Source organism: Typopeltis vanoorti, chromosome 24 (assembly GCF_054136105.1).
Source record: "Typopeltis vanoorti isolate ZY-2024b chromosome 24, IOZ_Tvanoo_1.0, whole genome shotgun sequence".
NCBI classification, from domain to species: domain Eukaryota; kingdom Metazoa; phylum Arthropoda; class Arachnida; order Uropygi; family Thelyphonidae; genus Typopeltis; species Typopeltis vanoorti.
The window spans coordinates 84,871,488-84,943,576 of NC_143572.1; the positions used below are offsets into that span (position 1 = coordinate 84,871,488).

At 34.7% G+C, this 72,089-nt stretch overlaps 2 protein-coding genes across 2 annotated transcripts in view; both read left to right on the top strand.

Moving 5' to 3' along the window:
• The first annotated feature begins 8,263 nt into the window (after positions 1-8,263).
• On the top strand, positions 8,264-51,902 carry LOC150093511 (uncharacterized). The gene is made up of 2 exons (XM_090414020.1): positions 8,264-8,398; positions 48,141-51,902. Exon 2 carries the CDS (start codon positions 49,087-49,089, stop codon positions 49,996-49,998), a length of 912 nt encoding a protein of 303 aa, XP_090270146.1. The 5' UTR covers positions 8,264-8,398; positions 48,141-49,086; the 3' UTR covers positions 49,999-51,902.
• A 10,317-nt stretch (positions 51,903-62,219) lies between these two features.
• Positions 62,220-72,089, top strand: part of LOC150093512 (uncharacterized) — an 11,765-nt gene continuing 1,895 nt past the window's right edge. Inside the window, exons 1-2 of the mRNA XM_090414019.1 lie at positions 62,220-62,380; positions 69,533-72,089. The exon at positions 69,533-72,089 is cut by the window's right edge and continues 1,895 nt beyond it. Coding sequence (XP_090270145.1) covers positions 70,636-72,089 — 1,454 coding nt within the window. The 5' untranslated portion in view covers positions 62,220-62,380; positions 69,533-70,635. The remainder of the gene's footprint in view (positions 62,381-69,532) is intronic.

Here is a 72,089-nt window from a genome sequence, read left to right on the forward strand (position 1 = left end):
ATAGAATGAACGTATACTCTAGGCAACTGAAAAATTGCAGTTGCTTCAAGAAAAATTTAAAAAATATAGAGGTGATATATCGAATATTTCAGAAATAAGATGGACATTGTCAGGAGAATCAAATGGTGGAAGAGTTCTCTGGTCAGGAAATGAAAGTAAGCATGAAGCATGTGTAGGTTTCCTGCCAGGAAACCAGGCCTGTCAGACAATGATAGGATACAAACTAGTTAGTGAAAGAATAATGGTTGCAAGATTCAGTGCCAAAACATTTACTATCACAACCATTCAAATATATGCGACCACTGCAGAGAGTGCAGATGAAAACATTGAGATATTTTACACTGATCTGCAACTAGAAATTGATGAGGTGCCGAAGCAGGATATACTCATCATTGGAGGAGACTGGAATGCAAACATATTCAAAAATAACACGGGGCGGGTAAAGGTTATGAGAAAATTTGGATATGTAGAAAGAAATGAACGTGGAGAGATGCTTCTGAACTTTGCCACGGATAACATCCTGATGATTTGCAATACCAAATTCCAACAAAAAGATTGTCGTAAATGGACGTGGCGCTTCTTCGATTGCAAACACCAGAAAATGACCGACCTGATATTAATAGGCCAGAAATGGAGAACCTCAGTTCAACAGTGATCATTCCAAGGGGCTGATATTGATTCGGACCACAGCTTAGTGATTACGAATATAAGACTAAAACTGAAACAGAAGTAAAAAGAAAAGTTCCAAAAAGCTAGAGACATCTCAAAACTAAATGAAGACATGCTAAGAACAGCATAGCAGGACATAATGGAAACTAAGCTTAAGCCCCGAAATGAAAAACAAAATATAAATACAAGAGAACGACTGACTACAGTGCTAAACAAAAGCATTAGAGGAAGTAATTCCTTAAAAAAAAAGATCAATAAGAAATGGATAACCCAGGAAACCCTAAAATTGGTACAAGAGAAAAGAGAACTGAAACTTAAAAGAGATAAATCAGAGGCTATACCGTCATAAATGCAATGAAGTACGGAAAGCAGCAAGATCTGATAAAGCCAAACGGTTAGAGGACCAGTGCAAAGACATTGAACAGTGCTATGGAGAACACAAAACTAGAGAGGTCTATAGTTATAAGAAATGTCAATAAGAAGTGGCAAACAACATCAGTAGCAGTCAAAGATGGAAATGATCAAGAATTGATAGACAAGACAGAAATCATACACAGATGGACAAGTTATTGCAGCGAACTATATAAAAATCAACTAAATGATACTGCAACAGAAGTAATCAAAGACCTAAAAGCAATCTCTCCACCAGCAGAGATCTTGGAAAATAACATCTTGGAAGTGAATAAGGAGGAACATCTAGGAGGTGAATAAGGCTATAAAATATCTCAAGAACAACAAGCCTCTTGCAAATGACAACATACTACACAAGATGCTAAAATATGGGGGAGAATCAGTTGTAAAAGAAATACATAAGTTATGTAATGAAATATGGAGATCAGGGTGTCCCCCGAAGAGTGGAAAAAATCGGTCTTGGTTGTTCTTCATAACTAGCGCTTTAGAATGCACCAATTACAGAACTATTGCATTAATGAGTCATCTTGGCAATGTGCTGATGAAAATAATAACAGAACGCTTGAAGAGGCATATGTAGGCACATCTTCTGGATGAGCAAACCGGATTTCGAAAAGTTCGAAGTACAGTGCTACAGATGCTCGCACTAAGACTAATAGCAGGGAAAGTTCGAAGAAAGAACAAAAAGATATATTGCTGTTTCGTGGACATCCAAAAAGCATTTGATATTATTGACCAAAATATAACGTAGGCTGTCATGAAATCCTATGGTGTGGACAACAAATTGATCCACCTCTGGACAACAAATTGAAAGATATAAACAGCTAAGCACAAGCAAAAATCAGAATAGCAGGTGAGACTGGAGATTGGTATGCCCTAGTCAAGGCACAAGACAAGGGGGAACCCAATATCACCAATCATCTTCATCACACATCCGGGAAGAACACTAGATAAGATTAAAGAAGAAGGTAAAGACATTTCGATAAATGGCATGAGAATAAACTACCTCTGCTTTGCAGATGACATCGTCCTGATTGAAAAAAGTGCAGCAAGGCTGGAACGGACATTGCAAACAATATACACAGAAGGAAAATGATATTGACTAAATGCCAACTTTGAAAAAACTAAAACAATGATATTCGGACAACAGGAGTTACTGAAAAGAGTTACGATAGATTTCAACTGGAAAATGTGGAAGACTTCATATATCTTGGATGCCAGATGGCGCATGAATTGGACCCCAAAAAGAGATAAAAATTAGAATAGCAAGCGCAACAACTATTTGAAAACCCATGGACAAAATATGGAAGAGCCGAGCTATAAAGATGCAAACCAAACTGCGCATTGTAGAAACCTGTATGTTCAGCAGCATGCTCTATGGATGCGAGGCCTCGGGATTCCTGAGAGAATCTGAAAGGAAAATATTGCATTTTGAGAGGAAGTGTTATAGAAGGATCTTGAGAATAAGCTGGATACAGAAAGTGAACAATGAGGAAATCTACAGACGAATACAACCAAAAGAAAACCTGATCCAAAAATAACCAAAAGGGAAGTAGGTCTATTTGGCCATATATGTAGAATGAATGATGAGAGAAAATTAAAAGTGTTGCTGTTTGGAATGATTGAAGGAATGAACGCAAAAGCGTAATGCCAAAAAGAGAATGGGACAATGACATCGTCAAATGGTGCCGAACGAAACAACATATACAAACTGAGTCATCTTGCACAAAATAGAATGCAATGAAAGAATCATATCAAGATGGCAGGTGACATCTACAGGCATTGGACCCATGGTTGTTGATAATGATGATGATTAAGTTCAGCATAATTCTTAGCATGAAAGTCAGCAATTGAGTTCGTGCAGAATTTTATCACGATTAAGTTTGGTGGCCTGTAAATAGCAATTAGTATTCAGTGGTGTGTTCGATTGGCTGTATTAATTATTTCAATGTAAAGGATTTCAGCATGTTAAAAGTGATAAAAAGTTTCATTTGCTATTAATTTATCTTTGAGAAATATTAAAATTCCAGTCTGGAATTTAAAAAGCCTTTGCTCATCATTAGTAACAAATACGTCTGTAATGACCGATATATTAATAACATCGTTGATGCTTCTAATATTAATATAGGGGATGGAGAGGCCTCTCGTTTAAACTGTGTTGTTTTCATGTATCGCGGTATTCAAAACTACAATTACTGAAATATTCTAGTTTATTTACATCTGCTGGATGGTACACGTTCATTTTTTGTTGTTGTTGTTTTTGTGCTGAAGTCTTTTTTTATCTAATTAGAAATTTATTGTTATACTGTGGCAGCCTGTCTTTGTCTTCTAAGATTTTGATTTGTATTGACTTTGAAATTTGTGACTTCCTCAAGAACATCTTAGCATCTCAGATCCAGAATAATTGGTAAATTTTTTTTTCTGTTTTCGATTCTCTGACTTGGTAAAACATATTTTGGTTGATCTGTGTTAACGTTCACAAATATTAAGACTGGTGTATTGTTCTGCAATTGGTTGAAGTTCTTGACAACTGTTTTTTTAGTCTGCTGGCTTTTATGAGAATGTGTCTTATGGATTTGCTTTTAAGACGTGCTATGACTTGCGTGTCGTGGCAAGTCTCATGTTTTGCCCTTACTGGGAATCCGATTTAAGGCCTTAGTTTCGTTATGCTGTAGCGGGTGGGGGGGGGGGATTCAATTGCAACACCTGATTTTAGAACTTCGTCTACAAAGTTTTGTGTAGATGCAGTTTCTGGAATACCGTGCCACCATCGTGCGTTTCTTTGTTCTCTCTGTAGAATAGGCACTTCCGTTCCTCGCTTTTTGCATTGGATTTACGTTGTGAGGTTGTTTATGAAAGATTCGAACATGTAAAGTGAAGATTCCTAACACATTTCCTACAACTTATATGATTTCCATCGGAAGATAGATATTTCAGGCACTTGTTGCACTTCATGACTCACCTTTCTTCCTAGGAGAAACTGTAGCTTTGTAAATTGTAAGAGTAAATCTTCTTTGACATTAGAATACTACTGTTAGCAACAAGATTAAACTTTTTTGTTTCTACATCTGAAGTAACGAGCGAGAGAGAAAGAGATTTGTTGGTTAAAAGTAAATCAGAGGCTGTTACGATTTCCATGTCCTCATCGGTTGGATAAGATCATGGCTGACATTGCTCCGAATTTTACAGATCCTCTTACAAAAATAGGAAAAAGTGCGCACATCAGATAAATTCGGTGCTTCAAAGCCAGCCACCTAGTAGCGAAAAAGTTCACATCCCCTTTATAAAGATTTGATGAGTCCAAATCTAGAACTTTTTGTTCAGATTTTTTTCAGTGGGTTCTTCAGGATGCAGAAGTGGTTGGGAGCATTCAATCGCAGTTCCTCTCAAGGTGCTTTCAGGTTTGTAGAAGAAATACCTAAGAGAGGAACAAGAGATCTCATTTGGAAATTCAATAACAGTGTAGTTAGTAGCGATGTAAAGTTCAAATCGTTTCCTATGAGAGTGAAGAATGGATGGAATCGTCTGCTTCAGGTCGTTGTCAATGAGAACCGCCAATTAAATTTACATCAATTAGAATATTTTATATCTGATCCAGAAACGAATGTCCAGAAGACATACAGCACTTTAGTGCCATGTGCAGGCAAGAGGAATAGAAGATAGGAGGAATCTGTTCACATGTTGCTTGAAGAGCTACGTTTTTATTCTTTGAGGAAATCATAGTGGTCAAGGTTTTTCCAAAGGACAGAAACAGATGGAATATCAGTGGAGGCAGTTAAGTTGGTTCGGTGAGTGTGAAGATGGCCTTCAATATTTTTTACCAGTTGTCGTTGTTCTAATGATTTTGAAGTAGGCTGGAGGAATATTGCTGTCAATTCAGCATTACACTGTGCAAGAAAGTGTCTGCAGAAGAGGCACAAGAGGGAAACTGAACGTCTATGAGAGAGGATTTGATGTGGGTATTCGAGAAATTACCATTAATTTGCTGAATTTCCCTTTTCTGTATAGAATCGAGCAATCTTAGGGAGGAGCTTTGTATACCACTTCAAATATAGGAGCAATATTCCATGACTGAGTCGATTTTAGATTTGCATAGTCAGGATGTGTGGAGGTTCAAAGTAGTGTCTTTTGTCAACAAACACAAATATTTTCGAGAATGCAGAAGCTATAGTTGAAATGCGGTTGTGCCAGGAAAGATCGGACGTATAGATCAATGCAGGACGAGAATCATCTTTGGATATCTCAATATTACTGAAGGCAAGAGGTCAGGAATGCAAGTTCTTTCTTGCGATTGATCAGAACGATCTGAGATTTGGTGGCATTGAAACTTACAATGTTATACTTGCCCAACTGGAAAAACTATTAGAACTGAGTTCAGATCATTGGTCATGCCATTGAGGATTCTAATACTTTATTACTACAAGTGCATTCCAATCCTTTTCCAATCCTATCCATAGGATTGGAAAAAACCAGATCATTTATATATAATAAGAAAAGAGAAAGGGGAAAGAACAGAACCCTGGGGTAATCCTACATTGTTTTGTAACAAGATGAGCATAAACCATCCACAATGATATGTAATGAGCAAAAATTGGGAAAGTTAATGATCCAGTTGCAGAGTGAGTAAGGCAGACCATAAAATTGATATTGGTTACACAGGCTCTTGAACGAAGCCCGAGAAAATGGATTTGGAATGTTGAGAGTTAAAATATCAGTTTCTGCAAATTTAACTATGGTGTGAGTCCAGAGGTGATTGAGTTCACCAATCATCTCTGGAGGTGAGAAGTTCAGCTTTAGATGGAGTGTTGAGGAATTCATATTATTGGCATAATTAGTTGATATGTTTCTAAATGGTTCAAGAGTTGGTTGTTGATAACCTCCATTTTTTCAGAGACAATACAAGTGAGACTAATTGGATTGCATATCGTTGGTTGTTTATAATAATTTTTCTTTGGGATAGGATGGATATGAACCTGTTTCCATATTGCAAGGTTGATGAGAGCTGAATACGATAGATACAAGTGGCAACACAGAATTTGTGTTAGTTCTGGGACACAATTTTTAGCACAATAGTTTGGATTGTGTCAAGACCAGATGCATTGAATGTGTTCAGGTTATTAAGGATTCTTCGGATTTCATTTTGCTGGAAGACTCTGGAAGCCATGAAGTGCGCCTATACTGTTGAAAGCAATTGACCTTTCTCCAGATCATTAATGGAAGAATTGGAAGAGAATACTGATTCCAGTAAGTTACTTTTGTGTTTATGTGATAAAACTTCTGTACTATCAGAATATGAGAGTGATAAGAATCTGGGTGGAAGATGTTTCTCCCAATGTCCTTGGTAACGGACAAAAAGGACCGACTGACATTTGGGCTTGAGGAGAATTTACAGAATTTGGCCCTTTCAAAATCTGATTTGAAATTGGTGATGAATCTTTTACGACTGTTGCAAGAATTAGAACAGGCAGAGTGGGCAACAGAAGATTTTACCTTCACCCATTCATAATATGCAAAGATACTTTTCTCTTGCAGCATTTATGCAATTTTTTGCGAACCACGGCTTTGATGGTGGGTGAGAATTTCGAGTGGAATAAGAGATGAAAGGCTTCATTCCTGTTAAGATGATTTCTGTTATTCTGTCTGGGCAAGGGTTTGGATGAGAAGAACTGAAGCAATAGATGGACAATCCATTGGAGAAATATTATCCATTGAGATCCTTCTAAATTGCACCCTTGTATTACTTAGGTACCAAGCACAGAACCAATAACCACAGCATAGAGGGATAGGGATCTTGTTACGAAGAAGTCAAGTGTGCTTGCAAACTGAATAGGGTTGCCAGGTACTATTGTAGGAAGAATAGCGATCTGAGATAGGTCATTGCTGATGACAAACACCTCAGCATCCTTTTCTGATTGATCGATGAAACAGAAGAGATGATACCAATATGAATTTTCTACTTTGAAATACCAAACAAGGATGACCTTACTACTGCAATATTTTAACTGCAGAAAGTTCAGTTTTAGACAGAGATAGCTGAAGAGGTTAAAGTGTTTGATGGAGTTTGGAGAGCAACAAAATAGCATATGAAAAGGGCAGGTTGGTTTGGTAGAGAAACCTTGAGCCAATGAATTTCAATTATGGTATTTATTTTTATGTATAGTGGTGAAGCGATTAATTTCGCTGTCTTGGAAGTGCCGATATTCGAAATGGAAGGTCTTGAAGAAGCTGGTGATGTAAATAATTGGACTTTCATTTTTAATCTTCGGGATGGTCCGAAACTTCATCATTTACCAGTGCATATCCCATGGGTAGGATGCCGAACAAGAAATCATTTTCCCCATTACTCGAACTATAGCGAAACAGACCGTCAAAATTCATGAAAAGAAGGGCAAACAATTGTGAGTTGTTTATGGAAATTCTTTACATAAATAATCTTTATATAATTTGCGATTATAGCATTTTTCGACATGGGATGAAATTCTCGACATACGTGCAAGTAAGAAATTACATCCGCTTGTTTATTACATTGTTCTGCACAACATCTATGCAATCGAACAAAACCCAAAGAAATGTGATTTTACTGCAGATCTCAAAAATTCTTCCACAAAAATATTTCAAAAACCAAAAGCAAAACATAAATGCAAACATAAAAATAACATTAAAAATCCAATCAAATAACCTAACACTAATTCTTACAAAAAAAAATTCTTTCAAATAGCAGTATAAACGGTGATGCGATGTCCACTTGCTGTCATGGAAATCAAAACAGAACTTTTCATACAAGAACCCCATAGGCAAACTACTCATGGCACAGGTCTTTTTGCCCCGAGGCGTCACTTTTGCATTTACCAGAACTAACATACTATGGCACACAATAAAGCCTTGAATATCAACAAGGTCATTTTATATTATATTACTGTTCTTCAACCGATTGAAATAAATCCGACAGGTGTAGCTATGCGTGACACCTATCGGAGAAACAATTCGATGTCATTTGTTCAGTAGTGTACTGAAGTCCTCAATTTGAACACTAGGTGGCGAAGTATCAGTAAGTATCCTCCCAATTCACTTATTCTTAAGTTGCTTAATTACGAATTAATAAGTAAATTTTGATTTGTCATATACCTTATCACTACAAGGTGATATAACTGATAATTTTGTGCCTTTTATAGTATCCAAGTAGTCAATGAAAAAGATCTACAACCGGAGAATTGCCCTAACTTTCCGACCTACGTACATGGCGGGTGCTAATCTTAGGAAATAGCGATACGCCGCAAAGTATGCGAGGAACTAGCCGATGAGAACAAGACTTTATAAGGTTAGTAAACTCTAATTGTAACAAATATCATTTTTACTGCGCAAAACTAAGTAAAATCAGTACAAAAAATTATCAGAAGACAGAAACCTGATCAATGTATTACATGAAAATTTAGCGATCAACCAAGCTCCCAAGTGTCAAGTCCTTTGTCTAAATCGGTACACATTCCTCTGCTTAACAGCGGTCGCCCGCAAATGTGTCACTCAGCTCTGACTCCAATGCAGCTACGGAATCGTATTAAATTTCAAAATTAATAGTTAAGAAAGTGCATATCATGCACTTTCTTAACTGTTAGTTATGACAGCGCAACCAAACAAAATTATGAGTGATGGGCACATTTTGAACAATTCCATTTATAAAATCGGACTCTTTCCTTCCAAACGGTCATTTCATTAAAAAGTGAGTCTACTGGAAATCGCAGCTTACGCATATATTTGCGTGAGTGGATACATCGTCTCCGATGGCAACCGGATGTGACTCACCGGTAATAAGGGGCCGAAAAGGAAGTTTCGCATTGAAGGACTAGGTAACGCACAGTTCTGCCAGTCGGAGAGGAGGATAACGGGTCGCTACTCGATTGCAGATTCAAGGAGTTAATTTTCCTTATCAGGAATTATACTACATGTTTCTTTATTATGCAACCATGTAGACGGCATAGATTTCTCATTTTTAACTCTTTCAAATTTTTTCTTGATACTTTAAAATGGTGCAAACTGTAGAAGAGCAAGAAAGAATTTCTTACAATGAGCTTTAACAGTGCAATCCGCTTGATGGTGATAATTTTGCATTTTTTTTTTTTTTTTTCTAATATGCTTGTTTCTTTTTCTAGTTTTCCACTGTTGCTTCCTTTTGACACTGTTGGAAGAGTGGAAGGGTTATAGTTAAGAAGATAAAAAAATAAAAAATCAGGTGTAATTGAAGGAAACTACGAATAACACACTCACGTCACCATGGCTCATGAGTGACTTAGGTGCGTTCATTACGTTATTTTCTTATTCTTCACGCGTTCGGAATAAAGTGTTGCGACGAAGATTTCATCTTCTTTTATGGTAACTTTTTCTACCACTTTGTTTTTCTTTTACTCTTTGGTTTCCAAATGTAGACTTGCTTTATTATTCTTTCTTCACTGTACTTGTTCAATCCATTTTATCCTTTGGGTTGAAAGTCAATTGTTTATTGCTTGTATTTAATATTGTTTTCTTATGTCTGTATTTTTTATTTTATCTAGGCTTGTTTTGTTTACTATTTTTCTTAATATATTCATTTCACCTGTGTTTGACATTTGGCTTGTTTTCGTAGTGTCTCGTCTTGTTTCCGCATTATATGTCATAATAGGCCTGATTACTGCTTCATAAATACTTTTTCAAGCATCCTGATATTATTGCAGCTTTTTCATCTTGTTCTCCGACTTCGGGATGTGGCCTTCTTTCGCAGTTCAGTTGTATACTTAAATACTTGTAATGTGTTATTTGTTCTATAATAGTACCTTCCAATTCTAATTTACATCTTTGTGGTTCTTGTGATATTGTCATACATTTTGTTTTGGTTTTTGATATCTTCATATTATATAATCTTGCTGCTTTATTAAATGCAAGTAGTAATGTTTCTAATTGGATTTAATTTTCTTATTTTCTGCAATTAATATTACATCATCTGCATAACATATAGTTCTTATTATTCTATTTTTATTTCCACTCCCGTATTTTTTAAGTTTTTATTTTAATCCATCCATTATCATGTTAAATAATATTTGGCTTAAGGAGTCTCCTTGTCTAATGCCATTATTAATTTGTATTTCTTTACTTGTTTTTCCTTGTGTTTTTATTTTATAAAACTATTGTTATCTTATATTTCTTTAATTATTTGTGTTATGTTTTCTGATACTTTTCTTCTCTACAGTATTGTTGTGTCCCATTTTACGATTTTTATTCTATCAAGTATTTTCCTCTTATCTATGTTCTTCTATTATCTATGCGCGAGATATCACCAAAACTTATACTAATATCTAAGTTATTTCTCCCCTTAGTACCCCTAATATTTGTATTTATACTGCGCCTTTTGGGATATTTAGCTTAAGATATTATATACAAAAACAAGGAGAAAGAACTCAAATACTTCGGAAAGTGTAACTATATTGCAGTCGTGACACTTTATCTCGTTTCTTAACATTAATTTCCCATGCGATTAGGTTCATAATTTTTCAAGTGGTGCATTGGACAGCAATTTCAGACAACTCTTTTATCATTGAACAAAGGTTTATTAAATTCCTTAACGTGGTACAATTCAATTTTTGTGATTACTCAGTTTAATGCTAAACTAAATACTTAAATACTAACATTAGCTTATTACAAGTAATTAGGCTATGATCCTATAATGAGTATTATGATCATGCCGCCATAACAATTCAACACATAAATTCACTTGACATGGACAAATAAGATTAATTCACACTATTTAACTATTCAAACTTAGATTAACTAAACCCTTTTCTGCACTAACACACAACTATAACATTTTAACTTTCTAATACATTACAATAGACATGCAAAATTCTCAGGACACTTAATTATTCACATAACATTAACACTGGCCAGCTTACTTTTAATATATTGTCAGATACTAAAGTCCTAGTATAAATTTTCCTTAGTCACTTCCACAGTTCCCTATTAGAATAATGATACTTATCACAGACAAATTTTTGTTAACATTAGATATATTTTACAGTACCTTTCTTTCTTGGGTTTTTCATATGGGCCTTTACCTTCTTCTGATTGAACTAGCTTGGTGTAACTTCTCCAATAATCTGCTACTCCTACGTTCCTTTTTGAGTTGAACTATGCTTAGACACACTCTGAATCATCTATATATTGGCTGTGCACTTCGCCACGTGGATATCGATATCTCTACAGCTCCGTTTTTCGTAGTTGTCACTGAAGTTGGAACACAAAGAATATACTTTCTTTTCCTCGACTATATGGCATTCTTCGCTTCTCACATAGGAAATATGGAACCGAAATTCCGCTCACTTTCGTTTCCGTGTTGTGAAGTGGAGATATAACCCCTATCTCACCACTCAGGAAAACACCATGAAATCCATACGAAAGAGCTCACGAAGGGCTATCCTGGAACAGAATCAAAACCAAAAAAGCCCCATGTGTGGGGGGGGGGTTTCCAACCCTTTTATACCTGTTCTCCTAACAGCACTTTTTCTAACTTCTTTTCTCTGCCCCTACTTGTTTTTACTTCACCGACCAATTAGGGTGGCATTTTTCTGCCAAACGTCCTTTGATCGGCAAGCCCGTAACAATGTCTTGATCCGGAAATCGGCCCTGAGCGATAGTCTGTTGTTTTCCTTTGCTAGCCTCTAATTTAATCCCCTTTCCAAAATTTTTCTAGGAATTTACTTAATAACTTAATCTCTAGCCTCTCATATACCATCTCTTATGACTAATCCTTTTCTGTCTTATTTAGTTAAATTTTCTCATTTAAATCATATCGCAATATTAATATATTCTTTCTTTTGTTAGTTAGTTTAACAAAAATCTTTATTTTTTTACATATTTTATTGGATGCAAGAATCTTTCTTTTTCTTTTAATTAATTCAACTATTATCTTTTATGCAGTGTTTTTAATTTATTTTATTTATTCTTCATGTTACACCATGATAACTGAGAATTTTACATTCTTAAGATATCAGGGTGTAACAATATATCTATTACATCTTGAATTCATATTCTATGAAATGCACTTCCAGGTTTATAAAGCATATAAATAATTTTGTATTATATTCTATCATTTTCTCGATCAGTTGTTGAATTATAAATATTGCATCTGTACAATCTATTTTCTCTAAATCCTTGTTGTTCATCTAATAGATTAATTTCCTTTGTTATTTTATTATTTAGAATTCATGATAGTAATTTTAACGAAGCATTTAATAAATTTATCCATCTATAATTTCCTGCATACCTGTTAGTCCCACAGACCAACAGATATGCAGCAGAAAAATGGCAAGCCAGCTACATTAATTGCCTAAACTCTTTAAAGATGAATTGGCCAGCAAATAGAAGCAGAAATAATGCTACAATGTAATGGAGAGCCAACACACCTAACTGAAGTCTACATAGAATAGGCAAGAAGACAGCTATGTGGAATGCAAACAGCATTTATAATATTTCAACCATCAACATGAGAACATTGCATAAACCTGATAAATTAAAACTGATTGAGAGAGAACTAGAACTGTTCAAATGGGAAATAGTTGGAGTTGCAGAGACCCACTGGACCAAGGGAAAAATCAACATAAAAAATGCAACCTTATTTTACTCAGGAAAGAAAGATAACCATCACAGAGAAGGTGTGGCACTAATCATTAAAAAAAATGGTTCCTAAACTCAATAGTTGAGGTAAGAGAAATTTCCTCTGGAATCATTTCCCTAAGATCCAAAGCAAAAGAAAGAGGAATATTCATAAAAAATAATAGGTTTATACCCTAATCCAATCACATGAAGAGGTGAAATATAGTCAATTTCTTGAAAAACTTCAAAGAGAAATAAGGCAAACAAGTACCAGAGATATCCTGATTATTATGGGAAATTTTAATTCAAAGATTGCTCAGTACGCTGAAGATAAATTACAAGTAATGGGAAAATTTGGTCATGGATAGATGAATGAAAGAGAAGAGGACTTGATTAATTTTTGCAAAATAAATCAACTGTTAATCACAAATACCGTATTCCAACACAGGCCACAACACAAATACACTTGGACATCACCATAACCATTAAATCAGAAATTGTATGGACTATATAATCAATAATAAGAAATGGAGACATTCCTTCTAAAATATCAAAACATTAAAAAAAGATTGAACCACATTAAAAAAAAAAAAACCATCAAAAACAAAAGGAGATAGACCTCAAAACTAAATGATAGTTTGACCAGATCTAACTGTCACAGATCATTGGGAAAAAAAAATTAAATAATCTCTTATATACAGTCCCAGAGTCTTGGAAAAAAGGTAAAGAAATTATTAAAGAAACAGCAACAAATATCTGTACACCACAGATTTTGGACTTATGCGAGAGAATAAGAATATCCAAAACTAACCTCTTAAAAGAAGATAATGAAAAAAATAGAATATTATACAAAAATTTGAAAAAAGAAATCAACAAAAATCATCACATACTTAGAGGAAAAAGCAGGATTGTGTGAAACATGACTCAAGACATTTGAGATAGTTAAAGAGATAAGCAGAACATACTCACCCAACCCAGTTTCAATATTTCAACAAGATGGAACCACTACAAGCAGCATTGAAGCAATAAAAGAAATATGGACTAATCATTTTAAAGAAACATTTGCAGCTGAAGAAAACTTAGATCAAGGTGCCTTCAACTGTGAAGAAACTTCTGACACAAAAGACATCCTAAATGAAGAAATACGTAAAGCAATCAAACAAATGAAAAATGATAAAGCACCAGCCATAGATAACAATCAAAAGAACTTCTAGAAAAAGGGGAGAAAGCATAATAAATTACCTAAGGAAACTATTCAACAAAATACTATAGAAAGGAAATTTACCAACAGAATGGAAAACAGGCCAAATCATAACCATCCACAAAAAAAAAAGGAATGCCAGATCCTGCATTAACTACAGACTTATCACCCTTTTAAGCCAGTGCTATAAAATATTCATCAGGATTCTTCAAAACAGAGTTAAACATTCCCATGAAGAACAGATAGAAGAAGAGTAAATGGGATTTAGAAATAGCAGAAGCACAATTGATGCAATTTTCACATTAAACAGATTTCCAGATCTTATTTGAGACAAAAATAAAAACTCTACTGTTGTTTTATCAACTTCAGACAATCTTTTGACTCAATAAACAGAAGCAAACTTATTAAAATGCTATAAACAGTGGGTTTGACAAATGCCTATTAATTTGTATCAAGAATTACTATTCCAAAACACAAACAATAGTGAAATACAAATACATAGAAACAGATAAAATAGCAATTTAAAAAAGAGTTATGCATGGCTATCCATTATCACCATATTTATTCAACCTGTACCTAAAAAGAAGTAGTAGATGAAGGCATAGTGGTAAATGGAAGAAATATTACACATTTAAAGTATGCTGATGATATCTTAAGAAAAAAAGAAATGGATAAACTCAATGCTTTTGAAATGAAATGTCTAAGAAAAAGCAATAGAACAAACTGGACAGGGAAAAATAATGAAAAGTTCAGAGAAGAACTTAACTTTAAAGAAACAATAACTACTGCACTAAAAAGAGCCAATTAAGCTGGTTTGGACATGTTACAAGAATGAACCCAGAAAAGCTATCAAACATATTATTAAATGGTAGAAGGAAGACCAAGAAAGAAATGGATTGACAACATTAAAGAAAGCACCCACTTAAACTCCATAATAGAACTTCATAAAAAGACAGCAGCCAAAGAAATGGCAAAGATTCGTCTCTGAGGAACTCAACTCACCACGAGCAGAAGAGAATATAATTTTCTGTTTGTGATTTTTTTTTTTTTTTTTTTTAATGTCCTTTCTTAAATATGAATGTTAATATAACTTTTTTTTTCATTCTACAGGAATCTCCTTTTTTATATTAATCTCTGTTGGGTTTATTTTTTCTTGGTTTGTTTGTATACCTAGTTCTACTTTTATTTCAACTATTTATTTATAAAGGTTTTAAAATAATTTTCTAATTCTTCTATTTCTACTTTTAGTATTGGGATATATTCAGCTTCTTCTTTCTTTTGTGTATTAATACATCTCCACATTTGTTTCTGTATACCATATAAATCATATTCAAATTCTTTTGTATATAATTCTCAAAATTGATTTTTACTTTCTATTTTCTTTTGATTAACTTTATTACTTAGTTTCTTTGATTATTCCAATTATCGGTTGTTTACATTTATAGATATTTTTGTTTTGTTTTTTTTTTCCTTTGTTAAACCATGGAGGCCATATTCTTTAATATTTTTCTTTTTCTTTTAACCCTAATACTTTTATTGCTATTTCAGTTAAATTTGTATTAAAAATCTTCCAATTATCTTCTACATGTCACTGCTTAGTGAGTTATCTTGGGACTTTTATTTTAATCTATTGTAGTATACTGTTTGTGCTGATTTTCTTTAAATTTTATTTTCACCCATTGCTTGTGAATTTTTAGTTTACATAGTAACTTATGTTCACTTCCAATTTCTTTTGATGTTAACACTCTTACGTGTTCTATTTCTGGTGGGTGTATTACTTTATTGCATATAATATAATCTATTATTGATTTCTATCCTCTTGTGTTTTAAAATGTTATTTTATGCTGATAAAATGTGTTCTTTATTTTTAACTTTTATTTGCACAGAATTGTATCACTGTTCCTGGATTATTGACTCTTCATTAAATCTTTGCATAATTCCATGTATTGGTATTTTTCCTATTATTATTTTTAAGTGTCCCATTATAATTAATTATTCATTTGGTTTTATTTCTTTACTGTTTATTGTAGATCCTCATAAAAAGATTGTTTTTTTTATTATTTTCTTCTTCTGGAGCAAATATTGTAATTATATTTATCCCTATCTGTTTTTATCTCGACTATTAATATTAACTCTTTATGTATTCCTAATCCAACTCCAGCTTCAGCTGTATTTTGTTTTTTTACCCTGCTGTACATAAATATATAGTCGTATATGTTCATTATTCCATTTCCTTTTTTTGTTTGTTTGTTTGTTTCTGTTATGCTGCATATTTCAATGTTTCTTTTGGATTTTTCTTGATTAAGTTCTTCCTCTTTTCCATTAATTGCTCTTACATTCATTGCTGCTAGTTTTATTATTCCGTATCATATTCTTTTCCTTTTCTGTTTCTGATCAATATCCAATTTTCTCATCCGATTCATATTTATCATGTGTCTCTAACAATATTGTTTTACATCCAATGACAGTTGCTAGCCCAATCACCAGATGCCTCCCAACTGAGCCGGGAATATTGATGAAGCCTTCATGCCTAGGGTGATCCTTTTGGAAGACAAAGTTTCCGACATACTTCACCTACATCACCCATTCGAAAGCAGCAACCCTCTTTAGTGTTGATTCAACTGTTTATGACATCCTAATCCAGCAAAATCTGGATACAATGCATGCTCTGTTGAAAGAGCAGGTATAAGAAGTGCAGTGTGGAAGTCATGTTCATTTAAACTTGCGATAAACCTACAAGCTGAAGAGAATTCGCGATTATCGCTGCATCTCATTTGCCAATAACAAGAAATGCAATTCCTCGTTCCATGCTGGGTAACTGGACTTTTACTTATATAGGATAGACAAAAAATATACAAATTATTTTTGCTCATTCCTTTTATTATACAATATTTAATGCCAGGACAAAATAAGAGATCCTTGCATACTTTATTAACTTGAATATTGGATTACCTTGAAAATATGTCATTTTTATTTTTATGTGCTAATTTTGTCTAGTTGACAATACATTGTATTTGTTCTCGAAGAACGTAATTCAAGATAATTATATAAAGTAAATTATTTTAAAAAAAAAAATTGGTTGTCAACTTTCCAGATTATGTTATTTTTTTGTATATATTGTATACAAAAAAATAACAATTGTATATTTTTTTTGGCAAAAGTGGCAACCTTCATTAGGGTTGTGTCAACTGTTTGACATTTGTTTCATTAGAAGTTGAGTTATAGGGTCAACAGTGACAGTGTGTTTTGACGAACAGTCGGTCATCAAGATATTCATGACGTATGCGACGCATTCTGGCTATCAATCACTTCAAAAATTCAAGATAAAAGTCATCATTGACCGATTGACCAGGCTGAATGAATTGTTTGTGAATAATGCCCTTTGAATCATAGAAACAAATCAGCATTGTCTTTACCTTTGATTTCTCCAAACGATTTTTTTTCAGATACCCCTTTTCTAGTGGTCTTCACTCAGCACTCTGGAGCATTGTTTTGGGCTCGTACTCAAAATACCACATTTTTTCACCAGTAACAATTGTTTCAAGGAAGTTACTCCTTACGAGCGGTTTTAATGAGATCCTTGCAGTGTTCAATTCTATACATTTTTTGGTCATCGGTGAACTTGTGGGGAATAAATCGCGATTTCAATTCACGATGGCCCAAACTCGGTCAAAATGCTGTGCACAGTTGATTTTGCAATCCCCAGTTTATTTTCAATCAATCTCACGGACAATTTCTTTGATGAAATTATGCAATTTTTGGATTTATCTTTGCTCACTCCAGTTTTTGGACGACACGGATTTTCGATGGCCTCAAGCATCTCGCGACCACTTTGCAATCGCTTAAACCACTCGTAAACTTTGAGTATGGGATAAGTATTCTTCACTGTATGCTTTTTGAAGCATTTAATGAGTTTCGGTAAACTTTTACCAAGTTTAACACAAACGTCATTTGCAGCTCTCTGTTTGAAACTCATTTTCCGACCGTTTGTCAAAGAAAAACTGTCACTCTTGGCACTATAACTCGGCTTCAAATGAAACAAATGTCATAAACAGTTGAATCAACACTAAAGAGGGTTGCTGCTTTCGACAAGAAAAATATGGAACAGGTCGCTCCACTAGTTTCTACTATTTTCGAAAAGTTCGGTTTCTTTTTGGACAGAGGTTGTAGATAATAATACGGAAATCTTTAATCATATCAAATGTGAAGTGAACATTCTGTTGTTGTTATCTTGTCCTTTGAAGAATCTTAGATGTTTCCGTGTGCTCCTTGTACTGCTTTGGCTATGTCGATGATTTTGTTTGTATAGAGCTGTTGTTCAGGAATAGGATCTATTTCTTTCAAGTCTGCTGTAATTGCTGGACAGGTAAAGATGTGAGTGGATGTCAGTTCAATATTGGGGCTGTTGTTGCAGTTTCTGTATGTTCTCGTATCATCTATATTGATCTTCATTCCTCTATAATGTCCTTTTCATAGTCTTGCTATCGTGGTGTCTATCTTTCTGTCAGCACTGATTTCGGGAATTTGATGTTGCTCTGATTTCAGTGGAATTAGTTTAGCTTTTGCTAGTGCATTGGCATCACCAAGAGTTATCATGTGAGTTTCTTGGTTTAGTTTCTCTGGCCTCTTTTGCTAATTTATCAGCTGCTTCATTGTAATCAATATTTACATGAGCAGAAATCCATTGTAAAATGCAACTTTTGTGAACATTCTGTGAAAAGTATATAATACATTTGATACGATTAAAGATTTCCATATTATTACCTACACCCTCTGTCCAAAAAGGAACCGAATATTTCGAAAATAGAAGAAACTAGTGGAGAGACCTGTTGTATCTTTCGTTGCGCCAACCTTCTTTAGTGTTGATTCAACTGTTTATGACATTTGATTCATTAGAAGTAGAGTTATAGGTATGAAATTAGAGCAAAGTAGATATTTATAATTCATTTACAATGAGCGGGATGTGGGGGGGAGTGGTTGGAATACTTCAAAACAAACAAAATTTTAATCAACTGCATATAGGATGTGTACGTCTCATAATTTCTTCGTATACCTATTTTTCTTGCTTTCACACACGCAATGTTATTTTACAATGGTAAAGAAATGCCATTTTTGTTATTGAAATGGGCACTAGAAATAACGATAATATCAATTTGTTTCATTTTACAAGTTCATTTGAAATACTACTGAATACAATTTTGTGATATATTACAATTACACTTGAAATACAAATCTAATGCAGTTTAATGTCTTGTTCATAAAAGCAGAAAGAGTTGTTTTCAATCAGCAGCAGTAGATCTCAATCTGCAAGCATAAGAACGTGACATGTATATTTTCTTCATCATAATCAAATTCCTGATATGTACCCTCAGTGGGTGTACAAGATATGATAGTACTACATGAAAAATTTACATCATTACTAACTTCCTATCTACAATTTTCCTCCATATCAGTCTGTTACTTGTCAAGACTCTAACATTATCAGATCTTATATTTCTATCGTCTAAGGCAGTACTTACCAAACTTCTGGATGTCAGGGGCCCCTTTGCAAAATTAAAATATTTCACGCCCCCCCTCGAAAAAAAAATCATAATGGAGAGATATATTATTATAATATTTATTGTATTTATATTCAATACAAAACATACACAGCGAATATTGCAAAACTCAAATCTAAAATATTACATTTTTTGCCTCTTACCGTTTGGTTCTGAAGACGATGAGGGCTGTTCTGGTAAAATATGAAATACTGTCCTTTATTTTGAGTCTGTTTCTGCTTCTTCTGGTTGTTTGCGGGATTTTTTTTATTTTTATCAGCCACTTATCCATCTCAGGGTTAAATTTTTTAATGTAGAACACATCAAATAAATTCACCACTTACCGATACTGGCACACCACAGACTGATAACATGAGATTAGTGAATATTACCTGAATAAGGGAATCCCCGGACCAGGAACATTTTTCTTTTTTGTGACTTTTCTCCCTTTACTGTAATTAAGCCTAACGCGAAACAGACAGCAAAGGCAGGTTATTAAAACATGCATATGATTGGTGCAGTATTAACAGAAGATCGCGCAACCGAAAGATAAAAGCGTAGCTGGCAATTGAGTTGAAATGCTAACTCTCTTCAACCGAATTCCATATGTGAAACTGCCATAACATTCATTATATATATATATTATTTAGTTTCAATACTTTTACGAATTTTAACACGTTCGGTTGAATTTTATTGCTGCCTTGGGAAATCGAACTCACACACATCTAATTAATAACAATAGTTTTTAGTTAGATACCGTGTTTGCCCATGCAACATATGGTTTTGTTTCAGTCTATACAGCATAGTTTCTGTATGAGGGGACATGTGATTCATTAATTAGTGTGGTTTTTATCCCAGTTGTCTCTAATTGCACAATTTGTTGAGAAATATATTACACAGACTCCTCATACCTTATTCACTGGCATAATAAAAGTACTTGTTTTTATTGCCTCTGCAGTATAGTGGCTGTTAGAGAGGGGTGTTGTTTACCACTGCAAGGGAGTTACTATCTCCCCACATGAATTTAAGTTTTTTTTCATGTGTGAAGTATATGCGAAACTTTTTATCGGTGACAGAAAACTAGTTTGGATGACAGTGATAATATAAAACGAGTTTTGATATGTATATAAAGTCAATATCAACAGTACCTGATTACGAACGTGATATGAAAGGGACAGGAAGAATTTGAGCTTCCCTGGAGAGCATTCGAAGTAAATACAATTAACCACTGATTTGAAATGAAACATATCAATAAGCAATATTTACTAATATTCATTAAGTGCCGAAATATGAAGGAAGAAAAGTTTGTGAACCAACACCAATGCGTGAATTTTTCCATTAAAATATAAAAAATAACAAAAAAGAAATAATAAATAATAAAAGTTAAATACGTTTCTTTTAAAATAAAAAAAAATCAACTTAGTCTTAAAATATTTTAAATTTGTTTTCATTATTTCACGGCCCCCTCAACAAAACCTATGGCCCCCAAGGGTGTCACGGCCCACAGTTTGTGAAGCGCTGGTCTAAAGCACTTTGTACCGTATCAATCCACCTGTAGCTTGGTCTTCCTCTTGGTTGTTTTCCTGGCAGAGAACACATGTTTTGCCAATCTTTCCTTGCCACTCTGTTTAAGTGATCATACCACCTGAGATTAGCTCTGCTGACGCATTGGATGCTGACAATGTCAAGTTCTTTGCTAATATCCTCGTTTTTAATATGTTGCCATTTTAATATATTTTAATTTTAATATATTGCCATTGATGCCATCTGTTCATGCCTCTAATCTTTCTCAGGACTCTCATATCTGCGGTCTCTAGTCTTTGGTCAAGTGTTTTACTTCTGATCCAGCTCTCAGATCCATAAGTTAAAATTGGTTTGAACACTGTCTTGTATACAGCTAATTTAGTGTTCCGACTAATTTCTCTCTTATTCCATATGAATTTATTCAATTGGCTGCCTACCATACCAGCTTTGTTGATTCTCTTGTCTATTTCCATATTTAATTTACCATCTTCAGTAAAAATCGTGCCTAAGTAGCTGAACTGTTTTACTTGTTCCACAGGTTCCCCATTCACAACACAGTTGACATTTTCAACAATTCTACCTATTTTCGTTGTCTTTGTCTCTTTAATGCTGACCTTCATACCATATCTATTACAACAGTTATTCAATTTAGTCAGGGAATCTTGCAAATTTGTAGCGGATTTATTTAGAAGTATAACATCGTCTGCATACAGCAAAGAGCTGACATTAACATCTCCAATTCTGATATCATGTTTAATACCACTTTCCTTCATAATGTGATCCATATAGATAATGAATAACAGAGGGGATAATGTACATCATTGTCTCACACCAGATTTAACATTAAACAATCTTCCTGTACTTCCTTCAATTCTAATTGCTGACTTACCACTCAAATACAGCTAAGTATTGCTTGATATAATGTCCCATTGACACCATATAACTGTAGCTTATTGAATAGCTTCTCTCTTGGCACCTTGCCATATGCCTTTTCCAGATCGACACTTAAATACAGATCTTTGTTATATTCCCATGCTTTCTCAACTATTTGTGTTAAAGTGAAGATCTGATCCTGACAGCCTCTATTTGGCTTGAATCCAGCTTGTTCTTCACTAAGCTTTTCTTCCACAATTCTTCTCAATCGTTTCTCAAGTATGCTTGCATAGATCTTGCCAGGAACATTCAGTAGGGAAATACCTCTGTAATTCTCACATTCAGTTTTATTTCCCTTTTTATATATGGGTACTATTAGAGCTCTACTGCAATCATCGGAAATTCGTCCCTCTGTACAGGTTTTCTGAGCTATGCAGTGCAGCAACTGTAAGACTTTTATACCACCATACTTCAGCATTTCTAGTCGAATATCATCTACTCCTGCTGCCTTTCCACATTTTAAGCCTTTGATGGCTTTTTCCACTTCAAGTATGGATATGTATTCCTGACTGCATGCCTGGTCAGTGCTTTTTACCACTGTGCTGTCATCACTGCTTGTTTCATTTAGCAGTTTTTCAAAGTAATTACTCCATACTTCAAGGATATCTTTTTCTTCCTTTCTCATGTAACCTTTATCATCTCTAACTCCTTTTACAGCACTCTTTCCTCCATTCCTAAGCTTCTTCAACAACCTCTAGAATATTTTGCCACCTTCTTGATATTTATTTTCTATATTCTTGCCAAAGTCCTCCCATGACTTTTGTTTAGACTTTTGTTTTTTGTTTTGACTTTTGATCAGTTTTACACAGTGTTTTGCTTTCTTACATTTCTCTCTGTATTCTCTAAGAGCAAAAGCTGACTTATTTGCCAGGGACGTTTGATATGCTTTCTTCTTTTCCTTCACTGCCTCTTTAATTTCCTGTGTCTGCCATGGAGTTCTGATTTTTCTATCCTTGCAGACTTCCTCACCACATGCCTCTCTGGCTGAATCAATCAGGATTTTCTTGAAGGCTTGCCACTGAATCTCCAAGGTTTGGTTCCTGTTCTCAAACTCTTTCATTTGAAGGGTACAGGAGAAAAACAACTTCAGTCCAATTTTTGTGAAATCAACCTATTTGCCATTTGTTTTTTAATTTTTAAGTACTATTTAAATTAATTATGATTAATATACATGAATGTACCATATCTATTATTTTTTTATTTTGTTATGCTATGTTTACTTGCATTTTGACAAGGAAAATTTAATTAAGTTTTTTTCGGAAGTCAATATCGTGGACTGAAGTTGTTTTTACCTTGCACCCTTCATTTTTTTCTTCAATAATCTTTGTGTATTTTAGTCTACAGTTCTATCTGAGAGCTGTTCAACTTTTATTCGCTTCAAAACTTCCTTACATTATTTCAATTATGGGGATATTAAATCCTGCATTGTTTTAAAACCGGATACGAAACTCAAAGATTGGAATCAGAGAATTTCATGCCGAATATATAGTAAACTATAAAAGTTTCGGCGATTACTAGCATGAGCTAATGCAAGTAGTTGTAGTACAATCTCGGGCAACTCGCAGCAAAGGTGGTAAAGTTCTGATTGCTATTCTTGGTATTTTCCATAATGTAAAAACATATTTCCTTGGAAATGTATGCTGTTATTACATTATGGTGGGGGGTCACAAATAATGTGGGATTTAATATCCCCTTAATTTAAATAATGTTTATATCGCCAAAATGAAGCTATTGGCTCTTTATATTTAAGTAACTTTCTTACATGTTATTCTTTTCAGTATGAAATTCAATTTTATCCTGCTCAATACTAAATAGTGATCGCTTCCAATTTCAAATCCTCTGTACACTCTGATGTCATGCACCAGGGAGAAAACATCACTATCAACAATAACATAGTCAATAGGACTTTTCTTATTCCTTGCCTCTTCCCTCCATGTGAATTTTTGCACATTTTTATGTTGGAACATGGTGTTAGTAATAACCAGTCCATGTCAGAAATCCAGCAGGTATTTGCCATTATTATTAGCTTTGCTCTTTTCTCCAAATTTTCCCAAAATATTTTTGTATGTCTGGCAATCATTTCATACTCTACTATTTAGATCCCCAACAAGGACCAACTTTTCCTTTTTCATTGTGTCAGTTGCTTTTTCTATAGCACAAAAAATCCTCCACTTCTACCTTAGTAGAATCTTCTGTGGGACCATAGGCACAAATACGGCTCATTGTCCAATTCCCTATTCTGATATTTGCCCACATCACTCTACTTGAGACTACCTGCCATTCAGGCAGTCTCAAGTAGAGTGATGTGGGCAAATCCTGGCTATCCCTTCTTTTCCTTGATTGTCATTTTCTGAATATAACATTTTGTATTTATTGCTCAGAAAGATCTCGCCAGTTTTTGTCTTTTTTGTTTCAGTAACCCCTATTATGTCGAACTGGTACTTATCTAATTCTTCAGCTAGCTCCATTTCTTTGCCTTTCAGGCTTCTTATGTTCATAGTACCGATCTTTAACTCTGGGGATGTTGAGTTGGGATGTGTTTTAGGATTTGTTCCAGTAGCTGACTTTTCACTGTTCGCCCTGGTTCCCTGGCAAAAATAACGGGCGCCTTGTTTAACCGAGCAACGCCCCAGCCGGCATGAAATTTTGCAATGTTGTACCATCATTTTCTATATTGGTTTAAGCCAACAAGAATACAATTTCGTCGGCTAAATTCCAAATTCATACATCGTAATAGTGCAAGATGAAATAAAAAGTAATGTTCAGAACTTATTTATTGCAATAACTTTTGCTTGATAACATTTTTTTTAATTGAAATATTTTCTTCTTCTTTCTTAAATAACTGCATCAAATAATTTATAAGATTTTGATGATAAAATTTAAATTGTGATTATTTCAAATTAAAAAATTATTTTCAAATAAATATTCCATCAGACTGTAAAAGAAATATTGGTATTTCCTATTTAGGAAAGAATTGAAAACAAAACAAGACTACTTCAGGCTCTTTAGTGTAACTTCTAAAGTGGTCTTTCTTTTGCAGCAGCTGAGGAGAATATTGTTAAGACAAGTTATTTCCAGCAGCATTAACGGGTTGTATGTTAGCTGTCAGTTTCCGTACAAAAGAATATTCAAATCAAACATGCATTCAAACGTAATGAACACAAGCAGCGCAGCATCCAACATAGAAAAATTTCTTATTTACTACAAAAGGAATGCACGCACATCACGATCAACAAAGAATAACTTCCCAAAGCAGATAGTTGCCTATGGTTCACCAATCACGTGGTCAGAAATGACCAGTAGGTAAAATAACGCCGACTTAACAGCGTTATTGTACGTCTATTCAGAAAAAATGGAGGATCACATTTTGTGATTGCAGGGATATTTCTCTGTAGTTCTCGGAGTCTACAAAGTTTGTTTAAAGTCATTTGGTAGTTGGATAGATTTAGCCTGTGTCATGAAAGCTGTGTTTTATGGTTTCAGAGGCGGTGGAATAGGGAGCACAATCTATCATCTTGTTTGTCGGTTACCAGGTGTTTTGTGCAGCGGCAATTTGTCTCTTTAGTAATTTCATTTCTTATTTGAGTTGTGTGGCGATTCCTTGTTATCTTATATTCAGTTTTTAAAGTTGTGTTATTTGGATACCGCTTTAATTGTTTCCATTGAATGTATTTTCTGTGTAGATCTAGGATTATGTTTTTTGTTCTCCAAGGTTTTGGCCTGTTCTTTGAACGAATTCTGGCTTTCTTTCAGCTTTCTTATATATTTGATACAGTGAAAATTTAATGTTGTTGTATAAGGTATATATTAAATCTGGTGATGCCATGTGTTTCCAGTTGATTTTTGTTATTTCGTGGTTGACCATTCGTCTATTATTGTTTTGTGTTGCATTTCATATGTGCCGCATTGCATGGATGTTGTCTTCATGTGAATGTTTTAGAGCAGTGAAGTAATGGGCTGCTACTTTGCACGTTATGACTGCTGCACTATTTTGCAGTACCTGAATGGTTTTTATGATCTAAGCCAGCAGTGATTGATTTCCCACTATTTCTTCTCTTGCATGATGTTATGGTTAGTATTAGTTTATACATGGATAGCATATCTTGTTATTTTTTATTGCTGTCGTTTACAATATTTATGTTTTATTATCAATTATCATTGGGTATTCAGTTCACCATAATTCTTGGCATGAAAGCCAGCAATTGAGTTTCTGCCAGAATTTTATCACATTTAAGTTTGGTGGCCCATTTAGTATTATGGGATTGTGTGGATTGGTGGCGTTAATGATTTCAATGCAAAAGGTTTCAGCATGCTCAAACTAATAAGCAGTTTCTTTTGCTATTAATTTATGTTGGATAAATATTAATATTCCACCCCTCTTTTTGTTTGGCATCATGATCTATGTTGTTGGAAGCCTGGAATTTGGAAAGCTGTTGCTTCATCATTAGTAACGAATACTTCTGTTAGGACGAATATATCAATAACAGCAGTGTAATTCTTCAGATAAGGCATTAACCAATGTCTTTTAATGCCTCGGATATGCAGAATGGAGAGACCTCTCTTTTGTTGTGTGTTGTTTTCATTCATTGAGCGAGTTAAAAATACAATAGCTGATGTATTCTGGTGTTATTACATTTATCTGATTGTTCACATTCATTTTTGCTGTGTTCAGTTCTTCTTTTTAATCAAATTAAGAGTCTCATATTCACTGTAGTAGCTTATCTATGTCTTCTGAGCTTTTGATTTGTTTCGACTTGGCACTTTTTTGACTTCAAGAATATTTTATTTCTAATTCACAGAAATTGGCAATTTTTTTTCTGTGTTTGCTTTTCTTGCTAGGTCCAACAGATTCTGGTTAAATACTGATATTAATATTGGTGTAGTGTCTTCTGATGTGTTCTTGGCAGCTAGGTTTATTTTTTTTATTTCAGTCAGCTGGCTTTTATGAGATTGCCTCTTGTTGATTTGTTTGTAAGAGGAACTATGACTGGTGCTGCGGGTCGTTGCAAGCCTTGTTCTTCCTGGAATCTGATTACGTTCTGAATATCGTTATGCTGTAGGTGGGGATGTCAGTTTCATGGCCTAATTTTATAACTATGCCTCTGAAGTTTTCTTTAGATGCAGTTTCAGGAAGACCAACTATGACAAGATCTTCTTTATGTTGTTGCTGATTTAAAAGTTCGTATTGTAGTTTTAGGGAATTCAGTTCTTGACAGTTCGGATGTCTCTCATCAGATTGCGTTGCCTCTTATTACGTTAACACTAATTTTTGTCTTTTACCATTTGCAAGACTGCTTCAACTGCTAAATATTTTTTTTATTATTTGTTTGTTCTGCTTATCAAAGAGTTCTTGGACAAGATCTAAAGCTGGCTTTTTGTCTCTCGACCATTTTCTATTAGTATATTTAAAGAATTCAAATTAAAGTATTCACCTATGTTTTTTTTGCCTGTTCACTTTATGGATTGGTTCTGCCTGTGATATAATCGCCTGAGCCATGATTGGCAGCATTGTTTTATTCTTCCTGCAGTATAGGCCCTTTCATTCATAGCGGTTTGCATTAGATTTAAGTTGCCAGGTTGTTTTAGAAAGGCAGGAACTTTGTAGAGTGAAGATTCCTAAGGCATTTCCTACAGATTGCAGTGGTGCCTCGCAATTCGACACCAATCCGTCGCCAAACTAATGTTGAATTGTGAGATAATATTTCCCATATAAATCTACTGAAAATTGATTAATTCGTTGTCGGACCCCCATCGCACTCCCCCAAACAGGGGAGTGGAACAGAAATACACCATATTATTTATTTTACTATTGTATAACACAGTAAATTACAAATAATTTTTAATGATGGTATTTAAAATAGTTCCTAATATCTTTTTTTTTATTTTTGAGGTTTCTGATATCAACCCCTTAATTTTAAATGCTCAATTTTTAAAAAAAATAAAAATAAAATAAATAAAGAAAGAAAACTGTTATGCAAAATAGATAAGGTTGATCTACAAATAATGAGTAAAGTTCGTTTTATTAAATTCATTATTCACTAATCGAGAAAAGTTATTTGTAAAAAAGAAATCATAAACTACAGTACTGCGGTTCTTTGTTCAAGCATTTGGTAGGATATCAAATGTTAATATGTTGAGTAAGCTGATGCAAATGATGTTGAATTTGTAGCTGAAATCAAAGAATAGTGTACATTAAATACTAAGCACTGGATACAGTGGTGTATTTAGTGTTCTTCTTGATTAGTCTATTGTTGTTTATTTACTACATTAATAATAGCGGAGATACTACAGTCAGTCATAGATATTCCGTTATAGTAATGCTGTCGAATAAAATAGACATAAATCATTCAGGATTACTTGAATATGCTGACATTGTGGGCAGAGGAGAGTGGTTGTTAAATGTATGAAAAGGTAGAGTTATGTTTGAATTGAAAAAGTTTCAATCTGCATATTACACTGATGAAATTTCAATTCTTAGAATTAATGAGAGCATGGATATCGTCATCAATTCGATGAGGATATGGAGATCATGTCTGATGTGGTTCCGACTTTCAGAGATAATCTTAGAAAAATCGGGAAAACCACACATCAGAACAAATGGGTGCTTGAAAGCATTTTGACTAGTACGAATAAATAATTATCCTCTTTATGAAGCTTTGATGCATGCAAATATGGAATTTTGTGTTCAGATTTGATCAGTGCTTCGGAATTAAACCCTCAGCTGTTCACACGTTGTGTGAACAGCTGAGGGTTTAATCTTTGGAGAAGTCATAGTGAGTGAGATTTTTCCAAAGGACAGAAGCAGATGTAATGAAAGAAGAGGCAGTGAAGTTGGTTTGTTGAGTGTCAAGATGGACTGTAAAAGAATATTTATCAGCAGTGGCTGTTTTTCTAATGATTTTGAAGAAGACTGAGGAATAATAGTGTCAATTCAGCGTTACACTGTGCATGAAAGTATCTGTAGTAGAGGCACAGGGCAGAAACTGAACATTTATGAGAGGGCGGTTGTAGAGTATCGTCTTGTGTAAAAAAAAAAAAAAAAACACTAAGTATTTTGGAGGCTGCAGAAGCTGTAGTTAAAATGTTGTTGTGCCAGGAAAGACTGGATGTACAATTCAGTCCAAGAAAAAAAATCTGATCATGTATGGATATCTCAATATTACTGAAGGTAAGAGAGAATGATGCAAGTTCTTTCCTGTGAGAGATCAGACAGAACCAAGTTTTGGTGACATTAAAGCTTACAATCTTGCCCACTGGAATATAGCAATGATTTAGAAGTTCAGGTCACTGCTCATGATAGACATTGAGGATTCTAATACTTGAGTACTAAAGACTTTTCAAATGAAAAGGAGGAATGGAGTGTCCTGTTGAGGTTGCCAGTTGGGGTTTTAACAGGAACAGTAATTCTCGCTAAGACGACCATACACTTGTTTCACATAGTTTATATTTCTAGAAATACAATTTTATTAATACAGACCAGTATTTTACAATAAACAATTTATTGTAAAATACTGGTCTGTATTAATAAAATTGTATTTCTATTATAAAAACGACCAAAAATGTATACTTTAAGTTTATATTGCTGTTTAGGCCATGGATGTTTGGTGAAGCAGATGTGGAAACTTTTTTTTTTTTTTTTTTTTGGTAATAATTAGTGTTTATATGTTGTTAGTTGGATTTTTTATGCTGGGGTATTTTTGTTCGTTTTTTTTATCAAGGCTTGAATTATTTTTGTGGGTGAAGTTTTTGAGATCGCATTTTTTTCAGTGATGGTCCACTGTATATAGATGTTGCGCATAACTAACTACAGATCCTGTTTACATGTTAAGCAGGCGATGCATAATATCGGGGCATCTTCTTCGAAGAGCACTGAAGTGAGTAGAAAAAGAAAATAAAAATGCATTCAATATTATCATTTATTAAATGTGGATATGCACTAAATATATTGTAATAAATACTGCGACTTTTAATAACATTTTGCGAGAACTGCAACTTGTTTTTCGCTATGCATAGTATAGAGTGGGCGAAAGCACTAGTCGAGCCAGGCACTCATCCGGGGTGATCACTTCAGAGGGCGTTCTTACAGTATCAACTTTTTTTTACATGCACGACTTATTCAACAGGCATGGTTTGACAGAGCACTGGCTCTTGTACTGCCGTATGTGACGTCTCTTTTTTGTTCTTCAAGATGTAATTCGATGGAATTTTCCATCTGGCCAATATAAGGTTTATTGCAGTTGCATCAAATTCTTTAAGCATCAGGATATTTCAGGTTGTCATGTTTGTATAGTATAGAGCTGATGGAAACACTAGAGAAGCCGAGCGTTTGCCCGTGGTGTCGGTTTAGAGGGGATGCCCTAACTACCTTACTGAATTTCTTTTTATACCTACAGCATGTATTCGTCAGTTAGGAAGTCAGGTGCGTGCGTGTGTGTATCCGGCTCTACATTTGTAAATCATCAAATTGTTGACTGCTAAACACACCACGAATGTGTAGCTCTTTCTTATGGAGGTAAGTATATTCAAAATTTAACCTATGACTTTACAAATCAAAGGAGAATGTATATTCATTTGCATTTCTTTAAGTTTTTATTTCTTTATCTTTTATGGTTTACCAAATTTTTGGTTCAATAAATTTTTTTAATTTCAGAATGTTACTCCTGGGACTGAAATATAAATAAGTACTCTTGTAGAAAGGCTTATATGTTGGTTATACATGATTACTAAATGACTTAAGGAATTCACAACGTATACTAGAATTTAAATGAAATTAAACTAATATATATTTCCAATATTTCGGCAACGTCACACTGCCATCTTCATGGGAACTTAAGATAAAGACACGTGCACACAGGCACAGCAAACAGCAAATGAGTACGAAGCGAGGAAGCTACTGTTTTTCCTAAAGTCCTGACAGTGACCCCTGTCAGGCTATGTTGGTGTTCTTGGCCTTTGGGCTGAAGTTCTCCTGATGTATGTCTCCCAAATTTGGGGTAGTCTCAAGCATCCAAATTTGTTGAGGTTTGGCATGTTTCTTAGGGCTGAGGCTGATTCCATTAATAGTCTTTCAAATTTGAACTTGCTGTGATGTATTATTGTGGATTTCTTCCACCATATTCTGTGGCATGTATCCAGAGCATGGTCTGCAAGTGTAGAGTGGCTGTACTGGTGAAACCGGATGTAGTCCTTGTGTTCCGAAATTCTGTTATTCGCTATCCTGCCTGTTTGGCCAAAGTAGGACAGCTTACAGCTGCAAGGGACCTGGTATACACCAGGTAGGTCTAGGGAGGTTGGGTTGGTCTTTAGTGGAGCAGATAAGGATGCCAATTTTCTATATGGTCTGTAACAAAAGGTCAAGTCATGTTTTTTTTAGGATTTTGGTAATTTATTCTGAGGTGCCCTGGATTTTTTCTAGGGAATGGTGATGGATTTAGAGTAATCTTTGTTTTCTAGGAGGGGGTTGTGGTTTACTGGTATCAATATTTTTTTGGGGGGTAGCCATTGGCTGAGAATGCATTAAGGATGTGATTTAGTTGAGTGATTAGGGCATTGTCATTTGAACCGATTAGTTTAGCCCTGTTGTATAGAGTCTTGATAACTCCATATTGTTGTGAGGGAAGGGGAACCGGTTGTTGGTGAATGTATCTGCCTGTATGGCAGATACATCCTTTATATTTATGTAAATAAAATATAAAATATACTCAACCAAACTGACTGCACAGGTAAGCTTAAGGCTTTATTATTAGTCGAACTACTTACCTCCCTCTTGAATACAACCCCACCAACTGACAAATTAGAAAACTCCACAGGCCAAGAAGTGTGGAGGGGGGGCTGTGGAACTTACTAACAAACTAAAATTATTTAACTCTAGACCCCCCCCCCCCTCCATATATATACGCGCTCCAAAATATACATAAACAGAATGTGCCATTATGTCATAAAATGGATGGCATTGATTTCCCCCACATACAAATTATTATTATTATTATGGGCGACTCCAAGGAATCCTTAGACTCATCGAGGGAGGCCCTAAACATCATGTCCATCAAAACTATTCGACATTCACACAGTATCTATCATACTTTGGCTTGAACTCATTCACTGTCATAGCACCCACAACAGACTCTGGCAGGTTATTCCACTCATTCACCACTCTTCAAGAGAAAAACCTAGTTCTAACACCATTGTTAACCACACTCTTGCCCATTTCCAAGGATGTTCCCTAGTTCTCAGAACTATCCTCTGAATTAATCCTATAGAAACCCCTTTAGCAATTCGAATGTCTTAATCATATCTCCCCTTTTTCTGCCTATCAAACAATTTCTGCAACCCATAAATCTTCAACCTGTTTTCATAAGGTTCATTCCATAGACTTGCTATCATCTTGGTCACTCACCTCTTGATCCTCTCAACCTCCACATCAAGAAGAAACCTAGATGACCATATCTGGGCACATCAAGATGGGGCCTTATCATGGCTCAATACAGAGGATCAATAACTTGCTTATCTCTGCTCGCCAAAGTATTCTTCAGCATCCATATGATTTGATGAGCTGATTTAGCCACTTTTGTGATGTGTCCCCTAAACTTCAACTCCTTATCCACCAACACTCCCAAGTCCCTGGCGTGATCAATCTCCTGGAGTACAGTTCCACCAATGTGATATACTGCTGCTAATCTTTTCACCCCAAATCCATAACCATTCATTTTGCCACATTAAATTGACATCCATTGTCCTTAGCCCATACCTCCAATCTATCCAAATCATTCTGCAAAATTTTGACATCTTATGTATTCACTATTGCCCTATCCAACTTAGTATCATTCAGCAAACAAATGAACTATTCCTCTCAAATCCTTCCCTATATTGTTAATGAACAAATTAAACAGCAGTGGTCCAATAACAGAACCCTGCGGCACACCACAAGTCACAGGCCATCTTTTGGACTCTATTTCTGAGTAAATACTCTTTGGTATCTCTCCATCAACCACCCTCCTATCCATCTCACCAAACTTATATCCATTTCCATATGTTGCAGTTTACAGATTAGACTTCCATTTGGTATCCTGTCAAAGGACTTAGCCAGATCTAGCAGTATCACTGTAAACTTAGCTAAACATTTAGCCAAAGTGCTCACACACTATACTGGCAACACACCATCACACATAAAAAAACTCAGCCCACTTCTAAGCCAGTGTAGAAAAATTTACACTCCATCGTACTGACAATGGTCAGCTTTGAAGTCTCCTCCTTATTCACAAATGTCCCACTCAAGTAAACCTTAGAGCTAGTTCAAGGCAACTTTCCTCCCGATATCTCAGTCCTATTTCAGGTTGCAATAAACTCAGGCTATTTCATTTGGCAGGGAAAATTCTACAAACAGATAGAGGGGACAGTCATGAGTTCACCACTTTCCCTACCCTTGGCCAACTTCTTTATGGAGACTTTTGAAGAGGAAAGCCTTCAACTCTGCCCCTCAAAAACCTACCATATGGTTTCACTACAGATGATGTGTTCGCTGTTTGGCCACATGGCTCTGATACACCCCTCTCCTTAACACACTTAAACAACCAACACCCCAGAATCAAGTTAAGTTCACCCTTCAAAAGAGGAAAACAATAGTCACCCTTTCCTAGACACACTAGTCGCCTGACAAAAAAAAATCCAATAAATACTGAAACCAGTAACCCCTCCCCCATCCCTTCACAACAAAGATTACTCTAAATTAATCACCATTCCCTACATCCTGGGCACCTCAGAAAAATTACCAAAATCCCAAAAACACATGGCTTAACCTCTTGTTACAGACCATATAGAATATTGGCATCCTTATCTGCTCCACTAAAAACCAACCCATCCTCCCTGGACCTACCTGGTGTATACCAGGTCCCTTGCAGCTGTAAGCTGTCCTACTTTGGCAGGACAGTGAATATCAGAATTTCACAACACAAGGACTATATATTTGAAAGACTATTCATGGAATCAGCCTCGGCCCTAAGAAACATGCCAAACCTCAACAAATTTGGATGCTTGAGACTACCCCAAATTTGGGAGACATACATCAGGAGAAATTCAGCCCAATGGCCAAGAACACCTAATATAGCCTGCTAGGCGGATTCATCAGGACTTTAGGAAAAACAGTAGCTTTCTCGTTTCATTCTCGTTTGCTCTGCCTGTGTGCACAAGTCTATCTTAAGTTCCCATGAAGATGGCAGCATGACGTTGCCGAAATATTGTAAATATATATTGGAATTATATATATTAAAGTTTAATTTAAATTAAATTCTAGAATACGTTGTGAATTCCTTAAATTATTTATTAATCAAATAACTACTCTATTTTCTTTTCTAGTGGTTTGAAAGTTTTTTCAGACAGTATTCAATATCTATTACTTCATTTTACCGTTTTTTATAAAAGAAGTAAGCCAGTAATATTGATGTACCCAACGAAGCATATACTTCTAATTCCTAACTTTTTATTTTGCACTCTACAGTCATTTGTTCACCTATTTGTTGACATTATTCAAAATTTTAGAAATTCTATTCTATATTTGCACCATTTAAAAACTGTTTACATCTATGCAACAAAAAAAGAAAGTTCAATAGTGTTATTTTTTTTTCTTAAAATATTCCAAATATGACGACCTTTACTGCTTGGAAATGAGAATAACTTTTGTCTTAACAATAATCTCCTGAGCAGTAGGTAAAGGCTAAAAGCTGCTGCAAAAGTTAGCCAACTTCTAAAGAAGTTGAAAGTGATACTCAAGGGTCTCGAGCAGTAGTGCATAATACATCAACAGTCTTGGTTTGTTTTGAATTACATTACATTCTAAATAGAAATTCTGATTTTTCTTTCAGTGTCTGATAAAATTTATTTAAGATAATTTCATAATTTGTAATAACCATAATTTCCATTTTGTTATCAAAAACTTAAATTTAAAAGAAAAAATAATGCAGGTGTTTGCAGAAGCGTTCAGCTTTTCTTTTTTTGGGGGGGGGACTACCTGCCCTATTCCGTGCTTGTTTAAAACAGTTATTCTAAAATATTCTGAAAAAAATGCTATATCAAGCAAAATTTATTGCATTAAATAAGGTTTGAACAATACTTTTTATTTCACCTTGCACTGCTATGATGTACGTAAATATGCATGCCATGCTGTTAAACCTTCTTGGATGGAAGCAGTGTATATAATTATACATATGATAAAATTATCAGAGACATGTCCTATATAGAATTGATTAAATTTTTTTGTTTGTTTGGAAAAATTCCAACTGCTGCCAAAACCATTCATAATACATGAATTGTAAATGTCTACTTTCTTCTAATTTCACATTTTACCCTTTTCAATGTATTACACTTTACATTTGATATGATTAAAGATTTTCATACTATTATCAATAAAGCAAAGACATCTGTGAAGTATTCTAAGAAATTTGATTTTGAACAAAAATAAAAATAACAAAATCTGGAATAACAAATAAAACATTGCTGACTAAGTGATTAGGCAAAATTAGAAGTAATAATTAAAAATGACAGTGATTTTCCAAGGTGATGCAGTATTTAAGTGAATAAAGTATGCAAGGATCTCTGATTTTGTTCTGGCATTAAAAATTGTACAATAAGAGGAGAAAACAAAAATAAAATAATTTCCATATCCAGTTACAAAGCATAGAACAAGGAACTGTATTTCTTGTTATAGGCAACTCAGACAGCTATGATCACGAGATAATTTGGTTAAGTTTTCTCTTCAGTATCAAGGCTTTTCACAGATTCAAATAAATATGATGGCCAAATTTATCCATGTTCTTTCAATAGACAGTATGCATCGTATCTAATTTTCCTGGATGGATATAGACTTCTGGCCAGGTGGGAGGATAATATATGTTTTTCAAAGTACACAATTTTACATAAAAATATATGTTTGGATATTTTAGCTGCTAAACGTTAAATACATTAAAAAAAAAATAAAGGCAAGCGGCACCCAATTTAAAATTACATCCACGCGACAGAGCATCCAGAGCCGTCAATGAATGAACTGGATGATTATAAGAGCTCAGTAGGGTTTTCTAGCCTTTTTTTTAAGGTGGTTCTCCAGATGGTTGACCTTCAGCACAAGCAAGTAGGATTTTTTTTCATTCCAAGATATTCTGGAAGGAAAACTGACCATAGAACTCACGCTATTTCTGTGGTTTACGATGACCTCTGAAATTCACCTCCCTGTTTACCAACACCACCAAATTCCTAGCCTTGTCAGTCTTTCGGAGTACAGTTCCATCAATTACACTGCTTGTATTTTTTTAATCCCACAATGCATAACTTTACACTTTTCCACATCATCCATTATCATTTGTCCATTTGCCAAGTTCTTTAAATCATCCTTTCACGTTCTCTACATTCAGCTTGGTTAATTATTGCGCTACCCACTGTCAAATAAGTATTGAGAAAACCATCGTATTACGTAGCTTACAAGTTGCGCACAGCACAGGCATGCGTGGTTGACATATGCTAAGAGTAACACGATTGCTTTCTTCTAACAAATGGCAAATCGAAATGAAACTCACTAGAATGCCATCGTTTGAATGAACTCATACTTTTTTCTTTTATTGTTTTTTTCTTTAAATAAGATATCTCATTTTGATGAAAAATTGAGTTCTCAGAGGACATAAGATCAGACATCTTCATTTTAAATACGATAATATCGAATAGGGGGTGCTTAAGGGTCAAAGCTGTATAACTGAGAGGAGACCTCCACGTAGCCTTTAAAGGAATGCGGAGAACCGACCAGGGCTTCTGACCTAATGTCCAATCCTCACCTTCTCGTGGTGCACCCTGTTGGGTATCTACTTTGATACTGAACGAACGAGGATGGGCTGGCAATTTGGGATTTAGCCGACCAAATTGTATTCTTATTGGTTAAACCAAAATAAAAAATGATGGTACAACATGACAAAATTTCATGCCAGCTGGGGCGTCGCCCGGTTAAACAAGGCCCCCGTTGTTTTCGCCAGGGAACCAGGGCGAACAGCGAAAAGTCAGCTACTGGAACAAATCTGACAACAAACCCCAACTCAACATCACCAGAGTTAAAGATCGGTACTATCAACGTAAGAAGCCTGAATGGCAAAGAAATGGAGCTAGCTGAGGAATTAGATAAGTACCAGATCGACATAATAGGGGTGACTGAAACAAAAAAGACCAAAACTGGTGAGATCTTTCTGAACAATAAATACAAAATGTTATATTCAGGCAATAACAATCAAGGAAAAGAAGGAGTAGCCATAGTATTCAACACAAAATACGAGGCTAATCTTCTTGAATGGCAGTCAGTCTCAAGTAGAGTAATGTGGGCAAATATGAGAATGGGGAACTGGACAATGAGACTTATTTGTGCCTATGGTCCCACAGAAGGTTCTACTAAGGTAGAAGTGGAGGAATTTTTTGAGGCTTTAGAAAAAGCAACTGACACAATGAAAAAGGAAAAGTTGGTCCTTGTTGGGGATCTAAATAGTAGAGTAGGAAATGATTGTGAGACATACAAAAATATTTTGGGAAAATTTGGAGAAAAGAGCAAAGCTAATAATAATGGCAAATATCTGTTGGATTTCTGCTCAGTACATGGACTGGTTATTACTAACACCATGTTCCAACATAAAAATGTGCACAAATTCACATGGAGAGAAGAGGCTAGGAATAAGAAAAGTCTCATTGACTATGTTATTGTTGATAGTGATGTTTTCTCCCTGGTGCAGGACACCAGAGTGTACAGAGGATTTGAAATTGGAAGTGATCACTATTTAGTCTTGAGCAGGATAAAATTGAATTTCATATTGAAAAGAATAACATGTAAGAAAGTTTTAAAGCGAATAAAAGTTGAGCAGCTCTCAGATGTAGTAAACTGTAGACTAAAATACAGAAATATTATTGAAAAGAAAATGAAAGAGTTTGAGAACAGGAATCAAACCTTGGAGATTCAGTGGCAAACTCTGAAGAAAACATTGATTCTGCCAGAGAGGCATGTGGTGAGGTTGTGTGCAAAGATAAAAAAATCAGAACTCCCTGGTGGGCACAGGAAGTTAAAGAGGCAGTGAAGGAAAAGAAGAAAGCATATCAAAAGTTCCTGGCAAATAAGTCAGCTTTTACTCTTACAGAATACAGAGACAAATGTAAGAAAGCTAAACAGTGTGTAAAACTAGCTAAACAAAAGTCATGGGAGGACTTTGGCAAGAATATAGAAAATAAATATCAAGAAGGTGGCAAAATATTCTGGAAGTTGTTGAAGAAGCTTAGGAATGGAGGAAAGAGTGCTGTAAAAGGAATTAGAGATGATAAAAGTGAAATGAAAACAGGAGAAAAAGATATCCTTGAAGTATGGAGTAATTACTTTGAAAAACTGCTAAATGAAACAAGCAGTGATGACAGCACAGTGATAAAAAACACTGACCAGGCATGCAGTCAGGAATACATATCCATACTTGAAGTAGAAAAAGCCATCAAAGGCTTGAAATGTGGAAAGGCAGCAGGAGTAGATGATATTCGACCAGAAATGCTGAAGTATGGTGGTATAAGAGTCTTTCAGTGGCTGCACTGCATAGTTCAGAAAGCCTGGACAGAGGGACGAATTCCCGATGATTGGAGTAGAGCTCTCATAGTACCCATATATAAAAAGGGAAATAAAACTGAATGTGAGAATTACAGAGGTATTTCCCTACTGAGTGTTCCTGGCAAGATCTATGCAAGTATACTTGAGAAACGGTTGAGAAGAATTGTGGAAGAAAAGCTTGGTGAAGAACAAGCTGGATTCTGGCCAAATAGAGGCTGTCAGGATCAGATCTTCACTTTACGACAAATAGTCGAGAAAGCATGGGAATATAACAAAGATCTGTATTTAAGTTTTGTCGATTTGGAAAAGGCATATGACAAGGTGCCAAGAGAGAAGCTATTCAATACGCTGCAGTTATATGGTGTCAATGGGGCATTATATCAAGCAATACTTAGTCTTTATTTGAGTTGTGAGTCAGCAGTTAGAATTGAAGGAAGTACAGGAAGATGGTTTAATGTTAAATCTGGTGTGAGACAAGGATGTACATTATCCCCTCTGTTATTCATTATCTATATGGATCACATTATGAACGAATGTGGTATTAAACCTGATATCAAAATTGGAGATATTAATGTCAGCTCTTTGCTTTTTGCGGATGATGTTATACTTCTAAATAAATCCGCTACAAGTCTGCAAGATTCTCTGACTAAATTGAATAGCTGTTGTAATAGATATGGTATGAAGGTCAGCAATAAAAAGACAAAGACAATGAAAATAGGCAGAATCATTGAAAATGTCAACTGTGTTGTGAATGGAGAACCTGTGGAACAAGTAAAACATTTCAGCTACTTAGGCACAATTTTTACTGAAGATGGTAAACTAAATATAGAAATAGACAACAGAATCAGCAAAGCTGGTATCATGGGAAGTCAATTGAATAAATTCATATGGAATAAGAAAGAAATTAGTGGGAACACTAAATTAGCTGTATACAAGACTGTGTTCAAACCAATTTTAACTTATGGATCTGAGAGCTGGGTCAGAAGTAAAACACTTGACCAAAGACTAGAGACCGCAGATATGAGAGTCCTGAGAAAGATTAGAGGCGTGAACAGATGGCATCAATGGCAATATCATATTAAAAATGAGGATATTAGGAAAGAACTTGACATTGTCAGCATCCAGGAATGCGTTAGCAGAGCTAATCTCAGATGGTATGGTCACTTAAATAGAATGGGAGAGGAAAGATTAGCAAAACAAGTGTTCTCTGCCAGGTTGGCAGGAAAACGACCCAGAGGAAGACCAAGATATAGGTGGATTGATACGGTACAAAGTGCCTTAGAGGATAGAAATATAAGATCTGATAATGTTGGAGTCTTGACAAGTAACAGACTGATTTGGAGGAAAATTGTAGATAGGAAGTTAGTAATGATGTCATTTTTTCATGTAGTACTGTCATATCCTGTACACCCCTTGAGGGTACATGGCAGGAATTTGATGATGATGATGATGATGATAATATCGAATAACAGCACTACCATATTCTGAAATCTCCACATAAATCAGTATGCATATTATGTTCGTATTAAACAAGAACTGGAATAATTTCATTGGAAATATCAAATTGCTCCTTACAATTTGAAATAATCTATTCATTTCTAGGGAGATTTTCTTGGAAGCGAGGATGGAGTGTTGACTTTAAGCCGTTCCGTAAAACGTCAATTTCGTCTAAAGAATGGGTGTAGTTGATTATACCAGTCTAAGAGCGCAATGATTGGTGAAAGAGGCCATGCAGAAAGTGAGAGTGGTAATAGAGAAGCTAGGATGTCACCAACTGTGTCAATAAAGTTTGTTAGCTATTTAGTTTATTATGACGCTCTTCTATTAATGATGCGATCTGACTCTTAGAAAATTTTTGTCATACCTTTTGTTTCTGAATGACGTTTCAGCGATTCATATTTCTCTGTATATACTTCTGTTTGTGGTTTAATATTGTATGCATTAATTAAGATTTTTTTTTTAAACATTTTGATGTCTGTTCGCATTTTTGGTTCATACCAGGGATTAATTTCAGTGAATGTCCGACGATTCGCATAATAGATTTTTCAGGAATATGGGGGTTTAAAAATGGCATGGGAAAGTCTCAGCTTCAAGCTGTATCCATCCTATATCCTACTTAGATAAATTTAACACAAACGTGTTCATCAGTACCAGACCGGACCAACATAAACCACAGCAGTGTAAGGAAAAATTGCCTAAGTAGTGTTTTGGTTGTAGCATCAATTCCATAATTCTGGCATGCTGACAGATGTAGATTCGAGAAAATCTTAAATACTGTTCTTTTAAGTTTGTCATTATTGATTATTTTGATATAAATATCTGATGATATATTAGATTAAAATTTCATAATTAACTACTATTGAAATCGAATAAAACAACACTAAATAAATAATAGATAGAAAATCATGTTTAAAGAGACATTATTATCATCATGTAGCTTCCTTAGGGAGAAGGTGCAGCACCATGTCCTTCCAGCGCTCTCTATTGGTGGCTTTCCTTTTTGTTTCTGCATAGCCATGTGATCCTATCCATGATCCTATATCTACAAGCCATGTCCTTCGTTTTTTCACTCTTAATCCTTTTCCAATAATTTTTCCTTCTAAGGCTGTTAGTATCCTCTGTCCTTCTGAACCACTCAGTGCATGTTCTGCCAAACTCATCTTTCTCTGGATCATTTCCTGTAATAAAGATCTATGTGTTCTCATTCTCTGTAGGACGTCTGTATTTCTCACATGTTCTGTCCATGGGATTTTCAGAGTTCTCCTATAGCACCACATTTCAAAAGCCATTATCTGTTGTCTTACACTCTTCTTGAATTTCCAGGTCTCACTTACATATGTGAAAATTGGCCACACTAATGTTCTTATCATTCTTTTCTTTGTCTCAATTCTCACAGAACTTCTGAGCAGATCTTTATTTTTCAGAATTCATCTTTAGCTATGGCTATTCTTATTTTTATTTCTTTATCTTGCTTTCCATCTGCAGTAAAGTAGGTGCCTAAATATTTGTATTCTGTTATGTTCAATTTTCATATTGTTCATGAATATTTCTGGCTCGGATCTGCTTTCTTTTGAGATATTCATGAATTTTGTCTTTTTTGCATTTATATCTAATTCAAATTCTTTACCTTCCTCAATTAGTAGCTGCATTAATTTCTTTCTGTTTTCTGCTGTCAGAATGGTATCATCAGCAAAGTTATGTGTGTTGTATTTTATACCACAGATACTAATTTCTATTTTTTGTTTTTCAATCTTTTTCATCATTGTCTCACTATAGATATGAAATAGATTTGGTGAAAGGATAAAACTTGTCTAACTCCTTTTTATTTTCACTACAGAAGTCTCGTTGTTAAACAGCTGCATTTTCTGTTTGGTTTAGATCATTTTTATAGTCTTGAGTACATGATCTTCTATGTCTAATTTTTCTAATATATTCATTTTATTATGTTTTACCTGTCAAAAGCCTTCTGAAAGTCTATGAAGCATATGTTCCTATTTCTTTCAAGTGATCTTTCTATTAGTATTTTTAGTTCCAGGATAGCATTAATGGTTCCCATTCCTATTCTGAAGCCTTTCTGTTGTTCACTCAATTCAACGCTTATGGCTCTTTCAATTTGTTTGTAACGATGTTTAAAATAATTTTAGGTGCATGGAATATTAGACATTTATTAAGACTTGATTTTAAATTCTTTGGCTAATACATATAGTTAATAAATAAGTACAGGCAAGGATGATTACCAACCTGGTTAGCAATACAAAAGAAATAATGAGGTACAATTAGCTGCGCAGGGCAAAGGGAATTCCAAATATTTTAATCTTTCTTGTGGGTAAGGAAAAGCTATTATGGAAAGATATCTTTAAGAAATGCCGCTGCTATGAGGCTAACCGAACCAAGGAAATAATCCCATTCGGGAGTGAATGTTTTGCAAAGGTTTTTCGTCAGGTTGCAGCTAATTCAGTTCCCGATGTGACACACACATTTGTGAGCTTTGAGAAACGACCAGCTGGGAATAGAGGAACTGGAGGCCCATGCAATATTGCAAAATCTCAACTGGAATTCTGCCATTTCAGATTTTGCACCTGATGGCTTATCGCCGTATGTTTCCTTTGACTATGATGTGCAATTTACGTGTTTGATCTGGTAGAGTGGGAGGAAAATAAGGTATTACCATTATTTAAAGGCAATCCATACCAGATGTTCAAAATTCGATCTTTTGGGGAAGAGGTGATTTATGTTTTGAAAAGTTAAAGACCGAATTCACAAATGGTGATATCAGAATATGTATGTGATAGTGGGTATTATGTCTGTGTACAAGGAATTGATAGGAAGATTGTTGTCAGAGAGAAATCAAAGAGTAATGCATGGTGGTGGTGTGCAGTCAAAGATTAAGTTGGTGACTATGAGTGGTTGGCCGCAATGCTCTATCGTTCATATTTCAGCGAGCAGTCCATTCCTGTTTAATTTCTCCATTAACGATACTGAAGGTAATTTAATGAGTGATGTTAATTTGTTTGCTGATAATACTAATTTTGAAGATAAGAGTAATTAAAACATAGAGAACACAGAGATCTTTCAAAATGACTTGAATAAGTCGAAATCGTATAAACATTACGATGGCTGTTCTATCAATGTGGATTTGTGAATTTCTGTTGAAAAGGGTTCAACCTGTTTATTATATTAATTGAATTTCACTTCTGGATATTGATCAGGCTACAGATATATAGTTGGTGGCTGAGAGGAAAAAGAATTTCAGAGAGGCCTGTAACTAACAGCAAAATAGCAGAGATGGTTATTTGGATGCTTCGAAATGTGTTGAGTAGTAGGGATAAAGTCATTATTCATGTTTAGAAAAGTTTGAAATGTCCGCATCTGGTGAAATGTTTCAGCATTATTCCATATATCAAAAGGAGATGGAAAAATCGCCGGACTTCGAAGCAGTGAGTAAAGTCTGTGGGTTTATCAAATCACCACTGTCAGAAACGGGTGAAAACTAGTACTGTATAATTTTCTCTTTAAGATTTGCTATAGGATATCGTAATTCGCTAAATGTTTCTCTTAATCCACTAGTATTTTTGAAATTCACTCTTACGTTAATAATTGGAATTCGTGAATTTCTACAATGATTACATAACTATTGAAGTGGTGAAATTTTTCGCATACTCTGAAATATGCGATAAGCTTTCGAATTCGCAATTATATTTTATTATCTACAAGTAAAAACCATATATTATAATACTGTATTATATAGTAATCTATTATAATATTATACAGCTAACTAGAGTATACGGCATTAAACTTTAGAATATTCTAAACTTTGATAACATTCTGGTTTGTATATACCTGTATATGCAAAGACAAAATGTTATAAATATTAGATGATAAATATAATTCTCATGTAAAATGTGCCTGTTCATCTTTTCCGATCCTTCACTTTTTTTTTTCATACGAATAAATAAAAGTATTGTACCTAAAGAAAACAACCATTACTAATCAGTTGTCTTTCTAAATACTCACTTGGTATCCTCCTTCAATCTCATCTGTTCGAGGTATCTTCTGGTCCAATAGTTTTCGGAAGTTGATTCTGTGAAAGACTTGATTAATATTTCATGAAAAGTCCAACTAACAGCAATCCTTGATTAGTTCGAAATTATGCACTTCATATATATCTTTATAACTTAAGTTGTTGAATCCCGTAATATCTTTAGATGGTAAATGTTCGCAGACTTCAGTGAAATCCCATCGTGCTTTGTCTATTGTACTTTTGACATTTTCACCAATTATTATTTTTTGCTGTTGTTGTTGTGTTTATCTTAATTCCTTAAACAGAGATCATCATTCATCTTCAAGAACATCGTCGTTAAATCTGAACAATCACAGCTAATACTGCTATGTCATGCAGAGCATTTCATATGTGTACGTTACCTACCGTCAACCGTTCAATTCTGCTCGGTGACTGGAATCAAACTTTTTCCTGCTTCGGGGGATCTTGCACATTGAATGCAAATACCTTTCATAGCTCTGCAGTGCTTACTGTTGTTCACATGAATTTCTGAATAGCAGGCAGTCCTCTTTCTCACTAGTAAACCTTACTGTACTATTAAAGTTGCTTGTCCTGTCGGCATTTCAAACTACAATCGAGTTGTGAATCTTCTCCCATTGAGCAACATTCACAAAACTCATCATCCACGTGTAATTCCAAATGGACAATCTTCATGGTTTGTAGACCTCGTGTCTCTGGATGTATTCAAGAGTTAGAACAACTTTTATTTGTATATACAAGCATTTATTTTAGGTTCCGATTCAAATTGTCGTCCCTCCAGCTTTTCGTTGGTAGGAGCAACATGATAAACAGCATGAGGGAAGGCGAATATAATTGCAACACCACATGCAGTCCACTGATAATGAACACAGATTGGCTTTAAATATAACATTTTTTTATATTGTAAACATTAATAACCATTATCAACAGTTATTGGAGACCAGCGTGAGTTTCGAAAACCTGTTTTGGGGAAAAATTTGTATTTTATTCCAGTAAACATAAACTACGATTCGCTCAAAAGCCAAAAGCATTTCTCTTAACATATAAAGTTTTCTAACGAAACTCTTTTTTTACAAATATTCTTTTCGGTCATAGTGCGATGATTCGTATTAGAACTTCGAATCTATTTCAGAATGCTTGACCATTTCACAGAATGTAAGTGGTCCTCGCTTCATGCTTATTTATACCTCAGTACACAGCAATTTGTGGTTGTTATGGCTTTAATGGGATGGTTGGAGAGGACACTGAATGTGAAATAAAAGAAGGATTTGGAAGAATTCAAGAGGAGAACGACTTCTACATTTCTATATAGGAATTTTTTTTTCAAAAAAGCGTATCAAAATAGTTTGATACGCTTTTTGGAAATACCGAAACGAAGACGCTACTATGCATGGAAATCGCCAAGAGATGTTCAAAGAATTGACACAAAAACCAACTCAAATCATACTGTAGTCACCCAATAGCTGAAATAGAGAGTGACTAAACATTCGTTATTGCAAAAAATAAAGAAAACGAGAAAATACATTGAATTAGCAGAGAATAAATAGAATATTGAAATACTGCAACCCACACAAAAAAAAAAAAAAAAGAATTTAAAAAGGAGATTGCATGCAAATAAGTGGACAAGACGACGTAAACAAGGAAATAAATAAAATTAATTTGCAAATTGTCTAATGGAGACATGTTGAATATTTCTATGTACATTTTTTTTTTCTTTCATGGAGAAGACACACAAGCTGGTAACATTTTAAATTCTGAATACAAGTATGAGTCGTGCAACATGCGTATAAAATCACGTTGTCGTTTGCATCTATCCGCTAGGGGGAAGCACTATTATTTAATAGATACAGTAAGCCCTTGATAGAGAAATTATTTAATAGTTATCATCCCCTTTCCAGATTACAATCTAATGTTAAAAGGATTCTAGTTCTCTTTAAAGGATCATCTGAACAAACAGAAAGGAAATTTCACAGATATAATTTGTGCATCACCTTCAAACAACTCGCCAGGAAGTTGTAGTTTTTGTACAATCTATCAAAGATATATTATCACCTTTATCATTGTTTGGTGTATACGAAACACTGTTCTTGTCATATTTGCTGCTGTGGACAGTTGGCTGTTTTGATACTATTGGAATCGAAGACCATCATGCTTATATAAGATGTTTGGATTTTGAAGGTTCAGGCCTTGCTTGCTTCTCATGCAATCGGCACTAGATAGAGAGTTCACTGGAACAGTAAAAAGATGCTACACTACAGTATGTTGAAATTTGATTGTCTATTTTTTTATTCAAGCGAAACTCTATGCCACCGTCCTAATCTTAATTGGAAAGACTGTATACCTGTTTCTAAGTTGCGAGATGTGATTTCTGTTAATTGGTTGTAATTTTTAATGTTTTATGTAATTATTTCTAAATGATTTATTAATATTTCTTAATTAATTATATATATATATGTGCCACTGAACTCTATTACTGTTTCCTTCTACTGGATAGCTGCGACCCGCACATGAGATATTATGCACATGATGTATGAATCATTCTTGAATTGAGAATTTAAATGTTTTTATCAGTTTTTCTGTCTTCTCCTTGAAAGAAGTTTTTGACATATTGAGCAAAATATAATGAAGTAATAAAATATATTTAATTTTCTCTTGCAGGTCAAAACCTATAGAAATAAATAAAGGATCAGCACAAAAACTATTAAGATTTACAAAATTACCACTGCGAATCCCTTTTATTACTACAAATAAGTTACTTCAGTTAACAGAAGAACGAGAAAAAGGCAAGTAAAAGAAAATTGTGAAAAGCAAGGAACGCTATCGAAGACTACCAAGCACAATTAAAGAAAGCTTCAAGAAAACAGCAGAGGAGAATTGTACAAAGTAACATAAAAAGTTAAATATAAACTAAAATGAGAAAAAATGGTGATAAGCAATATCGAATAATTGCTGCTCACACCTCCAGTCCATCCCGAAACAAAAAAAAAAGTAAAGGATGATAAAAAAAAAAGGAGGAAAGTTACTGCTAACAGATATAATAGAGAGAGAAAGAAGGAATATCTTGAAGACTTATACAGTGAATAAAACATGAATAGTGAACTTACCGAGCAAGAAATAATTGACCGGAGAAGCACATGAAAAAATTTAAAGAGAGATCAATGAATTTCCTATCTACAACACGGATATGCAACAGATGAAATACCTTCTGAAATTGTAAGAATTGTGTTGCATCTGCAGGATTTCGTTTTCCCAGATTCCCGATTGATATATTAGGGCTAGTAAGTATTCGATTTCTAGGAAAGTTGTAGCTGTATTAGCTGAGAATCAACAGGATTTAAAATAGTCGATAAAGAAAGTGGATGATACAAGTAAGATTAGTAAAGACATGGGAAAAAATAAACTAACGAATGAATTTATCAAGAAATAAAACAGTCGAGTATTGAAGACTCATCTTGTGGCACACATGATACAATGATTGGGTTATAGACGTGATGGAAGGTGAGAAACTTGAGAAAAGATGAGGACAGCCGAAATACACCTTCTTAGAGGAAGTGTTTACATTAGTCGGAAGAGGAAATCCAGAAATAGGGTGATCTGGAGGAGGAATCGCTGCATTTCCACAAGGATTATCACTTAGAATGATATAAAGAAGGAATCACAATTGCTCGTCTAATAATAATTGACACACAACCAACTGAATAAAATGGTATATTTTTAAGAAATTCACTCTCGGATTGAAAAGCCATTTTTAAACTTTGACCATTATTTCACAGGTTCCATGTGTGCGACATACGTTCATATCTATCCTCATCCTCAGAGTTATTGCTCAGGTTATATTCAACTTCAGAATATAATTCGATCCCATGGCTTTGCTTAGCTTATTATTTTGTGATGATGCGTTTGGCAAATCAAATCAGGTTTGTTAACACAATCATCAATTTAAGAGCGATAATACTCTGTTATTTTCCATTGAAAGTTTTACCGTTATATTTGTTTTCACTATTCATTACATATATTAAATGTCTAGAGTAAAATTCATACGTTAATTGCGATTAAATATTAGATAATATGTTGAGAATTTAACATTAATTACATAATTTTTCTTTACAGATTGTAAATAGGGTTACTCCCATGAGACATTTTGCCAACTAATGCATTAAAACCAAGCTCATAAGCCGCATTGTATGAAGACTATTAAATTGTAGTAAACATTTCATGCTGGATTTGCGAAATAAAAATCAAATATTTCTGAAGATGTTGCTCTTCTAGTGGCATAATAAAAAAGCATCAAATGAGAATGGAATTGACCCAAATTCAAAAAACAATGGATAAATCTCTTCCTGCAAAAACGGCTCAGTTGCATTTCCTATTGAAATATCTTAACTGAGAAGAAAATCGGGAAAAGTATTTCGTATCTGCATCATCCAAGATTCATTTTGTATATCAGAGTAGTAGTATGAATTGACATCAGGAAATGCACAATAATCAGTCGGATAAAAATAGCTGCAAAATATTTCACAAATCCTTTAACCGTTCATATCAACTTAAAAGGCACGAGACAAATCAGAGCAATAATAGCCTTCAGAGATGAAGAGCCATGCTAAAAATGTGGGAAAAACGTTCATCCTCATGTCAGCATAAAAAGCTACTAGAAAATGCATTTGGGAGAAGGGAAAATATTCCTTGTGTATGACATATCAAGAATTTCTTTGATTCAGGAAATCTTCGAGATTATCTGAAAACACTCATTCGGTAAGCTATTTTTCATGAGAAAATTACAGCAAGACATTTTCCTCATTTACACACCTGAAGAGGCAGAAGGCTACAGTGAACTGCAATAAAAATCTGTTGACATGTGAAATGCGACAGACGATTTTCCAGTTATTATTTGAAGATACATAAAGTGCTTCTGAAAAGTCATCTTAAGAGTTCACACTGTTGAGAAATATTTTCCATGCGAAATTTGCAACGAGAAGTTTTCAGGCAGTTCGAGACTGGAAAGTCATCTAAGATTGCATACTGGTGAGAAACCTTTTCTTGTGAAGTTTGCAACAAGATGTTTTCAGACAGTTCTAGTCTGAAACGTCATCAAAGATTGCAAGCTGGTGAGAAACCTTTTCTTTGCGAAATTTGCAGCAAGAGGTTTTCAGGCAGTTCGAGTCTGAAAAGCCATTTAAGATTGCATACGGGCACGAAACCTTTTCATTGCGAAATTTGCAACAAGATGTTTTCAGTCAGTTCGAATCTGAAAAATCATCTAAGAGTGCACACTGGTGAGAAACCTTTTTTATGCGAAATTTGCAACAAGAAATTTTCATTCAGTTCGAGTCTGAAAAGTCATCTAAGAGTTCATACTGGCGAGAAACCTTTTCTTTGCGAAATTTGCAACAAGATGTTTTCAGTCAGTTGGAATTTGAAAAATCATCTAAGAGTGCATACTAGTGAGAAACCTTTTCAATGCGAAATTTGCAGCAAGAGGTTTTCACGCAGTTCTGGTCTGAAAACTCATCTAAGATTGCATACTGGTGAGAAACCTTTTCTTTGTGAAATTTGCAACAAAATGTTTTCAGTCAGTTCGAATCTGAAAAATCATCTAAGGCTGCATACTGGTGAGAAACCTTTTCTATGCGAAATTTGCAACCAGAAGTTTTCATTCAGTTCGAGTCTGAAAAATCATCTAAGAGTTCATACTGGTGAGAAACCTTTTCTATGCAAAATTTGCAACAAGATGTTTTCAGACAGTTCTGGTCTCACACATCATCAAAGATTGCATACTGGCGAGAAACCTTTTCTATGCGAAATTTGCAACCAGAAGTTTTCATTCAGTTCGAATTTGAAAAATCATCTAAGAGTTCATACTGGTGAGAAACCTTTTCTATGTGAAATTTGCAACAAGAAGTTTTCATTCAGTTCGTGTCTGAAAAGTCATCTAAGAGTTCACACTGGTGAGAAACATTTTCCATGCTAAATTTGCTACAAGTTTTTAGACTGTTTGATTCTGAAAAGTCATCTAAGATTCCATACTGGTGAGAAACGTTTTCCATGTGAAATTTGTAACAAGAAATTTTCCTGCAGTTCTAATCTGAAAAGACATCTAAGAGTGGATAATGGTGAGAAACCTTTTCTATGCGAAATTTGCAACAAAAAAGTTTTCTAACTGTTCGATTCTGAAAAAGCATCTAAGAGTTCATACTGTAGCGAATCCTTTTACTTCTCCTGTGTGTAGCTCTAGGTTTTTAGTTATAGAAACCCAAAGCACCAAAAACCCTACCATCTGATTGGTGAAACGTTTTTAACTGTAAAATATGTTGCAAACAATTTTTTAATTATGCTATCTTAAAAAAAAATTCATAAAATGCACACCACAGATTGCTCCTTTGCAAGTGAAATTTTTCATGAAAAATTCCTCGACTCGTTTAATCTGAAAAGAAACGAAGAGGTCTCACCAGAGAGTAACCGTTTCCATTCGAAATTTGTAAAGTGGTTTTCAGACAGTTCGAGTCTGGAACGACATCTACGAGTGCATACTGGCAGAAACTTTTCAATTGTAATGTGTGTAGCTCAATGTTTTCGGCTATACAGTCTCTTAAATAGCACCAAAAACGCTACCATCTGACTAAAGAAGTTTTTTTCGTGTAAAATGTGGGAAACAATTTTCTGAATAAGGCTGTCTTAAAAATCACATGGTTATGCACATAGGAGATTACTCCTTCACAAGCAAAATCGCAAAAAAAATTTCTCAAGTCGTCTCATTTGAAATGACACGAAAATTTTCAACCAGAGCAAAACCTTTTTCATATGAAATTTAAAACGAGATTTTCTGAGCGTTCGAGTCTCAAAAGACTTCTAAGAGTACATACTGTTGAGAATCCTTTCGCTTACACAACGTACGAGAAAACATTTTCGCGAAAGGAACCTGAGGTGACTCTCTGAAGAATTCAACACAGCTAATGAGTGGTAGGTGAACATTTTGCTTCGATATGAACAATTATTATTGCATTTATCTAAGTCGCCCTTTTAAGCACAACATAGAAGTATTCGTTGTGAAGAGGTTTATTATTTTTTTTTCGAAAACAGTTAATCCAAGTGAGTAGCACTGCTTTTCCAAGTGTCACTTGAGTTTTAAAAGTATTACGTGGACTGAATGGAAATTAATCGTAAATTTATAAAAACAGTGCGAACGAATGGGTTTTAATATCACACAAAAATTGAACTCTTGTAGAAATGACTGAATACCTGTGATTTTTTTTTTGATGGTATTCCATCAGTTCCTGACATGTTTAAATTAAATCGATGACTTCGCACTTGATGAAAAGAGAACAAAAAGCTGTTTCAAAGAAGTGTTTGAAGAGCTTAGTTTTTTCGTACAAGGCACTAGGAAAATGAAAAAATTTCAGCTCACTGATTATTATTGTTATTTTTGTTTCTGTGAGCACTCTGGGTGAATTTTGTACATGCTAATATCTGGTAACCATGACAAATTTCCGCCAAAACAATTTTAGGTGTAGCCGTACTACCCTCGTCCCTTTTCAAAACCGTCAGAATAGGAAACAAGAAAGTATTGACATCCAGGAAACAACAGCAGCTATTATGCGCAACTTCGATGTATTCCTTTCAGATTTTTTTCATCATAAATACCAAAGAGGGCTTTTTCAGTGACTTTTTGAATGAAAAAATTTCAGTTAATTAGTTTTATTGTTTTTTTTATATTATATTTTAAATTTCGCTACCATTTCATACGTTTCACTTTTTTTTAATTTAGTGTGAAATAAGAATCGTATTCATCTGCTTTGCAGACAATTTATTGTGAAATGTAAATTACAAATTGTAATTGCTGGTTCAATTTCTGAAATTTAATAAAATGCAATTCTTTTTGTACAGTTGTGAGAATATTTTAATAACCTAATTGCTTTTAACAAATACTCATTTTAATGTATAAAATTTTTGACTTTCCCATGCTATTTTACAATATAAAACCACAGACATAACTATATTCAGAGAAATAGGAATCGCTGAAAACATCGTTCAGACCCAAAGGTGTGACAAAATTTTCTAAACTCAGATTAAATCATTTATAGAATAGCTTCATAATAAAAAATAAAAAAAGGAAATAATCTAACAAATTTATTGAAGCAGATAGTGACATCCTAACTTCTATATTCCCCACCTTCACTTTCGGCGTGCCCTCTACCACCAATAATTTCGCTCTTAGATTGGTATACCCAACTACACCCATTGCTTAGACAAAATGGAGGTTTTACACAACTGTTAAAATGAACACTTCATCCTCCCTTCCAAGAAAATCTCCCTAGAAATGAATAGATTATTTCAAATTATAAAGAGCAATTTGATATTTCCAATGAAAATGTTAGAGTTCTTGTTTAATACGAACATAATCCGCATACTGATTTCTGTTGAGATTTCAGAATATGGTAGCGCTGTTATTCGATATTCGATATTCGTGATAAGAATAAGAAGAACAATTTCGTATTTAGAATAAAAATGTCTAATCTTTTATCCCTTGATAACTGATTTTTTTTATATCAAAACAAGATATTATTTAAAGAAAAAAACAATGATTTTCGGTTTTTTTTTGGTGTGTGTGTGTGTGTGTGTTTCGTAATATACATATAAGGACTGCATTGTCCAATCAGATCATGTGCACACACTTTGCTTATGAGCTGGAGAAACGCTACTCCCACTGGTGTGTCCATCACCTTCGCTGCAGAGGCTTTCCTGAACTAGGATTTGGAGAGAGATGAGTTCATTCAAACGATGACATTCTAGTGAGTTTCGTTTTGATTTGCCATCTGTTAGAAGAAAGTAATCGTGTTGCTCTTACCATTGCCAACCAGGCATGTCTGTGCAGTGCACAACGTGTAAACTACGTGATATGATGGTTTTTCTCAATCCTTATAGGAAAATGATTTGCTGAAATCTAAATGCGTACTCGAATAAAACTGACTACATTGTAAGGTGATATGCCTTTGAAGTGTCAGCGTTTGGGAACTATGTCCATTCAATTTGAGAAAGCATATGGACTTTTAGAGAGTGTTGAAGGGCTATTTTTAATTACTGAAATAACTAGAATGAGAAAACGATTACTATTGAATTATAAATTCAGTACAATAAACCTTCCTAATTTTAAAATGCAAAAATAGATATTATTTACATAAGGGTTTGATTAAAAATAAATAAAATAAAATAACATTATAACATTAAGGGGAACATGTAAAATATCCCCAAAAGGTATTGGGAACCATTTTAAATAGCATAATTTAAAACCATTCGTACTTTTCATAGAATTCCTTTAAAATATTCTGCTGATTGTAATTCTTGCCTTGTGTTATGTTATGATGCTCCATTCCTGTCGCGCAAATGAAATTATTATTATTATTGTTCCGGGCAACTCCAAGGAGTCGACAGACTCATAGAGGGAGGCCCTAACATCATGTCAAGAACAACTATTCTACATTCACACAGTATCTATCATACCTTGCCTTGAACTCATTCACGGTCTTAGCACCCACAACAGACTCTAGAAGCTTATTCCACTCGTTCACTCTCCAAGTAAAAAACCTAGTTCTAACACCCTTGTCAACCACGCTCTTGCCCAGCTTCCATGCATGGCCCCTAGTCCTCCCACCACCAGTCATATTTTCAAAAATATCTTCTAGGTCAATCTTATAGAAACCCTTCAGTAATTTGAATGTCTCAATCATATCACCCCTCCTTTGCCTATCATCCAATTTCTGCAACCCACAAATCTTCAACCTATTCTCATAAGGTTCATTCCACAGACCTGCTATCATCTTGGTCACTTGTCTCTGGATCCTCTCCACTTCCTCCACATCACGAAGAAACCGTGATACCCATAGCTGGGCACAGTAGTCCAGATGGGGTCTTATCAAGGCTCGATACAGAGGAACATCAACTTGTTTGTCTCTGCATGTTAAAGTGTTTTTCAGAATCCAAGTAATTTCATGAGCTGTTTTAGTCACTTTTGCAATGTTCCCCTTAAAGTTCAATTCCCTATCCACCAACACTCCCAAATCCCTGGCTTCATCAATCTCCTGGAGTACGGTTCCACCAAAGTGATATACTGCTGCTATTCTTTTCACCCCAAAGTGCATAACCTTACACTTTGGCACATTAAATTGACATCAATTTTTTCTAGCCCAGTCCTCCAAACTATCCAAATCATCCTGTAAAATTTTGACATCCTGTGCACTCATAATTGCTCTAACCAACTTTGCATCATCAGCAAACAAGTGAACACTTCCTCTCAAATCCTTTCCTATATCATTGATGAACAAATTGAAAAGCAGTGGTCCAAGAACAGAGCCCTGTGGCACTCCACTAGTCACAAGCCGTCTTTTAGACTCTACTCTTGAATAAACCACTCTCTGGTATCTCTCCATCAACCACCCTCCTATCCATCTCACCAACCCTATATCTATCTATCCTCATCTGCTCCAGTTTACTGATTAGGGTTACATGTGGTATCCTATCAAAATCAAAAGCCTTGGCAAGGTCCAGTAGTATTACTGTAAACCCATTACCCCTATCCAGTTCAGCCGTCACTGTGTAATACAACGTGAGCAAGTTACTGAGGCATGATCTACCCTTCACAAAACCATGTTGTCCCCCATACAATATCCCATTTTCATCTATCCAATCCTGTATTCTTTACTTGACTAATTTCTCTAAGACCTTGACAATGATTCCTGATATGCTAATCGGTCGGTAATTTACAACAGCAGTCTTGGAACCACCTTTATGCAGTGGAACTATTTTCCCCTCTTTCCACCCCCTCGGGACTAACCCAGACCCAAGACTCAAATTAAACAAAATGGTCAAGGGTACTGACAATTCTTTAGCTGCTTGAGGTTATGCAATAGACTATTCACCTGCACTTCACTCACCACAATTCCCGTATAATCTACTGGTACATTCGTTTCTGCAATGTCACCACCTGGATTATATATTCTTGCAAAGTGCTCACTCAGTAACTCAACAATATCAACTGATTCAGTTACCTCCCTACCATCGGCATTCTTTAAAATCATTCTGCCATGTACATTTTTCCTTTTACTTGCTACATATCTAAAAAACTGTTTAAGATTATCTTTAGCCTGCATGGCCAATGTTCTTTCGTAATCCTTTTTTGCTTTTCTTACCACACTCGTTACCCTTCTGGCCTGCGTTTTATACCGTTCTTGTGCCTGCCGTCATCTTTCTCCTTAATTTCCCTCCATAGTTGTTTCTTTTTTTGCAACTGAAGCTTAATGGTGTTATTCATCCATTTAACCCCTAATTGATTTATTATTCGGACTCTAGGTATACAGTCAGCCATTGCTTCATGCAAACACTTCTTAACTACACTATCGACTTGTAGTCCTAGCAGTTGTACATGCCATGGCAGTGAAGCAATCAAACTCCTAAGCTTGTCATACTTTCCAGCCCGATAATTCCACATGTACCCTGTCTTAATTGAAAATTCTACACCTTTAGCCACCTCCCAAGTCAAGACCCTATGATCAATCTCACCGATTTGGTGGCAATGTGGTCATATTTGTTACAGCCAAATCCTCAGATGTAATTACTAGGTCAAGCACTCTCTGACCCCTAGTATTTTCCATTACATGCTGTCGCAGATGGTATCCCTTAATAACCGCATAAAATCCAATTCCTTCCTCCCGTGTGTCCTCTGCTCACTCCATTCAATGCGACCATAGTTGAAATCTCCCATAATAATCACCCTCCTTCCACTCATTTCTTCTATTTGCTTGTGCATATTGTCACCACCATCTTTTCCATCACCTGGTCTATAGCAGCACCCAATTGTATATTTAGTTCTGCTAGCCACAATCTCACTCCAAATGGCCTCAAATGTGCTCTTTTCTCTATCCTGCAATTCAACTTCTATTCTCCTTCGCTGCAGCTCATCAGCTATCATCAACCTCCCCCCCCTATTTTATTCTCCCTGTCATTCCTGAACACACTATACCCATCACATTCAATCCCACTAGCTATATCATCTACAGTCAGGCATGTTTCACTAATACCAATAACCTGTGGTCTGAAAGTGCCAACCATGGCTAAAAACTCTTCCTTCTTGTTCCTAATACTCCTAGCATTAGTGTACATGAATTTAAGATCCCCATTAGCCCCAACCCTACCTTGATGCCTTATATTAACTATCCCACTCTGGCTTGTTGTCCTTATTTGCTCGGGCATATTGTATTCATTCTTACATTCAACTGCCTCCCTAAGGACTGTATGTCTACTCCCCCCCCCCTAATATATCTAGTTTCCCTGAATTTGCACATTCACCACATTCAGCAACACTTTCTCAAGTCTTCTTACACCGTAACCATTCAAATGCAAGCCATCCATCTTATATAGATCCTTTTGCCCATCTAACTCACTCCACATGTCCACAAATTCCACACCACTCGTCATACATAACCCACGCATAAAGTCATTCGCAATTATGGCCCTCCTTTTAAACATTTCACTGTCATACCGTGGCAAAAGACTAATCATTCTAACTCTCTCACTCTTTCTTTTTTGCTACTTCAAATAATTCATTCAGGTCTTCTATCATTTCCATTTTGTCTCCTTTCAAATCATTCGTACCTGCCACAACAATCATTTCTTTCACCCTTTCCTTTTGCTCTCTAATAGACTCAGTTACGTCCTTTATGGTCGCACCAGGTTGGTACGATTTTGTCAAATCCTCTACTATCACACCCCGTACTAACGAGTCTCCATACAGCACTCTATCCTTCATTTTGTTCATGTTCACACTCATACGTCTATTTTTCCTGTCATAATTTTTTGAATTATTGGCTGGTTCATTCAGTCGACTTTTGCTCATACGCTCTAGCTGCTGTTTTGCCCTTTGTATCGCACCATTCAACAACGCGATCTCACTCATTGCATCTATCTCATCTTTTTTATTCTCAGTAAAACCATTAATACTATCATTCACACTCTCACAATTCTCTGGTACAACCTCGCCGTTTCTTGTCGTATCCCTATTTTCTTCATTCTGAAGTTTGACAAAAATATCACACTCACGATCCGAAATACTCTTCAATTTCTCATTCTCCCTACATTTTCTACACACATTCACTCCTTTATTATCATCTAACCACACTCCGATCGTACTCCGCAAAGCGTACATTTCGCAGCTAGTACACTGAATCATCTCTTTTATACTACCGTTCTTTGATAAAGATGGCGAACCATCATTACTGGCCGCCATTTTCCTTCGTAACGTAGCCATACTTATTTACAACGTATTTTATCAAATTATGAATTATAACGCACCAAAAACACACAAAAAGATGCACTAAGAGACGCAAGGCAAACAAAACTACGCAATATTAAATAAATTTATCAACGATAACTAACTGAAAATAATACTTATCTTATCCGGAGCTTTCACGAACACTACACACTACGAATCCCTCTAGGATAAATAAAAGAGGTTCTCTGCTTTCAAACTTGGGGCGGTTTCGATCAATGTCAATTCATAGGCTACTTTGTTTTTCTTTTTAGTTCTGCTTGTTTTTGTCTACCTTTTCCTTCAACTATTCTTTTCACAAAAGAACCAAGAATTACTGATCAAGTAAATGAATGAAGTTATTAAATGTCCTCGATCTTGGAAATTCTTGACGTTTCAAGTGAGTGGTCTGTAAGACACTGATGGCGAAAAGAGCTGCACTTTCAGTTTTACTCTCTTCAGGATCAAATCAGCCCGCGTTAGTCACTCCATCAAATAAACAGCAGGTGGCAGCAGAAGAAAGTCTTGATCACATTTCGCCATATTTGTGACTCTGTCGACGAAAATTCGTTAAAAAAATTGAAACAAAAATGAAGCAATGTTGAGAAATTGTTTATGCAAATATTTCCTTTGTACGAAGTTTTTGTTCATAATGAATTTAAAACCATTTTACTTCTGTCGTCATTTTTTCAAGCTGCTAGAGTGTTACAGTTGTTGATAACAAGAAAACTGAACGAGGAACATTCAAATAAATGCAATACAGCTAATCATGTCCACATGGCAACCATTTTAATCACAGTAGCATAGTTCAATCAGCATTTATTACCACGTTGAACTATTCGAAATTTCCCAGCCCTCATCTGCTGATTGATGTACTATTGGGAGAATTCAATCGCACTGAAACACGTACAACTTTTGACTCTTCAGACATTGGTTTAAGACTAAAAATTCTTCAAGTTAAGTGTCTCAGAAATCTCTATCTCCAAAGGTGAAAATATGTGAACCATCATTTATAAGACATGTGAAAATGAGAAATGAAAAAGGATTAAGAAACGAATTATTAATAATTAATATTTGTGATACGTTTGTCCTATAAGTTGTTCGATATTGCGAACGACACGATCCTGTAAAGTGTAAACATGAATAAGTGAATTTATAATGGCATAATTTTAAAAAAACCTTACGAGGAGACGGAGAGTATGACAAGAATAAATACGGTTTGATGGATCAGAAAATCACCTCGTAAAATTTATTGCGCAAGTTATGTGTATTTCTCTGGTTTGTGTATATTTCGCACCGTTTTCTAACAATTTTCTTTTGTTTACTGAGACTCAGTATACATTTCATGCAAAACATAATACATAATATCCGATTAGTTTTGAAATTATCCACACTTTCGTGATTCCTGCATTCATTAACTTTTTTTTTTATATATAAATACACAGAGGTATTCATTTTTATTAAGGTATGTGTAAATTTTTACTGTTTGTTGTTTCAGATGACTAAAATAGAAATGTCTCCATACCGCTAAAAAAACTTCCAAACCTCAGCAGATGCTATACTGCAACAAGCAAGAGAAACGATTAGCTTTGTTTATCATTAAATACAGCAAACAGATTTTTAACATCTGTACTATATTTAGAAACATTTAGTGTAGGACAACCCGAACGACACACTTAATGGAAAATACACCCCTCCTACAGTCTATGCTGCATGCATTTGTCAACCACTTTCAAATTTTTAGTTCCAGGAAACATGTGTACAGCTACTATAAGAAGCCAAAAGGCTATTTTACCGGCGACATAAAATAAGTTTAAGGGAAATGGTAGTAATAACAATATATAAGTACACCAGTTTAGCAATTCGTTAGTAGAGGTATATGTAAGTTCGGTTCACTTAAAACCTTGATATTCCAGGTCTACCTACTCACTGATGAGACCTCAAAATGGGTTGAAACCAGTCTGGGTGACCTCTTCTCAATATTACTGAAGGCATGAGGTCAGCAATGCAAGTTCTTTCTTGCGATTGATCAGAAAGATCTGAGATTTGGTGGCATTGACACTTAGAATCTTGTACTTGCCCACTGGAAAAACTATTCGAAGCGAATTCAGGTCACAGGTCGTAACATTGAAGATTCTAATACTTTATTAATACAAGGGTATTCCAATCCTTTTCCAATCCTATCCACAGGATTGGAAAAAACCAGATCATGTATATATAAAAACGAAGAGAAAGGGGAAAGAACAGAACCCTGGGATAATCATACATTGTTCAGTAACACGATGAGCATAAACCACCCACTATCAAATGCAGTTAGCAAAAAGTGGGAAAGTTACTGCTCCAGTTGCAGAGTGAATAAGGCAGACCATAAGATGGATGTTGGTTACGCAGGCTCTTTAACCATACCTGAGAAAATGCATTTGGAATGTTGATAGCAAAAATATCAGTTTCTGCAAATTTAACTATGGTGTGAGTCCAGAGGTGATTGAGTTCACCAATCATCTCTGGAGGTGAGAAGTTCAGCTGCAGATGGAGAGTAGAGGAATTCATAATATTGGCCATAATTAGTTGATATGTCTCTAAATGGTTCAAGAGTTGGTTGTTGATAACCTGCATTTTTTCAGAGACAATACAAGTGAGACTAATTGGATTGCATATCGTTGGTTGTTTATAATAATTTTTCTTTGGGATAGGATGGATATGAACCTGTTTCCATGTTGCAAGGTAGATGAGAGCTGAATACGATAGATACAAGTGGCAACACAGAATTTGTGTTAGTTCTGGGACACAATTTTTAGCACAATAGTTTGGATTGTGTCAAGACCAGATGCTTTGTATGTGTTTAGGTTATTAAGGATTCTTTGGATTTCATTTTGCTGGAAGACTCTGGAAGCCATGAAGAGCGTCTATATCGTTGAAAGCAAATGACCTTTCTCCAGATCAATAGTGCAAGAATTGGAAGAGAAGACTGATTCCAGTAACTTACTTTTGTCTTTATGTGATATAACTTCTGTACTATCAGCATATGAGAGTGATAACAACCTGGGTGGAAAAGGTTTCTCCCAATGTCCTTGGAAACGAACAAGAAGGACCGACTGCCATTTGGGCATGAGGGGAATTTACAGAATTTGGCTCTTTCAAAGTCTGATTTCGAACTGGTGATGAATCTTTTGCGACTTGCAAGGATTAGAACAGGCAGAGTGACAACAGAAGATTTTGCCTTCACTCATCCATAATATGCAAAGATACTTTTCTCTTGCAGCATTTATGCAATTTTTTGCGAACCACGGCTTTGATGGTGGGTGAGAATTTCGAGTGGAATAAGAGATGAAAGGCTTCATTCCTGTTTAGATGATTTCTGTTATTCTGTCTGGGCAGGGGTTTGGATGAGAAGAACTGAAGCAATGGATGGACAATCCATTGGAGAAATATTATCCATTGAGATCCTTCTAAATTGCACCCTTGTATTACTTAGGTACCAAGCACAGAACCAATAACCACAGCATACAAGGATAGGGATCTTGTTACGAAGAAGTCAAGTGTGCTTGCAAACTGAATGGGGTTGCCAGGTACTATTGTAGGAAGAATAGCGATCTGAGATAGGTAATTGCTGATGACAAACACCTCAGCATCCTTTCTCGATTGATCGATGAAACAGAAGAGGTGGAACCAATATGACTTTTGTACTTTGAAGTACCCAACAAGGATGACTTTACTACTGCAATATTTCGACTGCAGAAAGTTCAGTTTTAGACAGAGAGAGCTGAAGAGGTTAAAGTGTTTGATGGAGTTTGGAGTGCAATAAAATAGCATATGAAACGGGAAGGTTGGTTCGGCAGAGAAATTTTGAGCCAATGAATTTCAATTATGGTATTTATTTTATGTATAGTGGTGAAGCGATTAATTTCGCTGTCTTGGAAGTGTCGATATTTGAAATGGAAGGTCTTGAAGAAGCTGGTGATGTAAATAATTGGACTTTCATTTTTAATCTTCTGGATTGTCCGAAACTTCATCATTCACCAGTGCATATCCGATGGGTAGGAGGCCAAACAAGACATCATTTTCTACATTACTCGAACCATAGCGAAACAGACCTCAAAATTCAGGAAAAGAAGGGCACACAATTGTGAGTTGTTTATGGAAATTCTTTACATAAATAACCTTTACATAATTTGCGATTACAGTATTTTTCGACATGGGATGAAATTCTCGACATATGTGCAAGTAAGAAATCACATCCACCTTGTTTATTACATTATTCTGGACAACATCTATGTAATGGACCTCAACCCAAAGAAATGCAATTTTACTGCAGATCTCAAAAATTCTTCCACAAAAATATTTCAAAAACCCATAAAAGCAAAACAAAAATAACATTAAAATTCCAAGCAAATAACCCAACACTAATTCTTACAAAAAAAAAAAAAAATCTTTCCACATTATCTTCACCAAATATCGATGGCCTAAATATCAGTATAAACGTTGATGCGATGTCCACTTGCTGTCATGGAAATCAAAACTGAACTTTTCATACTAGATCCCCATAGGCAAACTACTCATTGCACAGGTTTTTTTTTGCCCCAAGGGCGTCACTTTTGCATTTACCAGAACTAACATACTATGCCACATTATAAATCCTTGAATATCAACAAGGTAATTTTATATTATATTACTGTTCTTCAACCGATTGAATTAAATCCGACAGGTGTAGCTATGCGTGACACGTATTGGAGAAACAATTCGATGTCATTTGTTGCAGAAAATTCCAGCGCAGTGGAATTAGGTGGTGAAGTATCATTACGTATCCTCCCAATTCACTTATTCTAAAGGTGCTTAATTACGAATTATTAAGTAAATATTGATTTGTCATATACAAGGTGATATAACTAATAATTTTGTGCCTTTTATAGTATCCAAGCAGTCAATGAAAAAGATCTACAACCGGAGAATTGCCCTAACTTTCCGACCTACGTACGTGGCGGGTGCTAATTTTAGGAAATAGCGATACGCCGCAAAGTATGCGAGGAACTAGCCGATGAGAACAAGACTTTATAAGGTTAGTAAACTCTAATTGTAACAAATATCATTTTTACTGATCACGCAAAACTGAGTGAAAGACAGTACAAAAAATTATCAGAAGACAGAAAGCTGGTCAATGTATTACATGAAAATTTAGCGATCAACCAAGTTCACAATAGTCAAGTCCTTTGTCTAAAGCCATACGCATTCGTCTGCTGAACAGCAGTCGCAGGCAAATGTGTCACTCAGCCCTGACTGCAGTGTAGCTACGGAATCGTATTAAATTTCAGAACTTGCATATCATGCACTTTCTTAACTGTAAGTTATGACAGCGCAAGCAAAGAAAATTACGAGTCAACAGCACATTTTGAACTATTCCAATTATAAAATCAGACTCTTTCTTTCAAACGATCATTTCATTAACAAGGGAGTCGACTGGAAATCGCAGCGGGCGCATAACTGCGTGAGTGGATAAATCGTCACCTATGGCAACCGGATGTGACGCATCGGTAACAAGGGGCCGAAATGAAAGCTTCGCATTGAAGGGACTAGGTGACGTACTGTTCTGTCAGAGGAAGAGGAATATAACGGGTCACTACTCGAGTGCAGATTCAAGGAGATAATTTTCCTTATCAGGAATTATACTACATGTTTCTTTATTATGCAGCCATGTAGACGGCATGGATTTCGCATTTTTTACTCTTTCAGATATTTTTCTTGATACTTTAAAATGGTGCAAACTGTAGAAGCGGCAAGAAAAAATTTCTTAGAAAGAGCTTTAACAGTGCAATCCGCTTGATGGTTGGTGATAATTTTGCTAATATGCTTTTCTTTGTTTCTTTTTCTAGTTTTCCACTATTGCTTCCTTTTGACACTGTTGGAAGAGTGGAAGGGTTATAGTTAAGAAGAATAAAAAATAAAAAATCAGGTGTTATTGAAGGAAACTACGAATAACACATTCACGTCGCGATGGCTCGTGAGTGATTTAGGTGCGTTCATTACGTTATTTTCTTATTCTTCACGCGTTCGGAATAAAGTCTGTTCCAACTAAGATTTCATCTTCTTTTATGGTAACTTTTTCTAGGGTTTTCTGTTTTTCTTTTATTCTTTGGTTTCCAAATGTAGACTTGCTTTATTATTCTTTCTTCACTGTACTTGTTCAATTCATTTTATTTTTTGGGGTGAAAGCAAATTGTTCATTGCTTGTATTTGATATTGTTTTCTTATGTCTGTATTTTTTATTTTATCTGGTCTAGTTTTATTTACTATTTATCTTAATATATTCATTTCACCTGTGTTTGACATTTGGCTTGTTTTCTTAGTGTCTAGTCTTGTTTCTGCATTATATGTCATAATAGGCCTGATTACTGCTTTATTAATTCTTTTTCAAGCATCCTGATATTCTTGCAGCTTTTTCAACTTGTTCTCTGACTTCTGGATGTGGCCTTCCTTCCCAGTTCAGTTGTATAGTTAAATACTTGTAATGTGTTATTTGTTCTATAATAGTACCTTCCAATTCTAATTTACATCTTTGTGGTTCTTGTGAAATTGTCGTACATTTTGTTTTGGTTTTTGATATCTTCATATTATATAATTTTGTTGCTTTATTAAATGCAAGTAGTAATGTTTCTAATTTGATTTAAATTTCTGCAATTAATATTACATCATCTGCGTAACATATAGTTCTTATTATTCTATTTTTATCACTGCTGTATTTTTTTTTTTTTTAAGGTTTAGTTTTATTCCATCCATTATTATGTTGAATAATGTTTGACTTATGGAGTCTCCTTGTCTAATGCCATTATTAATTTGTATTTCTTTACTTGTTTTTCCATGTTTTTATTATACAACTATTGTTATCATATATTTCTTTATTTGTGTTATGTTTTCTGATACTTTTCTTCTCTGCAATATATCTATTACATCTTGAATTCATATTCTATGAAATGCTCTTCCAGGTCTATAATGCATATAAATAATTTTATATTATTATCTATTGTTTTCTCGATCAATTGTTGAATTATAAATATTGCATCTGTACATGATCTATCTTCTCTGAATCCCTGTTGTTAATCTAGTAGATTAATTTCCTTTGTTATTTTATTATTTAGAATTCTTGTTAGTACTTTTGACAAAGTATTTAATAAATTTATCCTTCTATAATTTTTGGCATAACTGTTGGTCCCACAGACCAACAGATATGCAGCATAGGAATGGCAAGCAAGCTGCGTTAATTGCCTAAAATCTTTAGAGATGAATTGGCCAGCAAATAGAAGCAGAAATAATGCTACAATGTAATGGAAAGCCAACACACCTAACTGAAGTCTACATAGAGTAGGCAAGAATATAGCTACGTGGAATGCAAACAGCATTTATAATATTTCAACCATCAACATCAGAACATTGCATAAACCTGGTAAATTAAAACTGATTGAGAGAGAACTAGAACTGTTCAAATGGGAAATAGTTGGAGTTGCAGAGACTCTCTAGATTAAGGAAAAAATCAACTTAAAAAATTTAACCTTATTTTACTTAGGAAGGAAAGATAACCATCACAGAGAAGGTGTAGCACTATTCATTTTAAAAAATGGTTCCTAAACTCAATAGTTGATGTAAGAAAGATTTCCTCTAGGATCATTTCCCTGAGATCCAAAGCAAAAGAAAAAGGAATATTCATAAAAATAATAGGTTTATACCCTAGTCCAATCACATGAAGAGGTGGAATATAGTCTCGTTTCTTCTCTGTGTCAAAAAAAAAAAAAAAAAAACTCCCCTGTGTCTCTGGAAGTTTACTTTGCAGTCTACTCATCGGCACTTGCAGATTCACCATATATTTTCACATTATGCAGTGCAAATCGCTGCTTTAATCTCATAAATCAACCGGAAGAAGCATTTGAATTTGTAGTCGTAATCGGATTTTGCTTTCTTCTTCAACATGTTGAAGAGACTTAGTGCCTTAGCGGTTATGGTCATAGTGATAAGAGGTATGCGCTTTTGATTCAGGTCCTCTATGCGTGATGATAGTAGGTTTTCTAATTAGCGATAGGACCTTGTTGTAGCTTCATCACTATCGTTGAACTTGGAACTTCGTTTCGAGATCAGTTTCTTACCTCTTTTGTGATTCTTCACTAGGTTTTTCAATTGGGTGTGTAGGGAACATGTTGCACAAAATATCACAAAATATTTAATGATAAATACACAAATAATATATTTCTTCAACACAAAATCAAAAGAGAAACCGTTGAAGATGTGCTGAATGCGCATGATGCATTGTTGCTAATTAGAAACCTGTTTACTTTACACTCGCTTGCATCTTGTTCAAAAGTATAGTTGAAAATGTTATTTATTCCATTATGGGATCACGGATGTAAGTCGTGGGATGACTGTGTATGTCTGCTGAATTTCATTTTATACACACATCAGGCATTATATATGTGGCATAACGGATTTACTCGGCTGAGAGACATATTTTTAAAAAGATTTTAAAATGACTGAAAATCTAGACATAAGAAGTGAAAAATACTGTTTAATTAAGCAGGATTAATTTCTTCTTCATAGAAGACATCTTTTAAAATCTGTTCTCAGTTGTTGGATAGATTTAGCCTATGTCATGAAAGCCGTGTTTTATGATTTCAGAGGCGGTAGAATAGGGAGTACAATCTATCATCTCGTATGTTGGTTGCCAGGTGTTCTTCATGTTGTTTTGTGCAGCAGTCAATTTGTCTCTGTAGTACTTTCATTTCTTATTTGAGTTGTTTGGCGATTCCTTCTTATCTTATATTCAGTTTTTAAAGTTGTGTTATTTGGATGTCGCTTTAATCGTTTCCATTGAATGTATTTTCTGTGTCTAGGATTATGTTTTTTGTTCTCCAAGTTTTGGCTTGTTCTTTAAACGAATTCTGCCTTTCTTTCAGCTTTCTTATATATTTGATACGATGAAAATTTAATGTTGTTGTATAAGGTATGTATTGAATCTGGTAACGCCATATGTTTCCAGTTGATTTTTGTTATTTTGTCGTTGACTATTTCTTTGTCTATTATTGTTTTTTCTATTATTATTATTTGTTGGAGAAGACACTGAATGTGAAATAAAAGAAACATTTGGAAGAATGCAAGAGGAAAACGACTTCTACATTTCTATTTCTATAAATAATATGACCTTTTAGTTGGCAATACGCTTTTTGAAATACAGAAACAAAGACGCTATGCATGGAAATCCCCAAGAGATGTTCCACGAAAACAGATTAATTACATACTAGCCAAGAATTGATACAAAAACCAACTGAAATCATACTGTAGTTACCCAGGAGCTGAAATTGAGAGTGACTAAACATTCGTTATTATTGCAAGATATAAAGAAAATGAGAAAATACATTGAATAAGCAGAGAACAAAATAGAATATTGAAATTCTGCAACCCACATATAAAAAAAGAATTTAAAAAAGAGATTGCATGCAAATAACAGTGAGCAAGACAATGTAAACAAGGAAATAAATAAAATTAATTTGCAAATTGGTTAAGAGACATATATTGAATATTTCTATGTACATTTTTTTTCTTTTAGGGAGAAGACAGAAAAGTTGGTAACAATTAAATTCTGAATTCAAGTACGAGTCATGCAACGTGTGTATAATATCACGTTGTCGTTCGCATCTATCCACTAGGGGAAAGCACTATTACTTAATAGATACAGTGAGCCCTTGATAGAGAAATTATTTAATAGTTATCAACCCCTTTCCAGATTACAATCTAATGTTAAAGGGATCCTACTTCCCTTCCTTAAAGGATCATCTGAACAAACAGAAAGGAAATTTCACAGATATAATTTGTGCATCACCATCAAACAACTAGACAGGAAGTTGTAGTTTTTGTTCAACCTATCAAAGATATATTATCACCTTTATCTTTGCCTGGTGTTTATGAAACACCCTCTTCTTGTCATATTTGCTGCTGTGGAGAGATTGGCTGTTTTGATACTATTAGAATCAGAGACCATCATGCTTATATAAGATGTTTGGATTTTTAACGTTGAGGCCTTGCTTCTCATGCAATCGACACTAGATAGAGTTCACTGGAACTGTAAAAAGATGCTACATTACAGTAAGTTTGAAATTTGATTGTCTATTTTTTTATTCAAGTGGAGCTCTATGTCACATTCCTAATATTATTTGGAAAGACTGTATACCTGTTTCTAAGTTGCGAGAAGTGATTTCTGTTAATTGGTTGTAATGTTTAATGTTTTATGTAATTATTTCTTAATTAATTATGTATCTATTCCTATGCCACTGAACTCTATTACTGTTTCCTTCTACTGGATAGCTGCAACACACACATGAGATATTATACACATGATGTATAAATCATTCTTGTATTGAGAATTTAAATGTTTTTATCAGTTTTTCTGTCTTCTCCCTCAACGAAGTTTTTGACATAATGAGCGAAATATAATTAAGTAATAAATTATATTTAGTTTTCTTTTGCAGGTCAAAACCTATAGAAATAAATAAAAGATCAGCACAAAAAAGTTTTAAGATTTAAAAAATTACCACCGTGAACTTCTTTTATTACTACAAATAAGTTACTTCAGTTAACAGAAGAACGTCAAAAAAGGCAAGTAAAAGAAAATTGTGAAAAGCAAGGAACACTATCGAAGACTACGAAGCAAAATTAAAGAAAGCTTCAAAAAAAGAGCAAAGGAGAATTGTACAAAGTAATATAAAAAGTTAAATATAAACTAAAATGAGAAAAAATGGTGATAAGCAATATGGAATAATTGCTGCTCACACCTCCAGTCCATCCTGAAACAAAAAAAGTAAAGAAGGACGAGATAAAAAAAAAAAAAAAAAAAGACGAAAGTTACTGGTAACATTGATATAGTAGAAAGAAGGATATCTTGAAGACTTATACAGTGAAATAAACATGAATAGTGAACTTACTGAACAAGAAATAATTAACCAGAGAAGCACATGAAGAAATTTAAAGAGAGATCAATGAATTTCCTATCTGCAACACAGATATGCAACAGATGAAATACCTTCTGAAATTGTAAGACTCGTTGTGTTGCGTCTGCAGGATTTCGTCTTCCCAGATTCCCGCTTGATATATTAGGACTAGTAAGTATTCGATTTCTAGGTAAGCTGTAGCTGCATTAGCTGAGAATCAACATGATTTAAAATAGTCGTTAAAGAAAGTAGATGAGGTTTCATCTGATCATTAACTCTACAAAATAATACAAAAACTAAAATAATGGTAACAGTGTCAAAAATAAATAAATAAAAAAGAATGTAAAATAATTTTGATTACAGGTAAAAATAATGACCAAGTAACATCACTCATATCTTGGAGGAATTAACCAAGATGACCGAAGATGTACACTGAAAATACAAAGAAAAATTTCTATGGCAAAATAAGTATTGATGAAAAAATCATTTAATACTAGTAAGATTAGTAAAGACATGGAGAAAAGAAAACTTACGAATAAATTTTCAAGAAATAAAACAGTCGAGTATTAAAGAGAGTCATCTTGTGACACACATGAGGAGACAATGAATGGATTATAGACGTGTTCGAAGGAGAGAAACCTGAGAAAAGAAGAGCACAGCCAAAATACACCTTTGAGGAAGTATTAGTCGGAAAAGGAAAGCCAGAAATAGGGTGATCTGGAGGAGGAATCTTTCCATTTCCACAGGGATTATCACTTAGAATAATGTAAAGAAGGAAATCCAAAGAAATAAGAACAAAGAATAATATCAACAGAAGTATGGCTGTTCATGCTACCTACAGCTGTAAATCACAGTTGTTTGTCTAATAATAATTGACACACAACCAACTGAATAAAATGGTATTTTTAAGAAATTCACTCTCGGATTGAAAAGCAATTTTTAAACCTTCACCATTATTTCACAGTTTCGAAGTGTGCAATAAATACGTTCATATCTATCTTCATCCTCAGAGTTATTGCTCATTATTCAACTTCAGAATATAATATCACCCCATGTCTCTCTGCTTAGCTTATTATTTTGTGATGATGTGTTTGGCAAATCAAATCATGTTTGTTAACACTCATCGTTTTAAGAGTGATAATTCTCTTGAATTATCACTCTTAAAACTTAAAATTAGATAAAATTTTAAATATTAAATATTAGATATGTTGAGAATTTAACATTAATTACATTATTTCTCTTTACAGATTGTGAATAGGGTTACTGAAATGAGACATTTTGCCTACTAAGGTGATATGTCGTATTGTGTGAAGACTGTTAAGTTGTAGTAAACATTTCATGCTAGATTTGCAAAATAAAAATGAAATATTTCTGAACAGGTTGCTCTTCTAGTGGCATAATGGAAAAGCATCAAATGAGAATGGAATTGACTACCCAAATTCAAAAAAAAAAAAAAGAATAAATCTCCTCCTGCAAAAACGGCCTAGTTGCATTTCCCATTGAAATATCTTAATTGAGAAGAAAATCTGGAAAAGTATTTCGTATCTGCATCATCCAAGACGCAGTTTGTATATCACAGTAGTAGTATGAATTGACATCAGAAAATGCACAATAATTAGTCGGGTAAAAAAAAAACTGTGCAAAGTATTCCACAAATCCTTGAAGTTATCATATCAACTTAAAAGACATGAGACAAATCAGAGCAATCCAGCAATAATAGACTTCAGAGGTAAAGAGCCGTGCTAAAAATGTGGGAAAAACTTTCATCGTCGTGTCAGCATAAAAAGGCTATAGAAAATGCATGTGGAAGAAGGGAAAATATTCCTTCTATATAACACGTCAGAAAAATTTCTCTGATTCAGGAAATCTTCGAGACCATCTGAAAACACTCGTTCGAGAAGCTATTTTCATGTGAAAATTACAGCAAGACCTTTTCCTCATTTACACACCTGAAGAGGCAGAAGGCTACAGTGAACTGCAATGAAAATCTGTTGGAATGTGAAATGCGACAGACGGTTTTCCAGTTGATATTATTTGAAGATACACAAACTTGTGCTTCTGAAGAGTTATCTACGAGATAACATCGTTGAGAAATATTTTCCATGCGAAATTTACAACAACACGTTTTTAGACAGTTCGAGACTGAAAAGTCATCAAAGAGTGCATACTGCTGAGAAACTTTTAACATTCGAAATTTGAAACTAGAAATTTTCCTGCAGTTCAATTTGAAGTCATCTAAGAGTGCATACTGGTGAGAAACCTTTTCTAGTTTTCATGCAGTTCGAGTCTGAAAAGTCGTCTAAGATTGCAGACTGGTGAGAAAACTTTACTTTGTGAAGTTTGCAACAAGATGTTTTCAGCCAGTTCTAGTCTGAAACGTCATCAAAGATTGCATGCTAATGAGAAACCTTTTCTTTGCGAAATTTGCAGCAAGAGGTTTTCATTCAGTTCGAATCTGAAAAATCATCTAAGAGTGCATACTGGTGAGAAACCTTTTCTATGCGAAATTTGCAACAAGAAATTTTCATTCAGTTGGAGTCTGAAAAGTCATCTAAGAATTCATACTGGTGAGAAACCTTTTCTGTGCGAAATTTGCAACAAGAAATTTTCATTCAGTTGGAGTCTGAAAAGTCATCTAAGAGTTCATACTGGTGAGAAACCTTTTCTGTGCGAAATTTGCAACAAGAAATTTTCATTCAGTTGGAGTCTGAAAAGTCATCTAAGAGTTCATACTGGTGAGAAACCTTTTCTGTGCGAAATTTGCAACAAGAAATTTTCAGTCAGTTGGAGTCTGAAAAGTCATCTAAGAGTTCATACTGGTGGGAAACTTTTTCTATGCAAAATTTGCTACAAGAACTTTTCCTGTAGTTCAAGACTGAAAAGTCATCAAAGATTGCATACTGGTGAAAAACCTTTTCTTTGCGAAATTTGTAACAAGATGTTTTCAGTCAGTTGGAGTCTGAAAAGTCATCTAAGAGTTCATACTGGTGAGAAACCTTTTCTATGCAAAATTTGCAACAAGAACTTTTCTTATAGTTCAAGACTGAAATGTCATCTAAGAGTGCATACTGGTGAGAAACCTTTTCCATGCGAAATTTGCAACAAGAAATTTTCGTGCAGTTCGAATCTCAAAAGTCATCGAAGATTGCATACCGGCGAGAAACCTTTTCTTTGTGAAATTTGCAACAAGATGTTTTCATTCAGTTCGAATCTGAAAAATCATCTAAGAGTGCATACTGGTGAGAAACGTTTCCTCTGCGAAATTTGCAACCAGAAGTTTTCATTTAGTTGGAGTCTGAAAAATCATCTAGGAATTCATACTGGTGAGAAACCTTTTCAATGCAAAATTTGCAACAAGATGTTTTCAGACAGTTCTAGTCTGAAAAGTCATCTAAGATTGCATACTGGCGAGAAACCTTTTCTTTGTGAAATTTGCAACAAGATGTTTTCAGTCAGTTCGAATCTGAAAAATCATCTCAGAGTACATACTGCTGAGAAACCTTTTCTATGCGAAATTTGCAACAAGAAATTTTCGTGCAGTTCGAATCTCAAAAGTCATCGAAGATTGCATACCGGCGAGAAACCTTATCTTTGTGAAATTTGCAACAAGATGTTTTCAGTCAGTTCGAATCTGAAAAATCATCTAAGAGTGCATACTGGTGAGAAACCTTTTCGGTGCGAAATTTGCAACAAGATGTTTTCAGTCAGTTCGAATCTGAAAAATCATCTAAGAGTGCATAGTGGTGAGAAACCTTTTCGGTGCGAAATTTGCAACAAGAAGTTTTCATTCAGTTCGAATCTGAA

Coding starts and splice junctions, on each gene's coding strand:
- LOC150093511 (XM_090414020.1), top strand. CDS start 49,087: ATGTTTTCAGACAGTTCTAGTCTGAAACGTCATCAAAGATTGCAAGCT.